The 58549-nt window shown below is 44.5% G+C and overlaps 2 protein-coding genes across 6 annotated transcripts; both read right to left on the bottom strand.

The window, feature by feature from the left end:
* Nucleotides 1–9220: 9220 nt before the first annotated feature.
* On the bottom strand, nt 9221–14198 carry LOC120812513 (NADH dehydrogenase [ubiquinone] 1 alpha subcomplex subunit 9, mitochondrial-like). Of its 4 annotated transcripts, none has more exons than XM_040168599.2 (11): nt 14072–14198; nt 12620–12796; nt 11750–11847; nt 11524–11615; nt 11278–11419; nt 11100–11202; nt 10833–10903; nt 10613–10734; nt 9919–10014; nt 9568–9634; nt 9221–9477 (listed from the first exon to the last, which is right to left on the bottom strand). In XM_040168599.2, exons 1-11 carry the CDS (start codon nt 14148–14150, stop codon nt 9307–9309), a joined length of 1218 nt encoding a protein of 405 aa, XP_040024533.1. In that variant the 5' UTR covers nt 14151–14198; the 3' UTR covers nt 9221–9306. The 4 variants fall into 4 exon arrangements, with proteins under 4 accessions (XP_040024533.1, XP_040024536.1, XP_040024537.1 ...); XM_040168602.2 differs by having other exon boundaries at nt 10658–10734; XM_040168603.2 differs by having other exon boundaries at nt 10658–10734; nt 12620–12793; nt 14072–14189.
* A 12100-nt stretch (nt 14199–26298) lies between these two features.
* LOC120812495 (dual specificity tyrosine-phosphorylation-regulated kinase 4-like) lies at nt 26299–37201 on the bottom strand. Of its 2 annotated transcripts, none has more exons than XM_040168565.2 (14): nt 36732–37201; nt 34851–34934; nt 33332–33484; nt 32949–33099; nt 32559–32722; nt 31632–31768; nt 30865–31005; nt 29778–29916; nt 29529–29610; nt 29231–29403; nt 29087–29147; nt 28766–28895; nt 27954–28090; nt 26299–27678 (listed from the first exon to the last, which is right to left on the bottom strand). In XM_040168565.2, exons 1-14 carry the CDS (start codon nt 36753–36755, stop codon nt 27401–27403), a joined length of 1854 nt encoding a protein of 617 aa, XP_040024499.2. In that variant the 5' UTR covers nt 36756–37201; the 3' UTR covers nt 26299–27400. The 2 variants fall into 2 exon arrangements, with proteins under 2 accessions (XP_040024499.2, XP_040024500.2); XM_040168566.2 differs by having other exon boundaries at nt 26299–27675; nt 36732–37198.
* Between the last annotated feature and the right edge of the window lie 21348 nt (nt 37202–58549).

Genomic DNA, 58549 nt, shown 5'->3' with positions numbered 1-58549 from the left:
GAAAATAAATATATTTGGACACGCTGTGTGCTGCATCTGCTGTCCGAATATAAAACGTCAAACTTAACTTACAACTCCATAAGCAACTATGTTGTCCCAGGGATCCAATTTGGGATATACATTTTCCAGGTACCATTTTCCAGGTTTACATTTTAACGATGTCAATTCCAATTTTGATTTGCGCAGCGCTGAATTCAGCGCACCAGGCGGGCGCGTCCCACGGGTCGGATATCAAGTCACCTGCGTAACTCCCAAATCTGTACAACGAACGCCGCAATGCCGTTTACGTTCTTAAAACACATTTATATCACATTATAATTGTTTTTTTTTGGGGGGGGGGGGGTCAAAACGTAACGTTTTTGTTACCATATATGAGTATATGCCCTCCATTGTCACAATCTGTTGTATTTACTTTGCTATACATTATATACAGTATTGTGTGTTAAGCAGTAGCCAATAGGATGCCCCTGAATGGACATGTGACCTAAGAGATGTCAAGTGAACCTGCGTTCAATAAAGACGACTCAGTTCAAGTCAAACAGCCATGATGCTCCACTTGTGTTATTTGTACTGCGATAATATTCGGCCTAGCATTGGGTATGAACGCCGGGGCCGTTGAGCGAACCATCTCTGCTAACAGGTTATGGGCCCAGAGTTACCCAGAGAGTTTCCAATGAGTTATCACCGAGAGAAAAGTCGCGACGTACCGCGTGTCCGGTGAGTTAGCATGCTAAGCTAGCGCCATGAGTAGAAGAGCCTACGAGTCAAGTGGCCGATGGTCACGGCTGGTTTTTGACGGAAATGAAAGGAACTACGAACTGTGGGAGACAAAATTTTTGGGCCATCTCCGGCTACAAGGTTTAAAGGACATTATTCTAAACGAGCCAGACGGTGGAGATGATGAAGAGGAAGATAAAAATGCTGAGGCATACGCGGAGCTGATTCAGTTTCTCGATGATAAAAGTTTGTCGCTGGTAATGAGAGATGCAGTGGACAATGGCCGAGGAGCACTGAAGATTTTGAGAGACTACTATGCTGGAAAAGGAAAACCCAGGGTAATAAGCCTGTATACCGAACTGACTTCACTTCAAAAGTTAAGTACCGAAAGCGTGACTGAATATGTTATACGTGCAGAGACCACTATCACAGCATTGAGAAACGCCGGTGAAACGTTAAGCGACGGACTGCTAGTGGCAATGATTTTGAAGGGCCTGCCAGAGTCTTATGGACCGTTCGCTGTTCATGTTACACAGAGTGATGCGAATACGTCTTTTGCGGAGTTCAAAACTAAACTGCGGAGCTACGAGGCTACTGAGAAAATGCGCGCCACAGAGTCGGGCGACAACGTGACGAAGGCGAAAATGCAACCTGCGTCAACCAGTAGACCTACAAGTGACCATGGAACCGAGAGTGCGGACATTGTATGTTACAGATGTGGCCTGAAAGGACACAAAGCTAGATCGTGTCAACACAAGCAGTGGTGTAGTTACTGTAAAAGCGCCACACATCGGGATGTCACCTGCAGACGGAGATACCAGCAGGACGACGCACACAAAGTTTCCGAGGAGGAGAGAGACAGAGGTCTGCTTGATCGACAGCAGAGGACAACATCAAAACGCGACGCTGAAGAGGGCGTTGTACATCCCCTCTTACCCGCAGGACATCTTTTCTGTTAAAGCAGCGACTGTCAGTGGAGCAACTGTAGTCTTCAAGCAAGGAGAAGATGCCCTGATATGTAGAGACGGTGCAAGATTCAACATCCATGAGTATAACAGACTGTACTACTTACATACAGTGAATGGTGAGTGTGAAGACCAATGTAAGGGAGTATACGATATGCAGACATGGCATGAAATCTTAGGGCACTGTAATTATGATGATGTTCAGAAACTACAACATGTTGTTGATGGTATGACAATCAAAGGTAAAACAGACATGTCAGCCCTACATTGTGAAGTCTGCACCCAGGGAAAGTTTACCCAAACTAGGAACAGGGAGGCTGATGTAAGGGCAAAAGCACCCTTAGAGCTGGTGCACACGGATGTAGCAGGACCTATAGACCCAGTGTCCAGAGACGGGTATAGGTACGCATTATCATTCACTGATGATTTTTCCAGTGCAGTATTTGTGTACTTTCTGAAAAATAAGAATGACACAGTGCAGGCAACAGAAAAGTTTCTTTCCGACACAGCGCCATATGGCAAGATAAAGTGTATCAGGTCTGACAACGGTACTGAGTTTACGGGGAAACATTACCAAGCACTACTCAGCAGAAATGGCATTAGGCATGAGACCTCAGCCCCATACTCGCCACATCAAAATGGCACTGCTGAACGAAACTGGCGCACACTATTTGACATGGCCAGGTGTTTGCTATTGGACAGTAAGCTACCAAAAGAGCTGTGGACGTACGCAGTCCAGACAGCTGCTGTATTGAGGAACAGATGTTTTAACAACCGCACAAAGCAGACGCCTTACTCACTGCTTAAAGGGAAACGACCTAACTTGTCCAGAATGCAGAAGTTTGGTTCAGAGTGTTATGCTTACAAACAGGACAAGAGAAAATTGGACGCAAGGTGCGAAAAGGTTTTTTTTGTTGGATACGACAAGAACAGTCCAGCCTATATGGTTTATTTTTCTGACACTGGAAAAGTGCAGAAGCATAGACTGGTGAAGTTTATCAACAAAACAAACACGGAGAAACAGATACAGACTGACATGACCCCTGTCAATGATGACTTTGAGCTGCAGCATAGAGTTACCAGTAAAAATACTGATGTGAGTCCAGCCCATACACAAGACCAGGTGCCAGTTCCTATGCTTGAAGTACACAACCACACATAGACACTTGAGCAAAAGAGATACCCTTCAAGAGAGAGGAAGAAACCAGAGTACTTGAGTGAATATGTGTCAGGAGACGAAGAAAGTGATGATCAAGTACTCACTAACATAGACTATTGTTATAGAGTAGCGTCTAACGTTCCTTTAACATTGCGAGAAGCTGTAACCTCAACCCAATCAGAGGAATGGGTTAATGCGATGGATGAGGAGTTACAATCATTAAAAGAAAATGACACATTTACCCTTACAACCTTACCAGAGGACAGGAAAGCAGTGGGGGGTAGATGGGTGTATGCTATTAAAAACAATGCAGACGGGTCAGAAACGTACAAGGCACGCTATGTTGCCAAGGGATACAGTCAGAGGAAAGGAGTGGATTATGAGGAGACTTTTTCTCCTACTGCCAACCTGACTAGTATCAGAGTCTTGATGCAAAAAGCGGTGCAAGAAGACTTGATCTTACATCAGATGGATGTCAAAACAGCCTACCTGCATGCACAATAGATTTTGATATCTATATGGAACAGCCAGAAGGTTATGAGGTAAAATCTGGCACAGATACAAAGTTGGTATGCAAGCTGAAAAGGTCGCTGTATGGACTCAAACAATCAGGCAGAAATTGGAACAAGTTACTGCACGAGTATTTGAGTGAAAACACCTTTGTGCAAAATCCTTCTGATCATTGTGTTTACACAAAGGAGACCGAAAAAGAAAAGGTGATCATCTTAATATGGGTTGATGACATAATCATTGGTGCCAGTGATGAAAACGCACTGAAGGTTGTGAAGGAGATGCTCTCATCACGATTTAAAATGAAAGACTTGGGAAAACTGAGACATTTTCTGGGTATTGTTTTTGACCAAAGTGATGGATGTGTTAAGATGTCACAAAAGAGATGTGTGGAAAACATACTAGAAAGGTTTAACATGCAAGACTGTAAACCTAGGACGACACCTTGCGAACAAAAGTTAAACTACACTAATGATGCACAAGTGATGAGTGACGTCAAGAAATACAGAGAGGCTGTTGCAAGCCTGATTTATTTGGCTACATGCACGAGACCCGACCCGAGTTTTGTTGTGAGTAAACTGTCACAGTACTTTACTGAGCCGACAGAAGAGCAGTGGACTACTGTTAAACATGTAATGAGATATCTGAAAGGTACAAGTGAAAAAGAAATGTGCTTCACAAAAACCCCCAATGAAAAACTGCAGCTACACGCCTACAGTGATGCAGATTGGGCAGCCGACACAACTGACAGGCGTAGTACCACAGGGTATTGTGTAAGCCTAAATGAAAATGGACCTTTGATCTCATGGAAAACCAAAAAGCAGCCCACTGTCGCATTGTCGACTTGTGAGGCGGAGTATATGGCGTTAGCGTCTACTACACAAGAAGTATTGTACCTAGTTCAGCTGCTAGACGGCATTGATAGACATCAATACCCAGTGCCTAAAGTGTATGAGGATAACCAAGGCGCAATAGCGTTAGCAAAAAAATCCTGTGAACAGACAGAGGTGTAAGCATGTTGACATAAAATATCATTTTGTGAGGTCAACTGTGAGTGATGGGAAGATAAGGTTGAATTTCTGCCCCACAGAAGAGATGGTAGCAGATGTGATGACAAAACCTGTAACACAGTTTAAGTTGACTAAGTTTGCAAAGTTCATGTTTGGAAAACTAACCACGTATGTACCAATGTGAGAGCAAGTGGGGGTGTTAACATATATGAGTATATGCCCTCCATTGTCACAATCTGTTGTATTGACTTTCCTATACATTATATACAGTATTGTGTGTTAAGCAGTAGCCAATAGGATGCCCCTGAATGGACATGTGACCTAAGAGAGGTCAAGTGAACCTGCGTTCAATAAAGACGACTCAGTTCAAGTCAAACAGCCATGATGCTCCACTTGTGTTATTTGTACTTCCATAATATTCGGCCTAGCATTGGGTATGAACGCCGGGACCGTTGAGCGAACCATCTCTGCTAACAGTTTTAAAAACAAATCTTTGGAAAGAGAGCATCAAAGACTTCTCTCTATTCAGCATTTAACTTATATATGATACACTGTAACAAATTGCTGTAAATTTACGGTGCATTTCTAACGGTATCTTACAGTATGTCATAATAACAGTAACATAGTTAAATGTCCATCCCTTGCTTGTAAATTAACGGCCAATGTCATGAATAAACAGTTAAAGCTGTCAATTTACAATAATAGCAGACTACCGTAACTCAACTGCATGTTAACATATATTTTATGAAGTGGTGGAAATACACATACAAGTGCAGTGAATCACAATCCATCTACATCTGTTGTAGGTTAATGTATGGAGCCCACATCAGCCACTGAATTACAGGTCCTGTAAGTCATCATAATGAGATGACTTTGACTTACAGGACATTACTATACATGTAGCTGTCACTTTTATCCATAACGCCCATGGTTTGACATCATTTTATGTGGAGTATTTGGGGGTTAGGTGTCTTGCTCAGTGACACTTCAACTTGGCATAGGGAGCAGCCAGGATTCAAACCGCCGACCTTGCGCTGCGCAGCACACCCTCCCTATACCTTGCGCCGCCTTCGCTGTCGTTTCAGTGGCTGGAATGTAAATATTATAAATATTTGTATTTTTCTCATTGACTCGTCTCTCCAAGTAAAGTTGATAAGTGTTATTTGATAAATGATAGACATTCTCCTTCCTTACATCTTGTTGTCTTCCTCAACTTTGTAATTTTAATATTTTACCAATGACAGTGTTTCTAAATATTTAATTTTGGTTTGTTTTACAGAGGCACTGGATTAAGGACGCTAGCCGTTTGCTGCGGTCAATTGAAAGTTTTCTATAGCGTATTGTTGCAGTTAGTTTACCTTGTTCCTAATGATTTTATGATTCACTTTTTTATTATTGTATACATGCGGCATATTTTATGTTTTGTTCTTGATTACAAATGCCTAACATTTTTGTCTTAAAGGCATCTAATAAACTCCAAACACTATGACCGAAATGAGTTTGGTTGTCTTTCTTTAATTTGTGGGGAATTAAATGCAAAAGTATACGGTTATAAGTAAACGGTAACATTCTGGTATTTATAACACAAAAACAGTAATCGTATGGTAACAAACTGTAATCCAATATACAACAACATACCGTAAATTACGGTAGGTTACTGTAAATAAAACAGTAAGGTAGCGTCGACTGCCAGTGAATTGCAGTTAATTCACAGTAAAATTTGTTCAAGTTTACGGTAACATACAGTAATCCATTTTACGGTAACATAGTGTAAAAACCATTTACCTTATTCACAGCTTTTTAAGGATTTTTTTGATCTGGTCCAGTTTCCTCCTCAAAACCTCTTGACTTCCTGTGAAAAAGATTGATCTGTTTGCCAACTCATCATGCAAATGACGAAGTATGTTCCAGCTCCAATTATTCCAGCTCTTTGCAGATGTCTTCATTGTGGTTCGTCACAAAAGGATCACATTGAGCATGTTCTGTACTTCTATGCCAATGAACGGATTTGATAACATATACGCTGGTAAATCAACAAAAGAGCATTGTCTTATGAACCCGTCATTAAAACACAAAGTCAACACACGGCTTTTGCGGGAAACTCCAGTACCGACATTAAGCTTGATAGATTGATATGTTGGCGTGAGGGCGGAGGTTGACTAACACTATCTAAGAAGCAATAAAGAGACGGTGCCAAGTACACTTTAGTATCTTTTGTGCAAGCTTTCTTATGACCTTCATGCTTGTACCAAACTCTATTTGTAAACTGTAATGGAGTTCAGCAACGTCATTTTTGAAGGATATTTTTTTTCTAGTTAACTGTGTCTCTTTCCCATCACGCCAGAGGTATCGAGTCTCACATGCCAGTGTCACTGAACCACTCCCACCACGCAGTCACACCTGAGCAGGCCATGTGAAATGTGGACTAACAGCTTAAAACATGTAATTACAGGAAAGGATCATAACTACGTTTTCATTAGAGTCGAATGGTCTTCACATTAGAATTGTTTTCATCGGCTTGGAAAACCAAGTCAACCAAGTGAAGTGGACAGGAAAAGCCAATACTTTATCAATACACCTGTTCAAACAGGAAAATGTAAACAAAAGTGAACACTTTTTGCAATCCGTGGTCTGCTTTTTGTAATTTGCTTGGATCTGCAATCCACCACAAAAGAAGTCTGTCTGTTCAGCTAGTTTGTTCTTGTGGATTCACAAAAAAGTGAATTAGCAGAGGGAAGACGACAGAGAACAGGACAGGGGGAATTACTTGTTCTTTTAAAGGATCTTTTTGTTACCTCTAAACTCTAATATAAAGGAGCATTTATAAATGATCTCCTTAGCAGGTCCTGCATTAACGGGCACTTTCCGGCAGGCCAGTGGGAATTCTCACTGTTAAAAAATACAATGCACTCTAAAAAGCCCAACTTCAAATTTATTTGAACACATTCTTTAAAGTTAAGTCAACAAATACCTTTGAAAAAGTTGAACTAACTAAAACTTTACTAATAAGTACTGCAATCCACTGAAACCTTTAGAAACACACACACACACACACACACACACACACACACACACACACACACATATATATGTGTATACATGTGTATACATATATATAGTATATATATATATTATATATATATATTATATACATATATATATATATATATATATATATATATATATATATATATATATATTATACATATATATATATACATACACACATGTATGATACATTGCTTTTTATACCTAAATTGAGTAAGAATGACTTGCTACAGATTAATAAAAACCTGCTCCGCTGGTAAAGCTGATGATATAATTACAACTCATTCCTAGAAGGAAACTTCCTTGATGAATGAAAGGTTTTGGGTTGGACCTCTATTATGAGGTCTGGTTGGAATTAAGGGTTTATTACAATTATGTCTAGTCCAAGTTGAACGTGTGACTTTTAAATTGTTTGCCCAGTATGCTCCGTAGACCCATCTCCAATCGAACAGATGCTGTATTTGGTATCAAAGTACGTACGGATTTTAACACTCCACTCTCCTCCGGCGAGAGTCATTAGCGCTTGATATCTTAACCCTTGTTGAGCGTATCTTTTGTAATAGGTTAATCTAAACAACGCTACTTAATTAGTGCCTACAGGTCTACTACTAACAGGTTTCAGTTAGTTTCCCTCGATGAGGCTGGCACAAAACTGTGGTTGGTCTCTGGTCTATGGTAAGTTAGGTCTTGGCAGGCCCAAAGTCGTATAAGGAAGTCTTTTAGTTATAAGGAAGTCTTTTAGTTCGCAAAAGCCGAAACGCAGCTATGACTACTTCAGGGAACTAGAACAGAGAGGAATACATTAATCAGGTCAATAACAGAGAAACACGTGGCACCTGGTGGAACCAATGACAAGATCGTACGTGGATTTGCCACTTTTGGTGCCGATTGAAAAGTGGCTGCATTTACTGCTCGCAAATCCTGCACAAATCTCCATTCTGTGAGTTAACCATTATCGCAAACCTTTTTTAATGGGTGTGCGCACAGGAATCTTCACATGGTACTATAATACCTGGTTTAAAAAAGGGATTCAAAAACTGGTTTTATACTATCGATGGCTTTTTGTTTGAGTGGGTATTGTTTGAGGCACGGCCTGTAATTAGATTCAGGACACACTACCAGCGGCGCTGCGCCCTTTGTGAGACCCACACGATACTTTCTGCTGCTAAAATTGGATACAAGCCTGCTTTTTGTTTGTGTTCCTCGAGGAGCTCTGCGGTTTTGCGCGTTCTTTACTTTTGTGATCAATGTAGCGCTGCCTACATTATCACTACCGCCCCTTTGAGGATCCTTCGCACCCGGCCTGAAATCTTTAAGGCCGAGACGCTGTTACAACCATGGACCAAGATCCTGCCATTCCCAGTGAGATGGTTTAGCCAATGAAATGTTTCTTTTGTGTATTAGTGTGTCTGCCTCGAACGAACCCCTACTGCCACGACTGGTTGTGTTTGATACGGTGAGTTTTGACAATTGCCTTGCAGAGTCAATTGCCTTGCCTGTCCTATCATGGCTTTGTGGTGTCTGTGCGAGTCCTTTAAGCCAGAGTGGCTGACGATTGGGGATGAATTGAAGTTTGGGAACCAAACCTTTCAGTTAAGGTGTGTTCACACAACCGCGGTGCGAATAAATTGCGCTGTAAGATGAGCGCGTGTGTTTAAAAATGTCCATAACCTCCCCAAAAGTTTTGGGATTCTATTTTTTTCTCCAGGACTTTTCCAGGCCTGGAAATCACTTTCCCAAGTTTTTCATGACCGTATGAACCCTGTTAACGATAAAAAGTCATAACAAATAAAAAGACTAAAACATAATGGTTAGAGGATCTTTTTTTCATTATTTATTTACAGAATATGGTTGAAGACCAAACAATCAGCGATACTGCTCGAAAGTTGTTGGTAGTTTAGTAATTGACCGTCTTGGCCGGCCTTGTCTCATCCAGGTCAGCTTCAAGGTAACGGAATCGGCGATGACGGCGCAGAATCTCAATTGCCTTTTGTTCTACGGTGGAGGGGGTGATGCCAAGATCCTTCAGACCAGGAAGTCCTGGGTACTTCATGTCTGTTGCGTGAAACTGGAAAAACAAAAGCACAGTAGAGAATCAGTGATGGCTGGAGAACGTCTGCAAGTGAAAACAGGCTCTTTTCATAGACGGTCGTCTTACCCGCTCTACTTTGTCTGCGGTTGTCCAGGGTTCAAATGGGTTCATTGAGAAAAACTTAGCAGCAAGGCTGAAAGTAGATACACAAAAGCCTTCACATGATATTACAGAGATAAAAATTACACCTGAGAAATGGTTGGATTACTAAACCGGCCTGTTTCTGTGAATCTTTCAGAAGACTGATATAGATCTGCAAGTAAAAACCTCTAGAAACTGTGTGCAAATATGGTATCAATATGGGTGTACACTTTGCTATTATTTACAATAAAAGCATCTTGTATGTGGTGTGGTTGGATGCTCGAGTCAAGAGGGCTTTTCTCTGAAAATGCTGAAAAACATTTTTAAAGCACGTACTGATAGAGCGGGCGAGGCAATGGGTAGGGCAAAAAAGGTCTGTGTGCCACCGCGTAGATGTACTCCACCAGGTCATGGAGGAGGTACCGGTTGGGACTGGACGACGAGAGAAAACAGGACAAGAAACAGTTCAGGAAGGAGAGCTGAATACTAAGCTGTATACAAATATTGCATGTTCGGCTCATCCTTGCACTCTTTTCCTCTCACTCCTAGATTTATATAATGATAATCCAACTTCATGAACAAAACAAGTGTGGTCCATGAAAACAACAGAAAACACAAAAATAACTTGATTACAATATTAAAAAGGATACAAATGTAATAGACTTAAAATCACAGTACTGGTAGTAAAACAGAATGAAATAAAAAAAAGGCATCAATAAAATATAAAATACATTGAAATAATGAAATAAAAAAAAAAAAAATCAACACTCGGAGCAGCTCCTGGACTCTCAGGCAGACTGAGACTGTTCATCAAAAGGGTTACGCCTGCACTTTGGAAGAACATTATGAACTTTACTGGCTCGCCCACTGATAGCATGTATGCCAAATCGAGACCATGAAGTGCTGTAAAAACCATCTTTCGTGTAACTTCACACGTTTTTTTTTAAATAGCCGACGTAAACTTCAAGGACTGCACATTCCAAACAATGCTGTTCCCTTCCCTCACATGGCAGAATTCTGTAAATTATACCTGGAAATACTGCTATCCTCTTTCAGTATTTGCTCCGATACTAACCCAACTAATGCATACGTCTTGCCATTAGCATCAGGGTCTCTGACAGCACTGATGATGGCCTTGGCCACATCCACCACCTGAGGAAGAAAGGTTACGGCTTAGCTGGGTTCATTTGATCATCTTTATTTACCGAAGGGATTACATCAAAATAGCGGTCCCGTCACAACAAACGTACGTGAACGGGCTGCTTGACGGTCTTCTTTCCCGTGGATATGAGCGGAGTAGCGTTGCCAAACCAGCGCATGTCTGAGAAAGGACATTACATTTTCACTGGTTAGCTGACATGTGCTCGTAGGGTTAGAGCCCGAGGTAGGAGTGTTCACGAAAGAGCACAACACACAGCCTAATCACAGAAACCGAATCTATCTGACATGTCGGCCCACCAGTCGATTATAGTCAATGACTGATTTCAGAGTCTCTTCCACTCACGCCAACTACTTACTTGCATAATAGTTGAAGAAACGGTCCTCCCGGCCAAACATCTCAGATGGCTTCATGATGATCGCGTTGGGAAACTCGTCTCTCACTGCCGTTTCGCCTACAGCCTGTGGGTAAAAGTACAACGATCTAGTACATTTATACAGATACACCAGTTTGAATGAACCAAAACAGCCCTTCACCTTGTTCCTCAGGTATTTGGACTGGCTGCGTATATCAGCGTTGAGGTGGGACATGTGGACAAACTTTGTGATGCCGGCCTCTCTGGCCGCCTTGGCAATCTGCTGAGGGAGGGTCACAAAGACATCCTCGAAGCGGTAGTTGCTGTTCACAAAGAGGAGGAATACTTGCACATGAACAACCAGTTCAAGGCGATAACATTGCACATAAACCAAACCCTTTTGGACGTCTTTGCAGCCAACACATACCTCGTTTCCCACTCTCTGCCAACGAGGTTGATGACAACATTAGAGTTGTCCAACGTCCGTTTGATGGAGTCTTTGTTCCTCGCATCCCAATCCTGTGACGAGGCAGAGACAACACATTTTCATTTCACTAGAGGCTTGAAAAGCATCATTCCTACAAGTGAGTACATGCAGATCAAAGAATTGGCAAGATTTCTTCAAGATACACGCGTGTCTGTGTGCATCTTACCATGAAAATGATCTGTCCAAGATCCCCCATGGGCCTCAGGTACATGACGTCATACTGATCACAACGGTGAGGGACGACAACCTGAGAGCTGATGCGACCTGCAAGTCAGCAGTTAGTAAATGGACAATCACGTCTTTGCGTCATTCTCCTTTTTTTTTTTCTTCCTAACTTTCAAATTCATATTCCTAGTAGTATATATAAAATGAAACAAACATTACAATTTGTTGTTATGTGACTTGTCTTCCAATGCAGCTACTTGTGACGTATATTAAATAGCATTATTGAAGAACATGTGTGAAACATGACTTTCTTTTAATTGTAAGATAGCTTGTAGTTTTGTATTTTGTAAATACTCTTTTGTTAAGATGTAAAAATGGATGTTATTTGCTTGCAGAATTTGTTTTGCAGCGTGTATTATTGTACTGTCAACTACTGTATGATATTTTATGATCTTTTTATGAACATGTTTACCTGATCCAAAATCTGAATTCTGGGACAATTTCAAATGCTAAAATCACATCAAAGGATAGACATTAGAACAGCGGTGTCAAATATACGGCCCGTCGGGGGGGTGCAGTGCGCTGGATGACTAAGTGTAAAAATGATAAAATGAAAATAAATTAAAGACTTTTGTTTTTTTTCTATCTGAAATAAATCACAATAACTCAACAACTATTTAAACGTTCGACTTGGTAAATCAATAGGTACATTTATCCGAATTGCTCTGCGATCTTATCTGGAACATTGGACATGTAATGAAATGTTCACTAGCTCAAAATACGCAAGTTTGCTGAATATAGACTGTTGGGAAATATCAGTATGCATTACATTTAACATCAGTAATTATTTAAACTATATTTTTCAACTCACCCAGCCTGTTGACGACGTATCGACCCAGAAAGCCTGTAGCACCAAACACTGTTGCCGCTATTCCACTGGAGGAGGAGCGTCCTCCTTTACCTTTGGGGACGACAGCATGGTGAAACTTCCTCTGCTGGACTTTGGTGACGGAGGCAGCGGACAGCACAGCAGGAGAGCAGCTACCTACTGAGAGGAAAGCCACAGCGTTCGATCCACATCATAGAGGTGCTCTTCATTTCTATGCCATTACGTCAATCATATCATTAGGGCGTACGAAAAAACACATCCAATACAAAACAATTTAGTTCAACATCATCGCTAGTTACGTAGTTGAATCATCAAAACGGAGATCCAGATGTGGCTGGTGGCAGGCTACTGTGACTCAGTGGAGTGGACCGGTTCCTTGCACTCAACGACATCAAAGTTTCCTAAACGCATGGTACAGCTTGAAAGTGGTATGGGTCGGGAAGCGGTACCGGTGTGCCGGTCTGATAAAGGACTCCAGCGTTCAAGATGCACCTGGCTTTAGGAAAAGGCGAATGCAGCTGCAGCAGGAGTGGCATACCACATCTGTACCTGACCGAGTCAAAGGAGCCTACCAACGGCCACTTTTCAATCTCGGCATTCAAAATTGTAATTAATTTTTTCAGTTTCAAATTCGGACTCTCCCCCCTCATTGTGTTTCACTCTCTGAATATACTAAACATTAGCTGTAAAAATGATTAGACATAAAGGTGACTGAATGGGATAATATTGCATGCACTGACAGATACACACACACACACACACACACACACACACACACACACACACACACACACACACACACACACACACACACACACACACACAGAGAGTAGCAAGAAGGTTTGTTAAAAGGCTGCATGCTTCCTAACGAACACCGAACGAACGGAGCCTCGGACTGTACATAAGCACTGGGTTGTGTACTACGGAAAAATAGCTGATGACAAAAATATAATGGGGACCAACTCTTGCTCCCTGTGAAGACAAATCACTTTAAAATATCGCCACTGTAACACAACAACATATCACTTAAAGCTCTATTGATATTTCAAAAGTTAAAGAAACATGGCGACGTAAACATGACAGACGTAACGTTAACGATAGGCCACTATGCAGGAAAAGGGCTATAACTCAGCCTGACTTAACTAACCATTATTTCATTAACACACCTGGAATTGTAGGTGTTTGTACAGTCATTTAACGTTACACAACAATATTAAAGTAATTACAAAATCTAAATGTGAGTTGCTAGCAAGCTAAAGCCCTTGCTAAGAGGTGACTAGCCGAGCCGGTTAGCAAGGTCACTGGAACCGACTGTGTGATCTAACAGTGAGACTGGCTTGGCACGGACTACGTGTTAAAATATTTAATATAACAACAATATACTCCCAGATGTCAATGCAAGCACCACAAACCTTCTATTTTGACATTACTCACTTGAAATCTTGGGAAGGACACTCGCAGGACGGCTAACCAGTGCTACGGTCGCCATCTTTCCTACTACGGCAGAGCGCATGGGCCAAAAAGCTTACGTCAATTCACACTAGCGGTGGTTAGAGGACAGTGTGGCGCGCACTGCTGAAACCTGGAAGCTGTGGTCCAAACACTACTAAACGTCCAAAAAAGTTTAGATATTAACTGTTTATAAATAAATGATCTAGTTATTTACAAATTATCTTTTTGCATATTGTTTTAAGTTGCATGTGGCGATTGGCACCAATATTTAAATTAAAACAGTCAAATACTATTCAAGTGGGCCTGGACGACGGGGTTCTGGCGGGGTTTGCGTTTTTATTAACAAAAATTAACACTTTTTAAGTCTTTCAAATCATTTTAGATACAGTGTCCACTATTCCACGTGGAAACATAGAAACAAACTGAAATCTGGGTAATTATAATTAATAAAAATATACATATATTTATATTTTTATTCTTATATTTTCTATCATTATCATTATACTGCTGCTCTTGCTCTTTTACCATGTATCTTGTGTGCACTGTCCACTTTACTGCCGCAATCCTGTGAATTTCCCCATTGTGGGACAAATAATAACTTTAATTTATATAGGACCTTTCAAAACAAAGTTGCAAAGTGCTAAATTAATATCTTATCGTATCTCTCTCTTGTCTCTTCAATATGAAAGCATATGCTCTTGAAAACAAACTTTTAACTTTTACAAGTGTTTATGAGTACATCATAACTTTTCTTGTTTCAGCTTCAATCCATTCTCTTGGGATCACTTGTTTCTGAGCTAAGAGATTGGGAGAGCACAGCCTATCAATGTCCAATTCAATCTCTGTTGGTGACTTAGGACATAAATCTATTGTATTAATTGTATTTTCTGTATTGATAATCAAAAGTTCTTTTCATGGGTTTAGTTGAGGGTTCGCTGTCTTGTCTTGATTTAAGAGTTAGGTAAGGGGGGAAGCAGGATCTGCCAAGCAGGCAGACACGAGTCTGACAGGATGGGGAGTCAGTTTATGTCCTGGCTGAGGAATGTAAGGTCTGCGGGTCAACTAGAAGATTTACCAGCCAAAGGGGGGTTAGAGACACACCAACACTATTCAACATACACACTCTGTTTACGATGTTTACGTTAAGTCAGGAGTCTGGACATTGGATGTGACCGGATCTTAGATGCGGGGGGTGGAAGGTCCTCCTCTACGCGAGTTTAGGGCCAATAGAAATATTTCCTTCTCTGTCTTTCAAGGGTTATAAAACATGATGTTCTTGCTGATGTTAGTTAGTTGTTCTTCCGGCCTGTGTGCTGCCTGAACTGCTCCTGCCTTTGCAAACGCAGCGCTGATACTTGACCTGTGATCTGACAAATAAATTTTCCAGAACGAGAGAAGTCATTCGGCTGAATTTTTGATAACCCCGACCGGGCTCCAAATCTTGAACACGTATTCTTACAATTTGGTGACCCCGATGTGATTTGCTGACCTGGACAAAGAAAGACGGGGACGTCCGTTTTCCGGACCGAGCCGAAAGGACCGGCGGCGTGGTTCAGCATTGACAACAAGGGCCCAAAACAGAATCAGGTGAGCAGACAACCTTTTGTTCTAAATGAATAAAATGTCTGTGATTGGATACTTCTAAAAATATTTGTTGTCAACTGCAGAATTCGTCTCTGTCCATTGACTTAATAAGGTCGTCATAAGACCACTAAATTTAAAACTAAATTTGAAAATTTCCTGTTGATCACATGTAAAGTATAAGCACATACTCACACTGAATTCAACGTTAGGGAAAGTGAATAAGTGTCCATAGGTTTAGGGATTTAGGTAAAAATATATATACTCTTAGTCTGTAGAAATCCAAGTTGCAATCCGTGTGGTACGTAGATACCTCTGGTAACTGCAGTCCCACGTTTGCATGCAGTGGACTGGCAGTTTAGAATAGTGTAGGGATTTAGGTTTAGGTTTAGGGACTTAGGTAAATATATGAAGAGTTTAAAAAGGAACGACGGGGCTCACTTGAGTTCCCTGAGGTCGACTCTTAGTCTATAGAAATCCAAGTTACAATCCGTGTGGTACGTAGATACCTCTGGTGACTGGGGTCCCACGTTTGCATGTCGTGGACTGGCAGTTTAGAATAGAGCAGGGATTTATGTTAATCTTAGTATGTAGAAATCCAAGTTGCAATCCGTGTGGTACGTAGATACCTCTGGTCCTGCAGTCCTACTCGTGTGATTCTTGGACTGGCAGGTTAGAATATTAGATGAAGAAATAAGGACACAGGGAAAGATTTGTTGTTTTTCATACTGGGAAATGTGTGGGTGGTTGGTGTAACTCCTGGTGTTTTACCGAACCTGGAAGCTGGGCGTATCAGGACTTGAAAAAGGACTGAGAATCCGACAGTGAAAAGTGTTTGACCGGATTACACATCTGTGGGGATATGTATTAAAGGGTAAAAGGGAAAATCATAGTTAAATGATGGTGGTATAAATACGAGAGAAACAAAACAATACGAGTGAACTGGTGTTATAAGCCTCAACAATCGAGCGCTGTATTCCTCTAATACAGTAGAAGGTTGTTGATTGGGTTCACAGTATTGGGCATTGAGTCCTTTCTCTTGTGTTCAAAAACCACGTGTGAATAAATAAATAACCTGTGATGAAAATGGAGGAAACCATAACGATATGGGAGAGGTGTAAAGAAGGCACTCTGGGTTTCGCCCTGTTTAAGACTTATAAGAGACCTATGGATAAAACCCTAGAAAAAGATAGGAAATGTGTAACAAAAAAATATGTGAAGTGGGTTGCACAGATGCAGGAAAGAGGAATGTTTGGAAGGGAGACAGATTCTCAACCAACAGGCGAGCAGCTGCAGGACCATCTTAGGATGGCGATAAGAGGAAAAGACCAAGCGCATGCGCTCCTTGCCGTTAAAGGGAGATTTTGTGGAAAAGAGAAGAAAAGTGCAGAAAAGGCAGATGAGTTCTTAGTGGACTGTAGAACATTTCTGGGAGAAATAAATGCGGTATTCGTGAGTAAGAAGACAATGCAGTTGCCGCAAACCAAAGCAGGAGAAGAGAAAGTGCATGAGACCGGTTGTAAATCTAGTGCGCCTCCTCCTTACTCGACAGGCCCATATGCGGAGGCTAATCGGTTGTTAAATGAACCACATCAGATGCCACTGAGGCAAGGGAAAGCTACTAATCCAGGAGAATCTCAGGTTTTGGTAGTTCAAAAAGGGTTGTTACAGGTAACTCCATATCCACATGAAGAGAATGATGGGGTGGAGAAGGTTTCTGCTTTTCTCTCAGAGACGGTACAATATTTGGAGGACAGGCCCCAGCCGGAGCCTGTCGATTGGAGTAATCCTAACACACCACAGGGTCACTCGACAGTCGGAAAGAAGCGGCAACCCGAGCACAGACCTATGACCTCATTTAATGTAGGGGGAAGAAGAGTTGCAGGAGAAGAGACTTTGTTAGAAGTCATAGCCCAGGCAGAGCGGCAATCAATCACCCGGCGTGGACAGGATGAGCGGGGGAGGCAGGTTGAGTCAGAGGAAGATGAGCCTGGCCCTGCAGATGATTGGGACGAGGAATTTCAGGAGCATGGAGCAGCGCTAGAGTCACAAAAACCACAGTCATCTACTCCGATGGAGCGCCATGAGACAGGGGGGTTAAGAGGTAATAGGAACAGATATTATCAGGGGAATGCAGCCAGAGCGAATGTGCATCAATGTAATGATTTGAAACCTAAGTCAAACGGGATGCTCCGGCCTCTCATCAACTACCACTGTTAACGGCTATTTGTAGAGACGGAAGGGAAAAAACAACATATGCGCCACTCGCATTGTCAGACCTGAGCATGATGAAGCTCGCATTACCTAAAATAGAGAAGGGTGGTGCAGCGTGGATTCGTGGGTTCCTTGCTCAGTGTGCGGGTAGTGTTCCCGGTTTGGGGGATCTTAGAAGAATTTTTGTGGCGTGTGCCTCACTAGCTGACCTCCAGAAGTTAGAGGGGGAAGGCGGGACCTCTGACCTCCCTGACGGGGAGCCTCTGGCAAATTGGGTGTCAGTGCTCTGGCCAAAGCTCAGACTCCAATATCCTGTGAAGGTGGCTACCACAGAACTCACTTATGTTCCCCCACACGACAGTGAGGGTGGAAATAGTTATTTAAGGAGAGTCAGAGAATTATGGGACAACAAGTTAGGGGAAGGTGTCATGGATGATCACAGAACCGAGCTTCTTCTTCGCGGCGCCATAGAGTCATCTGTCTCGGAGACAATGAAGACCCAACTAAGAGGAATAGTGGGGTTGTCTGACATGAATTTTGATGCTTGGTCCTCACAGATTAAACACTATGTGGACCGGAGCAAAGAAAAATATGATAAGGAAAAGGGTGAATTAAACAATATTCAGTTACAATTGGCGAAAGCACAGCTGAAGGAAAGCAGAGAGAAGTTGAACCAGGGCAAGAGTGAAGCCAAACAGATGACCCAAACAACAGCGCCATCTCAGGGGGAAGGGCCACCTCAATATGACCCTTATCCAGACCCCCCTCCCTTCCCATATGCGCCAGCCTGCCAGCAACCACAACAGGCCGCGTACACTCCTCCACAGGCTTACTATCGCAAACCTTATGCCCCGCAACCACAACACATGATGGGGGCCCCACTGTACGGTGGCTTCAGGCAACCGAAAAGACAGTGGGGAGGGGGAAATCGTGGCCGAGTTCCAAACAATGGAGGGCAGTTTAGACAACGACAGAATACTTGTTTCAGCTGTGGGCAGCTTGGACATTGGTCCGACGCATGCCCCCATCCACCTCAGGGTCAGAGGCCTCAGTCCAACCCAGCTCAATACCCTTACGATATCTATCCACCACAAGCACCACATACACTACAACAGGGTAATAGCCTGCGGCATCAGGCCCCAGGTCATCAGCAAATGCCATAGGGGTGCCCAGATCCGACGGCTGACGGTAACCTGTTTCCAGAACCCATGGTGACTCTGACGATCAACGGAAGAGATTACAGATGTATGCTGGACTCAGGTGCTAGGTATTCCACAATAAACACGCCACTGCCACCATCAAGGAATACTGTGCCAGTTATCGGATTTTCGGGTCAATCAGAGGAGTGGCCACTTTCTATTCGAGTCCCATGTAAATGGAAATCGCTCTGTTTTGACCAATCCTTTTTGGTTTCCACTGCCTGCCCGATTAACCTGGTGGGAAGAGACATTTTGTGTTCCCAAAATATCATTATGCAAATGACGAAGGGATGTATCACTGTAACATTCCCGGATGGGACACAGCAACGATGTGCCACACCCCACTCTTATGGCCACCAGTTGCTGCAAGCTGAAGTTCAACAGACGCTGAATGACGAAGAAGAGGTCTGGTGGGGGAGAGTGGAGGACTATGATCGAACTGTTCTGCATGAGACTGTCCGCCGTTGGGGCCCATGGTTCAAGGTATTACACCCGACTGAACCACCTGCGGATCCTCCTCATTGCACGATGAACTATTCGCTGTCTCCTGATGAGAACTATGACACCCTGTGGAGTGGACTTGAGTTTGAAAGCGAGGTCCATGGACATCCTGCTGTTAAGGTCCGAGAGATCTATGTGGGGAAACAAGGTGTGGCAGCTGCGGTGGAACTAACCTCTGAGTTACAAGTTCTATATGCGCTACAAGAGACCTCTGCTCCTCACATCACCTTGCTCATCCAAAGCGGAGGAGAAGCTAAGAACATGGGGCCGATGGTTAAAGCGGGGGTTGATGCCACGGACTGGGTGCCCACTCAAAATGTTAACTTACATTACTCTCAGGCTAATGACATGTACCGTATTGCACATACCTCAGAAGTAAAACTTATACCAGAGAAACACCTGCTAAGCCGCACACATGGTAGGGAAAATACTGACCATGAGAACACACAGCTCATGCTAGATGATTTTCCTGATACATTTTGGACAAAAGGGGGAGCTGATGTGGGATTGATTCCAATGGCCCCAGTGGTAATTGAATTAAAAACCGGAACGGTCCCAATTTACCGTCCTCAGTACCCCTTAAGGGAGGAACAAATAGCAGGGATAGAAAATACAATTGAAGGGTTGCTGCAGGCAGGTGTATTGGAGAGGACGGGGTCCCCCTGGAATACCCCGATTAACCCGGTCCCTAAACCCGGAAAGCCTGACTATAGAATGGTGCATGATTTGAGGCTCGTCAACAAAGTTGTAGTACCAACTCACTATGACACCCCAAATCCTTATACAATGTTAAATGCAATAGGCCCTGATAAAAGATGGTTCACCTGCATTGACCTGGCGAATGCTTTTTTCTCTGTCCCTCTAGCTGTGAGCTCGAGACAAATGTTTGCGTTTACATATAGGGGGCGCCAATATACATATACGCGGTTACCACAGGGTTATGTGGACTCACCATCAATTTTTAACCATGTTCTGAAGACCATTTTGGCCGAGTTGGAACTACCAGAAGGAGTTGTTTTACTACAATATGTGGACGACATTCTGCTAGCAGGGACTAGCTCAGAAACGATTATGTTCGCTACCAGAACGGTTCTGCAGTGGTTACAGAAAAACGGCTTCAAAGTGTCTAAATCGAAATTGCAGATTGGGAGACAGAAGGTGACTTTTCTGGGGAGAATTGTGTCACCATCAGGGCAAGCTATGACTGACACACAGAAGTCGTCCATTTTGCAACATCCTCGGCCCACGACGGTTAGAGAAATGATGAAATTCTTAGGACTTGTGACATGGAGCAAGAATTTTATACCTGATTTCTCGGTGCAGGTGGCCCCCTTGAGGGCGTTGATATTGGGTGCAGGCTATAAAAACTACTCAAAGCCTTTGGTGTGGACCCGGGAGGCGGAGGCTGCATTTATTGCCACCAAGCAGGCCATGGCCAGCGCAGCCACGTTGCACCCCCCTGATTACTCGAAACCCTTCCATCTAGATGTTGATGAAAAGAACGGATTTGTGAATTCCGTTCTGTTTCAAAAGGGGGAGGGTAACACAGATCGTAAGGTTTTGATGTACTATAGTGGTAAGCTGGATAACGTGGAAATAGGGCATCCCTCGTGTGTCAGAAACGTAGCTGCTATTGGAAGAGCGTTGATTAAAACGGCCCATATAACAATGGAACACCAGACTGTTGTGCACACATCGCATGGAATAGTTGCGTTCTTACAGTCAAACGCGTTCACACTTTCCACGGCAAGACAATCAGCTTTGCAAAGCCTATTGACCAAAACACACATACATTATGAGGCTACAACCAGAAACATGGCGACTCAGATGGGAAATGGGGAGGAGCAGAGTTAACAGACCAGGAAATGAAACTTCATGCGACGCTAGAAAAGGAGCCGCTAACTGACCCTGATGACACTTACTACTGCGACGGCCATAGTCACCAGACGCTAGACAGAGAACTTGTTACTTCGTATGCTGTGGTGCACAGGTCAAGGGGAAGCTGGGAAACAATCACAACAGGCATAGTTCCTCAGCCTGCCTCAGCACAAACCGCAGAGTTAATGGCTCTGACAGAAGCGTGCAAAGCAGCTGAAGGAAAAAGAGTGAATATCTATTCTTACTCTGCCTACACTCTACAAGCAGTCCACATTGATTTATGCCACTGGAGGAGAAAAGGATTTGTAACTATCAATGGGACTCCTGTCAAACACCTGCAGCCACTGCTAGATTTATACCACGCACTAAAGAAACCAAAGCAAGTAGCAGTAATGAAATGCAAGGGACATCAGACAGAAGCCTCAGAGGTAGCTAGAGGTAATAATGCTGCAGACCAGGCGGCTAAGCGCACAGCAGGATACACGCCAAGACACCAAATGATGCAAAAAGCGGAGGATCCAGAAAGTGCTAAGCTAGACTTACAACATGTCGTGAAGTTGCAAGAACAAGCTGCACCTACAGAGAAGCAAGTCTGGCTGAACAAGGGAGCCAGCAAAGGCAGTGAAGGTTTGTGGAGAAGCCACGAGGGGAAGGTAGTGGCTCCGGCGGTGTTGTTGAATATGTTGTGCCAGGAGGCCCATAGTCGTGGACATGGTGCCAGTGGACTTATGATAACGTTAATCTCCCAACAATGGTGGCATCTATTCCTGACCGACATAGCTAAATATTATGTCCAAACATGTGAGATCTGTTGTAAACACAACCCGAAGGTGGCGTTGAAGGCTGGACTTGGAAGTTTCCCTGCCCCTATGGCACCATGGAAAGAGGTGGTAATTGACTTCACAGACATGGGAATGAAGAATCGAGTTGAGGGCAAGAGGTATTTGTTGGTATGCGTTGATCCTTTTTCTAGGTGGGTGGAGGCGATCCCCACAAAATCAGAAAGAGCAGCAGACGTAGTAAAATGGCTGACCAGAGAACTAATACCCAGATTTGGAATTCCAGAAGTCATACGATCGGATAATGGTTCACACTTCTCGAACGCTGAACTACAAGAAATAGAGAAAACGTTCGGGATCAAGCATAAATTTGGGGCAGTTTATCATCCTCAGTCTCAAGGGCTAGTTGAGAGAGCTAACAGAACCATAAAGGAAGGTTTGGCTAAAGTCTGTGCTGAAACGAAGCTGACGTGGGTGGCAGCCCTGCCAATAGTGCTGTATGGGATAAGATCATGTCCTAACTCTAAGTTAGGGAAAGATGCCTTGTCCGTTAACAACCACTTTGCCTACCACTGTCAGCCCATTGCAGTACCAACATGTGGAAATATCTGACTATATGAGAATGTTGAATAATACTGTGATGAGTATCTCTCAACAGGTGACAGAGATCCTTTCTGGAGAAGAAGAAGGAGAGGGTGCACCAGTGGAGGTGGATGACTGGGTACTACGGAAAGTAGCCAGATTCAGTTGGACTGATCCCCGCTGGGAAGGTCCATTCAAAGTTGCAGAAGTAACCACGCACTGTGTGAAAGTGTGGTTAAAAGAGGACAAATTAAGTAATTGGATACACAAAACGCACTGCGCTCGCTCTCTCCCGCCAACAGAAAGAACCCTGGCTGATGTCAGGATAGGCTTGTCCCTGCTGTCCAAGGAAGTACAGTCAGATTGTGTCGAACCCATTGTTCGTCCAGAAGAAGAGCCCGAGGAGGGGGACGAGCCCAGATATCGGTTAAGATCGAGGAATATAGAGTAAACGAGACTCAGAACACCGATGTCAGTAAACTAAGGAGCCGCTACTCCGTTTTCGTTGCTAAAAGAGGGAGTCGTTTTCAGGCTCCCCATAAGGAATTAATCCCTTGAGGTGGAAGAAAGCATCTCTTAACAATCAGTGCAGTAAAAGTAGTCTACATCTCAATAAAAGTATCTTGCATTCTAAAAGTTGATCAAGCTCTGAAATCATGAGAACTCCTCTAGGATGTACTGGGGCTAACATAGGATTAGTACTCCTTTTCATTACTCTGATAGTGTTTCTGCCTTTTCTCTGGTGGGAATTACAGCTGAAGAACTTAGAACAGAATGTTAACAATCTGACCACGTCTCAGGTAGAAGCAGAAGACCAAAATAGCAGGGGACTCCAGCGGAGGGTTAGAGCAGTGGGTACACACCGCAAGGTGGACGGTGTCGTGACATTAGAATTGAATAAAACCTACAGAACCCAAGTGTTCCGAGTAGATCTGTGCTCACTGATTGGATGTGGACCAAATGAACAGAAGTGGAGGGGATATGATGTATACATGTGTCTGTTCCCCTGGGGGAGGCTCATAAAACATTGGTGTACATCCTGGGACATGGTAGGATGGAACACAGGCCCATATGGTTACACATCGCCTTCTTTCAAGAGACAGTGGGGTAGTAGAACTCCGGGGGTGGATTTACAAAAAGCCATTACACTGATTCAAGATCAATCGGGGGCTCGGGATAAGGGGCACAATCCTTTAATGATTTCTGTGACCGGATTAGCAGAGTCACCATTTGCTCCAAGAGCAGTGGGCACCTATTACGGTATGAGTCATGAGAAGAGTGATCCTACTCAGTGGTACATGGTTATAGGAGTAGATGTAGCCGATAAAGATCCATTGGCTTTGATTAAATTTAAATACGTGTCACCTGACATTGAGGGGAAACCCACTACTGCCGAGGCTGAAGAAGTCACTGAGAACCCCAAGGGCCAAAATATAGCAAAAGATCTAGCTGTGATCCACGACAAACTTTCCGCAGAGACGGGGTTCTCCCAGACAAATTACTGGGTGGATCGGATCACAACTGCGTCCCAGCAAATGGACTCCGCTGACTGTGTGGCCTGTGCAAGTGCAAGACCCAGCCTATGGACAGTGCCCTCGGTCCTTAGCCAGGCCGGTAACATTGACTGCCTGATAGAATTACATACTAAAGAGAATCCAAGTGAAGGTTGCAAGTCGTGGGTAACTATTTTTCCAGGATCACAACCACAAGCAATCCCTCCCATGTTCACTCCCATAAGTGGCGATTATACCTGTTTCACTAAGCATCTTAAAGGGGGACTGAACGTAGGTTCCTTAACCGATTCATGGTGCAATGTGACAATTGATGTAACCACCTGGACAAATATGACCAAATTGACCCAGGCCCGCTCTGATATCTACTGGTACTGCGGCGGTAGGAGATTACTTAATGTACTGTGAGCTGAGTGGCAGGGGAAATGCACCTCAGTTTCCCTCATCGTTCCGCTTAAAATAGTTCCAATAACCGCTGAAACATTGAGTAACGAGGCAAAAAGGCGTAATTCATTCAGTCGCAGTAAAAGAGAATTTAGCCTAACAGAAGGATCCCCTGTTTATTTCGATGCTATTGGGGTGCCGAGAGGGGTACCTGATCAATACAAGTTAACGGATCAGATAGCGGCCGGATGGGAATCATTGTTCCTTTTTATAACTGTAAACAAAAATGTGGATCGACTAAATTATGTACATTTCAATATCCAGCGACTCACCAATATGACGAGAGATGCTCTGGAAGGGGTGCACAGCCAACTATCGGCCACCTCATTGATGACTTACCAGAACCGGATGGCTTTGGATATGTTATTAGCTGAAAAAGTAGGAGTGTGTGCGATGTTTGGCCAAGTGTGCTGCACTTTTATCCCCAATAACACCGCCCCAGATGGATCCTTTACTAGAGCATTACACGGACACTGAACACTCTGGTATAGACGGCACCGTCGGTAATTGGTTTGGTAAATACTTTGGACAATGGAAGGGCTTCTTCCTGTCAGTTTTTCTGACCTTAGTAATCGCAATAGTGGTTCTTGCCCTTTGTGGATGCTGCTGCATCCCCTGTATCAGACAACTATGTCTCCAATGCATCACCTCTGCAATAGATGCTAAAATACCCCTGCCATACCAAAAGTTAAGTTCTTTTCATGGGTTTAGTTGAGGGTTCGCTGTCTTGTCTTGATTTAAGAGTTAGGTAAGGGGGGAAGCAGGATCTGCCAAGCAGGCAGACATGAGTCTGACAGGATGGGGAGTCAGTTTATGTCCTGGCTGAGGAATGTAAGGTCTGCGGGTCAACTAGAAGATTTACCAGCCAAAGGGGGGTTAGAGACACACCAACACTATTCAACATACACACTCTGTTTACGATGTTTACGTTAAGTCAGGAGTCTGGACATTGGATGTGACCGGATCTTTAGATGTGGGAGGTGGAAGGTCCTCCTCTACGCCAGTTTAGGGCCAATAGAAATATTTCCTTCTCTGTCTTTCAAGGGTTATAAAACATGATGTTCTTGCTGATGTTAGTTAGTTGTTCTTCCGGCCTGTGTGCTGCCTGAACTGCTCCTGCCTTTGCAAACGCAGCGCTGATACTTGACCTGTGATCTGACAAATAAATTTTCCAGAACGAGAGAAGTCATTCGGCTGAATTTTTGATAACCCCGACCGGGCTCCAAATCTTGAACACGTATTCTTACAGTATTGTTGGACGAGAATTATTATATCAAATAAAAGGGATTGTGGCAGAGTAGTCTGAACCCTTGATGACAGGTAAGAATCGCACGTTTTCTAATCCAGGTGTACACACACAATAATAAAGTGCAAGATGTCTAATACTGCAAACCACAAACTATCAATAACTGGATTGTCGTTTTGATACTAATACAAATTACATTATGAAGAACAGACAAAAATATTTGAATACAACACAAGTAAAACTTTGTCCAAACCCTCAACAAATATCGAAAATATTCTTTTAACATGTGTCCTGTATTACACCGTAAATTACAGCAGAAATATATACATTTATAGTAAATTATATTACAATTACATATTTATAAATATTTGGATTAAATTGTTAAACACATATGAAACATGCTCAAACATACTCCAACATAAATATGTGAAATCATTAATAATCAATATGTCAACAACAAAATTCTGCAATTAAAAAGGATATGACAATTAGTTCTTTGTGAACATGATTAAAAAAACTCATTTTTTGGCTCAGCCTTTATCCCACACACTTAAAATATTTTACAATTTTTAAAGTTATGCTAAATGTGTAAAAGAAAACAGAATACAATGTAAAACAAAATATTTGATTTATTTTATAACCATGCAGTGTGTAGTACTTTGCTTTTAAACTTAGTAACCCAGAACAACATACAGTATTATGGTGTAACCTGTTTATCAAATATTTCAATGCCCAGCAAAGATTGTGTTCAATAAATAATACAGGAGACAGTGAGAAAGTTGATGCTGTACTATTAATTCGTTTTTTTATCATCAATAATCAAAATTCGCAATGGTATTTGGCAGACGGCTTGGTATCTCAATGGTGACACACATAAGCGAAATGTCTGCAACTGCACCTTCATATGAAAAAGTACAACTGGGTGATTTACTTCCCGGTCATAAAAACTCAAAGTATCGCAGAATAAAAGAATGGGCTATGACTGTATTCCTAAAACAATTAAATAATGTCCCTTTTTGCTGATGATTATCGTGCCCCCCCCTCAATACATCTATATTTTATTCACGGCGTGTGGGAACTGGTTTGCTTCCTACCTTTGAGGTCGAAAACATGGGACTCGAAACTCTGAAAATGAGACTTTCCTCTGGCTCGGACGTCTATAACGACGACGTCATGCAGACACAGAAGCTTAATGGCAGTGTTCGTAGTAAATGGATTTTAGAGACCTTTACATTTTCTGTTTTTTTGAGGGCCAAACAAATGGCCCCTTTTCCCCTCAGCTGTTCATTTACTCGCACTTCACCGACTCGATCGCTCCTCGGCACACTGAGCCTGAGCAACAGTTCCCATATGTCATGAGCGCAGCACGACTTCCTTTATATGATAGGGGGCAAACACTGAGACGACTCTAGGCTGTCCTTTTTCTCCGTGTCCACTCCCTCTTGCGGCTTGATGATGATGTGAACGGGCCTCTCCCCACCTCCTTCTTGCTGCTTGGCATCCGTGGACATCTTCCCCTCATTCTCACCCGCCTCCTCCTCCGCTGAGGCCCCGATGGGCCGCAGGCGTTCGGCGGGAGCCATCTTTGCTGCTGCTGCTGTTCCGTCTCTCTTCAGCTTGTCGGTGGTGCTGCTTTCTGAGCTGCCTTTCTCTGCTGTGCCATGGAAACAAAATGCATTAAATTAACACACTCTTTCGGAATGTCCGCTGCGATGGCAAAAGCTAATGGTTTGCTGAGAGTGAGCCGCACGTCACTATTCCAACTGAGCCATAAGGATTTTATTATGCACTATCATATGTATCTCTGATCTATTTTAGCTGTTTTTTTCTTACTTAAATATGCCTATTATCCAAAGTTCATGAAATGGACTGTTCTTTGTATGTCCAACATACACGGCAAATAAATGCTTCTGACTCTGACACTCTTACCAGGCTTGCTGGTCGAACTGTCGGAGGCCTTCTTCGCTGGCGGCTTGGTTCTTGGGCGGACTCTGTTGAAATTTCCCTCCAGGATCCACTCATGCTGCAGCCCCTCGTCTGGAGTCATACGCTTGGTAGGGTCCCAACTGAAGACACGCACACAAAAACAACTCAAGTCGGGTCGATCATTTCATCTTCAATAATCACTCAAGCAACCTCAACAAACAAGAAGACAAATGTTGGGGGAAAATTGTTGAGCCTGCGTGGGGTGAGGCTCTCAGGAATGTGACCTTTGACGTGAGCCGGTGACTTAAGGCAGTCCAGGGTGAGATAAGACACAGATGAAATCATACGTGCCCTGACTGACCTTTTAGATGTTGTTGATTGTCTGGGTCCATAAAGGGAGGGTCACGGGGTCACGGGGTCACCCCTACATCATCTGGTACTTTTCCCACACTCCTCTTGAGGGGTGGGCTCTCCTGTGCTAGGGCAGCACAAACCTCCCTGAAGTGTACATAAGCTCCTGTTCTCCTCTTCAGCTTTGTCAGATCTTCCTGCTCCTTTTGGGGGAAGGAACATCTGTCCCTTTTCAGCTGAATTGTAGTCATTTGACTTCTGTCTGTGCTTACGACTTGTGCTGATGATTTCTGTATTCTTTATCTTTTTCCTATATTCTAGTTAGTAATAAATACTTATTCACAAAGCAAGCTCAAGATACGTTTGATTTCTCACATGGGCTAAATTCCACCACAACAAACAACAACAACAAACAGAAGTTCAGTTTTCTTTTTTTTTTTTCCAGATGTTTAGCATAAACCTACGTGAGGCAGCGCTTGATGAAGTCTAAGAACAAAGCGTTGTTTGTTTTCAACGTCGCCGACAGCTCCTTGGAGTTGGGTCGTCTCTTCTTCCCTTTGCTATTGGTGATGCTCCTGGGATTTCCTTTCGAGTCTGCACACAATTATCCAACACATCATTGGTTTGTAATCTCGGCACATTGATCACATTGGATGAGTAGTGTCACACCTCTTGCAAAGCATGGCCTAGTTATTCATTTTATTCTGATAATGTTTAGCAATCCTTTAGTCTACCAAAGGGTAAAATATGATATTAGAAATATCTAAAGCTGAATAAATACTCACCAAAGAAAAGCCTCCTCCTCGCAGCTGACTGAACAAAATCGTTCGGCGGCGCGCCAAGAACCTGTAAATAAAAAATCACATCACCAACTCAACAGCTGTTTGAAGTTGGTGAAGTTTTCATGCATTATTATTTCCAAGTCATACCTCCATTATGCAGGCGATCTGCTCCATTTCGCTCTCTCCTGGGAAGATCGGATAGCCTGTGTAGAGTTCAGCAAGGATGCAACCCAGACTCCACATGTCGATGGCCATGCTGTACGGGTGACCCATGATGACCTCTGGGGAGCGGTAGAAGCGACTCTGGATGTAGGTGTACACTGATGGTTGAGACAGATGAGACTGAGGGTTGCAAGATGCACTGTGGACCATTTCTTAATTACTGAATATCTCTACATGGTTAAGTATTGTTACATATTGTCTAAATTTAGTTCAATGCTCTTACCTTTTTGTTGTTCATAACAGCTGGATCCAAAGTCAACCACCTTGATGTTCCCCGGCCCCCTCTGAGATAGAAGGATGTTCTCCTGTTGAAAAGGGGAAGCAAAAACCTTCATACCAGTTGCTTTTATAAACTGCAGCTGCATTATCGTTACCTTCAACAAGATGGAGAAATATTTGCACTTATTGTTGTGAGGGAGTTCATCTGATTATCATCAGCAGTGCAAAAGAGTGGTCCACATCAGGGCAGTACCGGTTTGAGGTCGCAGTGTATAATTTTCTCCCTGTGCAGCATCTGCAGGCACCTGAGAAGAGCGTAGGTGAACCGACGGATGAGAGCGAGACTGAAGCCCTGGAAGTTGTTTTTTTTGATGAGCTCGTACAGGTTCACTCTGACGAAAGAAACGACACAAGATACCGTTAGTTCACAATGTTGTTAAACTTCATGAGATGATTTATTTTCTTTAGGATAATCTGCATTTAAGTACTTTGTTCCATATATACAGAACAAGCTCAGTACTAATTCACTTAAAAAATGATGCACCACAGGAATCATTTCTAACATCCGCTGAGTGAGAAGTACATTGTTAAATAATCCTTGATTTCGCTCTCATTCAGAGGGAACAGACGCACAGAATGGATCCCGCTACTATTTTCATGCAACTTGTGATAAGCATCGACTTCTTTGGACTGTGTAACTCGAGCCTTCACACCGCAAAGCAAGAAAGGGTAAGAGGTATGGCCAGGGCCGTTTGAAGGAATTTGGGGGCCCCAAGCAAAATGGACATGGAGGCCCCCCCAAGCCCCCGCTGCGTGCACGCAAAACCTACAGGAACCACAGCACAGCCATAAAGTTTAAGTTCACATAATGTGCATGAAATTTAACAATTTAACATTTGCACACTACCATAAAATCAAATATACATTAAAAAAGTGCACAATAACTAAAGCAGTCAGCCCTGCAGTGAGGGGCCCCTTGAGGGGGCATCCCAATAACGGTGTCATTGCACTTTACTGCATTGACTATCAAAGGGGCGCTCACACAGTTTGTCGTTGCATTTGACTCTTAACAAGTCGTTGTCATGGGGCCCCTTGCCAGCTCGGGGCCCTAAGCAATTGCTTGGTTTGCCTGTCCTGTCGCGACGGGCCTGGGTATGGCTCTACTCAAGGCCTTAACTAAAGGATTGCGTTACAGTACTGTAAGACAGGGGGACACTCCCAGGCGTCCTCTAAAGGTCATTCAGCCTGAGCGATACACAAAACTGTCTCCCTTTAAATAGTTAAATCTTAGATAGATGCAAACAGGTGAGGCCGTCCACTGTCACCAGACGCGCACTAACCCCAGAAGCTCAAAGGAGATGCACAGGTGATTTCGGAAGTAAAAGTACTCCTTCACGTGGATGACGTTGTGGAGGTTGTCTTTGTCTTTCCTTTTTATCACATCCAGGATCTTCAACTCCACCAGGGCTTGGTGATGAAACCTACACATGCATTTATGGAGGGCGTTAGATAGGTTGAATACTAAAATATTACATGATTCATTTTATTATTTATTTCTGAATTCCCAGGTAGGGAAAGGGCCACAATAAAATGATATACGTCTTTAAATTCTGACATACCAAATAAGGATCAATAGCAGCACTTTTTGGAAATGTTTGTTATACTTTACGAACGTTTCTGCTGTTGATGATGTCTGAGGGGTTTGTCCCAGCACATCAATCCCTGAATATTTACTTACTAGTATTACTAGTATTGATATATATGTCAACAACACACTGTCCCCTGCGTGGAGAAATGAGCCAAGTTCTCCTGAGACAAGCAGTTTGGACATTTGGTTATCTGCATTTTCAAAGCCGCAGTAAGACCCATGCATCTGACCTCTAACTGTGTTTCCAACTTCTATAATGCTAAATCCAAATCTCAACCATTCACTCAAATTTGACTAAAATGTAAAATGCTTTTGTCTTTTGGGCCTTTGGAAAACCTCACAACAAATTGAGTCCTTTCTTGTGATGTTTAAGTTATTTAACTTCAACTTCATGTCAAAAGTGACATGGTTGGAATGAAATGAAATAAATCTAAATTAAATATTTGAGTCTACTGGTACCTTTTCTTATTGCGTATCATCTTAATGGCCACGAGTTCATTGTTCTTATGGTCCAGGCATTTCAGGACCTGCCCAAAGGAACCTTTCCCAATCACTTCGAGCACTTCAAACCTGTATCCAATATGGTCATGCAGCACCTGAAGAAGACAAAGGAAGAGCACTGTGAACACTGGAGCATTATGCACTGCATGCTTTTTTTACTGAAACAAAAATATCCATCATTTCATAATAACGACGCAGTTGATGGGCTCTGCATCATGCTCACTCGCACTGATCCGCTGCGTGCTACAGTTTCCGCTGTGCTTTTCTAATGCTGTCACTTCAGGCTTGCAGCAGTGAGGTGAAAGTGGCTCAGCCTTAAACAGCTCATTCATCACACATTGTCTAACAAATAACGGCCTGTCGGTCGCCTGATTTCTACAAGACGGTTCGCCCCGTTGTCACCAGGCAGGACAACCGCAGTTCAGTTCATTGTGTTCAGTATAAAACAATGAAGTCCGCCAATCAGACTGTCTGCAGCTGCTGGATTGAGGTCACATAAAGGCGGTGCATTTTTAATGTTTCCACAGGGCCAATTATAGAACTATACTGGGGATTTAACACCATGAGTTTTAGTTAGAAAAATGTATTTCTCCAAATTTGCATGAGATACAGTCCAAGATTCTATACGGTCAATATTTAGTCACCTTTGTTAAGCAACTTAGGATTTGCAAAAGCGTAAATCCTCTTTATCCAGGATGCTTGTGTGCATTGTTTAGATGAAATTGAAAGTTTGAGAGTTTCAAGAACAACATTTCTAAATATACTAATGTTTGACATTCAAAAAAATAGTAAAAAAAACAAACAAACGAAAAAATTAAATTGTAACATTGTAACATAGCTTTGACTAAACAAAAGACTTGTTTTGCGACAAACCAACCATCTTACCCTGACGTAGCTTCCATGCCCGTCATCATATCCAGAGTTCTGCGGTGAACCTTGGGAACCCTCGATCTTCTGAGAGCCCAGACCAAGGAACCAGATCTCTGCGTAGTCCATGATTTCCTCCTGCTCAAACTCTGTCATCCGGTCCTTGAAGTTCTTCAGTGCCTCTGCAAGTAAGGAGGAGGCTGAGATGAGTCACTATTACATGCATGACATCTCTGCCAGCAGAGGAGGATCGTGAACAATCGACTTCAATAACGGCATGCTATTTTTACTGCATCCAAACTGCATGTTACTTAAAACCGCCTCTCTTAGAAACCCCCCGAAAGATTCAATGTGAGATAAAATCTATGCAAATATCTCAGTATTACATTCTCATCCACAGTGTCATACCTGTGGGGGACATGGGTAACTTTTGTCCTTCGTATGCCTTCTCTTTCTCCAGCTTGTTGCTGAAAATCTTGCTGTTGCGGGAGACGGACCCTTTATCCACTGCTGTACCGATGCGCATGCCGAACTGCTGGGTGGGCTTCGACCTCTCGTCCTGTACAATACCACACACGCACACAGACAGCAAAGTACCTTTGTAATTATGGGCAAAGAAAAGATAAAAGTAGTGACATTTCCCGTTCGCTGCAACTAGTTTGCTGTTTTTTAGTTTTGAGTTCTATTAGCTACTGCGGAGAAATATTGATGCTTCATTTGTCTTTCCATCAGAAACATCATTAGGCGCCTTAATGTAAAATAGCTGCCACTACAGAATACTACAGTCTCACTGGGTGTGCCTGGTAGTTGTTTTGGCCCCCTTTGTTGGCAATTTGGGGCAAGATGTTGTCCGACTGCTGTTGTTGGTTTTTGGCATTGCTGACCACAACCTGGACCACCGGCGGCTCAAGCGCGGGCAGGGTCCCTGCACCAGGGCCGAATTTCTGTGAACCAGAGGGATTGTTTTTTATTTTCACCACATTGACTAAAGAAATGCACATTAGAAACCATGAAGTCAAGAACCATCAAGTCACCCTAAAATGTCTGGCAAAGAATGCAGACCTCATTCTAACGCCAAAAAAATACATAGTGAGAAAAACGACCAAAGAAAATGGCCAAATTCCACAGCTAGAAAGCTTTCAAGTTAATTCCCTGTATGGAACAGCCCACAGTGTTCCAATATCAACCACTGAACTGCCCATCTCCAAACAACAAATGCATCTGGAAATACTGGGTGTTCTTTTTGACACCATACCCATGACCCTGTTACAAGCCCTCTCACTTTATCGGTCGGGCTTGAGCTGGTGGTTTGTGTTCTCAACTCGCGATCTGCATCCTTTTTCACGTGCATCCCGTCCGAGGCCGCTCAGGTGACCAGGACCCCCAGCAGGCGGCGACGGCTGGAATTACTGATCAGGTTCAGAGTGAGACGAGGACAAAACGCGCGAGGCTGGAGTCCTGACAGAGTCTGTCTGTAGTGGCTCTGCGGGGGAGGTGGAGAGCAGCGGCCTGCTTTTCACTGGCTGCCATGCAGCTTGCTCCGGGAGCATGGTTACATGTGTCACGGTTCTAGCGAGGTTTAGCCCTGGCAATGACGGGCAAAATTAGACCTCTGCCCTGTGCCAAGTACTGCGGGAAAAGTGAGAAACTCCAAAGAATAGTATCAGTGTCAACAGAGGCATCATACCAGGGGTGTCAAACTCATTTTAGGTAGGAGGTCACTTGAGGCTGGACCAGTCAAATTATTGATGAACGCTGTCGTCGGTCCCCCTGGTCTAACACACTCACAGAGTGCGACCCCTGTGGACGTTTTAGGAATAGCAGCTACTTTTACAGAAAAGCAATTTATGTCTTTCTGTCATTTTTACACTTAGCTAAGTCAGTGTATAACCAGGGACATGCTGCCTTTAAAAAGCTGCACTTAGACCCCATAACAACATAAATGCGGACAAAAGTCTACAGCAACATTTATGATTTTCCTTAGGAGTTTGTCAATTTTAAATTGGGCTCTTGTTTTCCAATGAGCTGCTTGGCTAATGATCAAAACAACATAACAAGCATCTGAGCACGAAGCATATCTAAGTCTTTTATTTCTAATAGGAGACAACATTGTGGAGTAGCTCAATGCACGTCAATGAACAACAACAACAACAACAAAAAAGAGACTAACTCTCTCTTCAGCAACACTGATGAAACAACTCCTTAAACCTCATGTAGGTCTAACACCAAATGTAAATGATGCCCCTGTTGGTTCTCGTGCTGGACCAGTGCCCAGCTGCTACAGCCTCTTGCTGGGGGGGCAGCGCTGACCTGTGAGCATGGTCGGTTCGTTCCAAGACGGTTGCTTTCTGCCGGCAGCCTGTGAGGGTGAGGGAAGGCCTCCGGGCGCGACGTCTGCGGGAGGAATGACAACAAGTCATTAAAAAAACAGCTATATTTTTCTTCAAATAGCGGCACTGCATATAACATAATCAACTCCCTAGGTGAGATTTAGAAATTATTTTAAGCCAAGAGGCCAACCAAAGCGGTCGTGAATAATAATGAATAATAATAAGTGCTGCTGCGTGGATTCCCTCGTCTCTCCAGAAACACGCAGCCTGTGGGCAGCGAGACGTCAAGATGATCCCGAAATAGATTACTTACTGTGTACCTGCTGGTCTGCGCAGGTGTGTGAACATGTGCGCGTCCATGTGTCTGGCTGCGGGTGTCCACGCGTCACCAAGCCTGCGCACTACAGATCACTACAATAAGAAGTAATAAAGAGACAGAGCTCTGAATCTACTGAAGTAGCACACGCATTTGGAAGGATTGTGTGCGATTCACTCGGACACCAAACCAGCTTATACGTGTCTCGTTAATCAGACATTGGCCGACACCATATGGGCGAAATAGAGCTTAGGGATGCGTGCTAAACTAATTCTGGATGCCTGCATTTGGATAGTAAGGGAGTGACGGGCTGGATGTGGTCTACAGGTGCTGGAAAAGAAACGGGCTTTGCAATCGAACAGTAAACCTCTGATTAAAAAAAAACCCCTAACAGCTGTCATGGATAAGAGGACGAGAGGCTGAACTGAGTTCTTACCTACTGGATGTAAACACATCCTGTATACACTCTTTGGCTTCCCCCGTCACGTTGATGCAATCCTTTAGAAAGCCAGCATCAGAACACATATTCCAGGGCTGCCCTACTTTAGTCGATTACTGTTGATTAAATCAACTAATTGATTAGTCAACAAAGTCGTAGGTGTTTGCCAACTAGGAATCTCTGTAATGGACGGCCCCAATGCTACAAGGATGTAGTCACGTTGCAATGTGAGGAGCACAGTGAGTCACCTGTGAATGCCATAAGCCTGGCTAATGATCACAGACGTAAACATGTGTGCATTTCTCACGCCTGTATTTTTCTTACAGAAACATCTATCATTGATTGCTAAAATTAATGTTTGCCCAAGAAAGCATATGGGAAAGTAAATCATTATTCCTGCGTGGCCATAAATACAGTCCATTTGCACAGGGGCGCTAATAGAAAACATCAAAGCGGTCATTATGGATGTGAAATAGATGAATGGAGGCGGGAACAGATGCCGGGAGGAATGACTCTGCTCGATGTGAATGCGGGGTCTTGACTGCAGGTAGGGTCATCCTACGGGGCGTGAGAGCCACTTTACACCGGAACACATATAGAATCCTGTCAGCGCAACAGACACGGAAATAAAAATGCCCAAATTTTTCATCACAACTTGGCAAGCGCTCAGGAGAAAGGAGGCAGACCACAGATAATGTGAATAATTGCAAAATGAGAATCACTTTACATTCTCGGTGTGTTTCAATAGAAGCGATTCGATAATGTACAGTGAGTGTTTGTCTGTTATTTTAGTTCATCAACGTAAAAGGATACCTGTGGAGGGTTTTTCCCAAAATGGAATTAGCCTGGAACGAAGCCCTGTATCTGGGCAAAATACATTCTTATTCCATGGAAAAGCCAAAATAGTAAATGTGCTACAGAAGAATGCTAAAGTTACATAATGACAGATAAAGTTTGGTTGTAACAATATAAAGACACTTTGATTGGTCACGCACTGCTTTCAAATCGACCACATTACAAACCAGAGCACCACTTTCAAGCTCTTCTAAACCTCAAGAAACTACTATTTACCAACCATCCAAGTTGCCGGCAAAAAAATGCCTCACCTTGTTATTTATTTCTGGCAGCATGTTGTTCGTTATCAGCGTCAGTCTCTACAGCGGCTTCACCAATCCACACACGGAAGAGAGTTACTTAAAATCCAACACAAGACACATTGTGTCCGACCCTGCCGGTCCAGCCTCACAACCCAGGCGCACTTTCCACAACTCCGGCAGCAGTACTGAATCAACCCCGACGAGTAGGCTACAATCCCCGAGGACCGATCGGATCCGCGGACCCGGAGCTACGCGCTTTTACGCGCGAGGTGCAAGTGCCGCCGTCGTCAAGAGATCCGATTAGCGAGCGCGCCGAGCTGCGGAGGGTCTCTGCGCCTTTGGCACGTTCCGCCGAGGCACCGGCGCAGACCACCTGTTCAGGTTTCCGCCGCTGACAGCTGGAGGTGTATTGATATCGATTGTTTTTTTATCCATCCGACCACTCACCGTGCCGTGTGACTGATGCGCTGTGCGACACCGACGCTTTTTTCTTTTTTACAGGCGAGGGTTCACACCGACGCGCGCACGTCGTGGTCGACGCTTATTTTACCGTTAAATGTAGTGCTCACTCCTGCAAAACCTCACCACGTGGTCTCGTTGGCATTCTGTAAATCGAGTCGTTCTTGAATTGAATGAATTGACAAGAACTGATGGTTTCACTCGTTTCCATTTGTTTTTTGCCTTTTTTTCCAGGGGGTTCCATGTATGTGGCACCGTTTGTAAAATGTTGCACGTTCCAAAATCCTGCGCAGTTTTTCCACATTTAGCATTATCATATGAACAAAAAAGCACGACAATGTCGACATATCACTTTTTCAAACATTTAGAGAGTAATTTATGTACATTCATGCAATAACTTTTCCAAGGATAATGTTTTGGCAGTAACAAAGTTGTTAAATAGAAAACTTTGTGTTACTGCGCCAGAGCCGACACACAACGTAGTGAGATACGTCTCACAAAAAGCAAATAAATGTTGCGGCAGTAAAAAGGGGCTTGAAGAATCCCTACAATAGGTTGAATCAACCTGCTGACGTAAGTTACATTCGCGAACAAACTGTTTCTTATCACTCTTTCGTGCTACCGCCCGGTCATCTCGGACGTTGACCTTGAGGGTAGCTCCCTCTCCACTGACGCAGCGGGACCCCGGCAACGGTACAACCAAACCACGGCTTTTAAATGCTTTTTCTTATCGCTTTAAAAACGTTTTAAAGCCCATCAAAAATGAGCCGCGACAGAGACTCAGATGATTCTGGCGAGACTGTGGCCTCGGGATTCCGAAGGTCATGATCCCCAAATAGGCGGCTCACACAGCAGCAACCTAGACAAGCTGTGTTACAAAACCTATATGTAGCCTCGGGAGATATGTGCACATACGAACCCGAAGCTCCCTCTGTTGTATTAAACCCATGTAACAAGTGGCTCTCACACGGAGGGGGAGTCGCAAAAGCGATGGCCGACCGTTTTCCCGACCCGGTAAAACGCCATTACACATGGCATCATGGGGGAGCCAACCTCCCGTTCACGGACGACGGTGTAGATTTAATAAAATTAAATGATGAAGGGTCAAACGTGGTCGGTCTAGCAATGGTCTGCTACGACCCAGAGGATAGACCTCCCGATCGGGACCAATCCAACAGACAGACAGCATACTTAACCTCGGTCTTGGGAAATGGCAGTCCGCACCATAGACGGGGAGAATAGAAGCGGCCCGGACTTAGAGATAAAAGAAATAGTCACAAGGAACAAGACGAAGAGCTAATAGCGTGGGGCCTAGCTCCGAGAGGAGAGTGCAATTTGAACCACTCACACCACCTAGGGAACTGTTTAGCGCAGCTACAGCCTCCACCCCATACAATCCAAATAATCCATCAAGCGAAACCCCTAATGGCCATTACGAGACCCTAATACAAACAGCGCGCAACGCCCAAGCTGATGCGGAGGAAGAGGATTGTTACATCAATGTCGGCCTCAAAACCCCCATACAAAATCTGATCATAGAAAGTATCAAAAAACTGGGCTTAATCATAAACCATGAAGAGGCTGAGGATGCGGGGGAAGAAAGCTCCTCCTCCACAGAAAGGGAGACAACCGGGGACGAGGGAGTAAAATCAGATAGGTCTACTAGGGTTACACCGCCTGCACTGACCCAAATGCTGTGGAACACAGCAACTCAAAATCCCGCGAGAAAAAACGATCAGGCGGCCTTCAGGGAGCCCACACACTTGGATCCACCTAGAACATCGAAGGGTCTCCACCCGGCTAAATCAAAAAGCTACCCCCATCCCGCCTGAAGAGGCCCCAATCACATCAGGCCCGTAAGGCAATAAGGACGCCACGGGTCAGCCACAAAACCCTGAAAGGAACCTATGGGTAGACAAAAGTACTGGAGCCATAATAGGCATCCTAGGAGAATCCCCACAGGTCCTACTCCCTTCAGAGAAACCATTATACTTCATAGGCCATAGGACGCAACCGATAATGGAGGACCCCGTCTCAGAAGGAGACGTTAGAAGGGCTATCGGGGCTAAAATATACGAGAAATCAACGGCTAGGTGGGTTCAAACGCACGGGGGAGGAAACCCAGAGGGCCACAAGGAAGGATGCATAGCCACCTTAGACGATACAGGGAAACTCGAAAATAGAATAAGGAGGGTACGCCTCTGTAAGACTAGCGGCACAAACATCAGGGCATAGCTAATTTACTCTCTGAGCGAGGCCATACAGGACTCCCGGGATGCGGGAGATGAGGGCATCATGATAAGGGCCCATAATAACAACAAAGCCTACGGTAACCTATTTCCATCGCAAGTAACTGACGCTTACATAGACTCTATACCGTTCGAAGGCATTCCAAGTAACTTCGTGGTTCTGCTGCTTGTAAAAAGGGACACCGAGGGATGCATGACAAAAATAAGAGAGAGAAGGGAAAGAGAAGTCTTAAAAGGATATAGCTTACCTGGGGACAAAACACATGACCTGGGCCCATGCGTCACCAGAGAGGTAACCCCAATCAGGCGACCTCGCTTAAGGGCCCAGACTCCCCCACCATTCCCATCACGGAGCTTACCACCAATGGACCCCTGAGTCCCCTTACCCAGTACTCTCACATAGAACCAGGCCCCATTACGGAGCAAATAAAACCAGGGAAAACCCGCTTCATACAATCTAAAAACACAAGAAGTGGCCCCCTCCAAAGAGGAATCCTTAACCCGCAAGGGGGAGTACAGAACCCTTGTTATACCGCAACGACCCAAGAAGGGGACGTATTTTGCCCACTTCTAAGCGACCAGGAATGGGAAAACACACTAGAAATGGGAGATGTTCCCGCCTGGTACGCCGCAGATCAGCTAGAAAGAGGTATAGTTCGCACCATGCCTAGCTCCAGAGACATAGACTCCCTTCTGAGTGTAACCAAAACCCATTAAGACTTGCAGCACCGAGTCGGCTACGACTGGCTCCTCGAAAGGGCCAGAGCGAGGGATCGCTCAGTAGAGAGATATTTCTCAGAACTGTCAGACGTTGAGCAGGAAAGAGTGAGGAAACGTGCGAGAACACATAAGGGCTCAAATGTCAAAATTACAAAAAAGCCGAAGCAAAAGAAAAAAAGGGAAACAGGAGAAGAAGGGGCCCATCGCCCCCATCCTCCTCTTCCTCGTCATCCTCGTCACCCTCGTCATCCTCCTCAGACGACTCAGGAAGCTCATCTGAATCCGAAGAGGGCAACGTGACACATAGCCGACAAAAGTGGGCTCAAAATAACTGGGAAAGGTCTTCTACGGGCAGAAAAGTGAAAAAGGTCAAAGACAAAGCCCCCAAGCTAAGCAAAGAATGGCTCGAACACTTCCCAGATAAAAAGCCTTAACAAACAGAACAAGAGTGTATAATTGAACTCGTAGAAGAAAGGGGATTAGCCCCATAACAGCTGGATAGCACAACAGTCACCATGTGGCTGAGAGTAAAACAGGGGATAATCCTACCAACAGGAATAACTCCCTCCACAATATATTATTTCAAAACCAGGCGAGCAGCTACCGAGCCTCTAGAGGCAAAAATAATCAAATACGCCAAAAGCGTCAAGAACTCAGAAAAAACTTTAGGGCTAGCCATGAGACTCCTTAGAGGGGACCCAAACTGTAATATAATCCACGAGGAGAAACTCTTAAACTTGCTGCCCGGTACCCAGAATATGGTGGTCGACTGGGAGGCCATAAGCACCAAAGAAAAGCTTAAACAGGTAACCACGTACGATAAAAAATCACAACACAGAAAGAGTGCCCCAAAAAACGAAAGGGGTCCCCAAGACCGCACGACCCCTACCCCGGCAGCACCGAGGAACAGGTCAGAACAAGCCAATCAAAGAAGGGTTGTCACGCACTTTCATGCACATCCCGAGAAGACACCCAATTGCCCAAGTACCGAGTGGCACAAAATAGGGACACCATGACCCGTAATGAGGACTCCACCAGAAACCTTGAGGGGCCCCAGGCCAAGCCCTAATGGGGCACCACCGAGAATGAACGTGGAGACTTGGAGCACATATGTGAAGGGAAAGGATGGCTCCGGCCCTATGCCTTGGGTCAGCAGACCAGAGTTTGCAACAATGACCAAAGAAGAAAGGGACAAATTAATGGAGAAAAAGAGAAAGTGGGAAGAGAAAAACCCGAGGCCATCTTAGTTGCTCAGGCACCCATCAAAGAACTAATAAAGATAGGATTCATGGAGGGACAGTGGATAAAGGCTAATGTACCGCTAAAAACTGGTCATACAAATAAAATATTTACCTGCGACACCGGAGCAAATATCTCGGTAATAAAGAAAGGCGAAGGGACCCCACTAGAAGGAGCAACAATAGAAGTACAGCTAGCAGACGGTCAAATAAAAGACACACCTTTATTCCTGTACAACGGTAAAGTAGCAATAGAAGGCAAAAACAGACTGTTGGGCATAAAAGACTTCTCGTGAGCCGAAACGAATAAAATGAACAACGAGCAGGATTTTCAATTGACGGGACATCCGTTAATTGGATGAAAGAATTGCAAAACGAAAAATTGATCGACGATCAAGTACAAAACCCTACTATAACAAACAAAATTAGGTTGAAATAAATCCTACAAAGGCCGATACTCGCAATTCAAAAATTATGTAGGATACGTGGAGGGTTTCGAATACAATATACAAGGGCTACCACCACAAAAAGAAAAACAATATCCCATTGCCCCGGAGGCTGAAGCAGAGATAGAAAAAAAACGTCAAATAACTATGCAACCTCGGGGTGTTAGAACAAATAGACAAAGTACCACACAGCCTCCCCATACAGACCGTATCTAAACCCCACGGTACGTACCGATTAGTACACAACCGTAGAGCATTAAACCGGGTGTCCCGAACCGATGATAGAGTAATGCTTAACCCTGCAGAAAGCATTAGACATGCCCAGAACCACAAGTTTAAAACCTGTCTCGACCTAGCAAACGGATTCTGGTCAGTGCCAATCACAGAACAAAGTAGCGACAAAGCATGCTTCATGTTCAAGAGACAAGGGTACTGATGGAAAAGACTACCACAAGGTTATAAAAACTCACCAAATGTGTTTCAAACGCTAGTAGAAAAATGCCTGCAAGGGTTAGACCTAATAGTATACGGCGATGACGTGTACTTCACTCACGAATCTGAGGACGACCACTTAAACTGTCTAGAGGAAGTCCTGAAGAGACTAAAAGACTCAGGCTTTAAAATAGGCTTAAAAAAGTGTGAAATAGGGAAAGAGTCTGTCAAATACCTAGGCTTCCAACTATCGCTAGAAGGAAGGACAATCACCCCCAACTATATGGATAACATAAAAATACCCAAAACGGCAGTAGAAGCCGAAAGACTAATGGGAAAACTAGAATACATTAGCTCGCACATACCAGGCTACGCCGGCATGGCAGCTAATTGTCACAAAATAAAGGGTAAACTAAGGGAAAGAAACGAGACGGGCAGAACAGTTACCACCGACTACGACCTTAGTCCAGAACAAATCCAAGACCTGCAAAGGTTAATAGATCATACAAAAACTCATCTGACTCCCCTGAATAATCAAAAGATAGGTACCCCGCTATGGGTTAAGACAACCCTCACAGAGGAAGGGGGGACACTGTACATACATAACGAGTTGGAAAAAGATCCTTGCCTCATTTACTCGGTCCGTTTTAAAGACACCGAGAAAAAGTACCCCCTGGCAGAGAAAGAGTTACACCTTCTATTTAAGGGTTATCCAATTTACAGGCACCTGGGACAGCCCTCAGAGATATTCATCCAAACAGACACCAGACCTTTTGCTACAAGGACTGTCTAAACAAACCGTAGAGGGGACCGGAGCCGCAGGCTCTCGATGGGCCAAATGGAGCATCCTCCTCACAGACCCCATTGTAAAGTGTAAATCGAAATTAGTCAAAAAAAAACCGACCCCTGTTCCACAGCAGGTGGTGCCTGAGGTAATAATCTACACAGATGGGTCAAAAACATCAAAAGATGAGATGGGACATTGGGCCTTTGTAGCAAAAATCCACCGAACTAACCAAACTTTCAGAGAAAGGGGCCAATGCGAGGGGACAGCACAAACGGCGGAAGTAACAGCCTACGTAAGAACGGCCCAATTAAGCAAGAAAATGCAAATAGGGATAATCCACTGTAAAGCTCATAGAAACACAGCCTTAGAAGCCGGGGTAACAGAAGAAGACTTTAAAGGTCATCCAACGGTAACAAATACTTCCTTATAGCTTGCGACAATGTGGGCGGGAACACCGAAGCGTTTCCGATCAAACGACAAACGGCGGCTATAATAACGGAGCGATTAAGCCTCTACTTCATGAAACAGGGTGGGGCTATAACCCATAGACTCGACAATGCTCCACACTTTAAAAATGCCAAGGTTTTAGGTCTGCTAGAATCGCTAGGCATTCAACTCCTCTGGTCAATGGCGTACAAAAGCAACACAAACGGTGTCGCCGAAAGGGCTGTGAGATCAGTTAAGGAATGCACCAACTTAGGCAAAGATTGGGATACACCTGAGAAGCTTATCATGCTAAACAGACATATTTCCCTACCTAAATTAAAGAGAAGTATTCCGGAGGGGAAGGGACTAATCCTGGCTGTTCTGTCATCCTTTAATATAGGTGACACAGTCTCGGTTAGGAGAGGAAAGCAAAACCGCGGAAAGGGACCGAACTACCACAACCACCAGGGGACAGACGTGATAGTATCAATCCAACCGAATTGTATTACTCTCAAAAACGGAGGTATAGTGCACCCGTCACAAATACACCTACATCATGTCAAAAGTGCCAGCTACTAAAACAGATTAGTTGGTTGAGACGAGCCAAATTGAATGTTGGAGGTGTAGGCCAAACCAAAGACGGGTCCTCATGCTTGACTGGTACCGTATCAAGGGGACAGATTGTCATTTCGGCCACGGAGGAGGGCATTAAGGTGGGGATAAACCATCCAGCCACATCAGTAGGTAAATACCTGGCCTGGAAAGTTTACAACCTGGGGAATGCATATTATGTGACGCCCCCGTATTCGACTTACTGTGGGAAGGGTTAAGAAAGAACCGGCCACAAGACTTCAAAGCACCGGAGGCCCCACCACCTAAAGACGATAATGGGGTGGAGCTTGAAGGTTGCTACAAAGTGACTTTTTGCCAAAAGTGCTGGGTGAACCATAATCTTAAGTACAACATAGCAAGATACGATCACCCAACTGTGGGTTACTGTTGTAAGAGTACCCACTATGGGGTGACCCCCTGCCAAGCAGGAATCGTACTGTCTAACCAGCAAGTGTCCCGTATGTCGACACGAAAGTCCTTCACCATGCAACCCATAGAGTACAGCTACATGGTGCGAGAGCAATATCCCCAAATAGCATATAAAATAGGGAGGTCCCCCTTCGGGTCCGAAGAGGGGGAAACGGTACAGCTCGGTGTTGCCATCATGGAACACCAAAGGTCCAACAAAGAATGGAAAAGAATGGACCTAATGACAATTAAAACCAACCCAAAACAGGTAGGCTGGGTTACATCCGGTACCTGGCCAAAAGAACCTCTAGCTGGGTATAGGTCATCAGGCAAGTTTCGAATAGAAGGGGAACCCACAGAAGACAGAAAAAGGGCTAAACCCATTACCGTCAGCTACACCATTACGAAATTCGTAGCCAGTAGAGCAGACGAAAATGGCGTCCTAAGCAGGTCCCACAAGGCACTGGAAAAAGCAGACATGAACTACCATGGGTTCACATGTTATGTTCACCACGATAGCAACACGCCCTATAAAACTCTACCAATGCTAAGGGTCGTCGAAGAAAAGCCCGTGGCAGGGCCTTCGGCGCCCCCTCAGTAAAAATAAAGCGTCTGAAAGACTGTCCCCACAATAGGTTACGCCCAAAGATGCCAAACATACCGGACATGGACAGCGAAGAGACCCGAAAAAGGTTAATAAACCCGACCTTCAAGGAGAGGCCTCACCACGCACCCGCAAGAAAAGACTTACTGAACTCATCAAGCGGGTATCGTATAAACTCACCAAATTAATGTTGGTCATCACCCTACTCAACATCATCACCCTGATAGCCAATCTAAGAGTGGTGGCGTGGAAGGTAAGGTAACTCACACCACACACCAGGACAACGTCATGCATTACTATTATAAAACAGGACGCATTCTGGTACCCGACCACACATTTCTTACCACTAGCAAGATAAGCGCCACGGTCAAAAACAGACCAATCCCCATGTCTAAATTACCAAATCAAAATCTAGTACTGGATCCCAAGTACAACGGAGCCTTAACATCTATTATTTGGAAAACAGACGGCGACTGGGTTGTAGAATGGTTTAAAGACGACCTCCAGCGCGTCTGAGTACTATCGGGGCTTTAAAAAACAAAATACTATGCTCAATGTCACCTCTGGCCTGCTAACGTTAATCAACCTACCAGAGGTTGAGCAAGGGATATTTACGGTAGAACTAAACAACATAGTCCACAGCGTTAATTTCTCTGTGCACCTAGCTACCAAAGAATACGAGAAGACCCTATGCATGATGCTACCCAGCTTATGCACTAAACACACGACCGGCAACGTCAGTGGAACCAAATATAAGAAACCACTACCTAAGTCCTGGAAGCTAAACACACCAAGCGAAGGTTATGACTGGATAACGATGTTACAAGAGTGGGAAAGGGTTAAAACAAATACCATTGAAAGCCACTGTAGGACCCGTGATGTCTGGTACCTTGAAGACAATTACGTATATGCCGTCTTACAATGCTCCAAGTTATCTGAAGACGCAACTAGTAAAACTTGCACTAAAGTAGAGGGTTGGGGAACAGGATATACAATAATGTCACCATGCCCGACTTTACAACCCGACACCAAAACTGCTCTTGTCAAAACAGCACTATGATGCATAACGGCACCCTAGGCAACATAACGAACACTTGGTGTATGAATACCAATTATAACGAAAGTTTCGGGTCCAACACAGGCTCTCCTGACGAAAACGACCCAGAACTAACAACATACTCATTCTGGGCCAACGAAGACGAACACAAAACTGAGCTCTTAGACAAGCCCAAACTCTCCAAAACAACCTAGGAGGGTTAAAAGAGACATTGCAACTCAATCACAGAAGCAGACACAGACCAACACTAATCTAAATAACAGGTGCCGATACTGCGCGTTAGAAGCAACGGACATAACGCAAAACGCATTCTTTAATTGGACCCCCCTTAACATAAGAATAGGGAGAACGATAGGGAAAAAAAACGGAAAGCCCGTAATGATGAAGAACGATATTAAGTTCACCAAACAACATACGCTGAAGGTGAGGTTATCCCAGGATAAGACAATAGCGGAAATCTACTGGCACATACCAAACTATATGCATCCCAAGGTACAGGCATGGAATAAAAATAATTTTACTAAATGGGACAACAACTTACAGGAATGCATCCTAAAGGCCCTAGCGAAAAGAAGTGCGGAAACCCAAAAGGAGGCCAACCTCACATACAGCGATATAAACACCCCAGAAAAGCTAGGTAAAGCGCTTAAATCAGGGATTAATGAAAAGTAGATGGGCTGGAGGAAAAGGAATAAACGAAACCTAGGCCAATAATACTAGAGCCAGCGTACAAGAGCCAGTAGGCGTATTTTTAGACCCACTAGACCTCTCCTGGGCGCCACAAGAATGGCGTGACATAGTGTACAAGTGCGCCGATGACAGCCTGACGAAGGCCAAAGAAACCAAAGACGCCGTGCACTATCGCATGACAAAGTTCTGGAACCAACACTACTGTTAAGGTTTCGGAAAGCTCTCGAGGGAGGCCTCACTCCTTTGTTCTCGTCCCGGCCGGAAACGAGGACACGAATGAGTCAATTCGTTTAAATTCAAAAATCAAAAGTTATTTAATAACTGAACAACGTTATAAGGAATGCAATTACAAAGTGAAATACTAAGCAAACAGTGGAATATTTCGCGAAATAGAGAATCCTCTAAAAAGTCTAAAGTGACTTTTCAAGGCGGCTGCAGGTCAGATTCTCCAGTCCTTTTCCCCGCTTTGGTCCTTTGAAAACTCTTGAGGTGTGTCTTCTTTGGTGCATTTGAATGTCATTGGCTTCTTCTCCAAAGGGTCACCTCCTGGACTGTCCCCTTCACGTCGAGGTGTGAAGCTGCAGCTGTAACCTGAAACCTCTCTGTCCTATCTGTCCCTCACATTCCAATGCACTCAATGTAGATTCAGTTGGCTTTATGCCCCAATGAGTGAATTTAACAAAGCATACATAGTTTAAGTCTTCATCTTATAAGTAGTACACTTTCATTACAACAACCCATCATTAATGATCACCGTTCATCACACTTCATCATAAGATCTAAAACAGTTCATGTGGTCCAATTCTCAAGACATTTGCCTCAGTCGGCTGCCTCGCATTAAGTTGTTCATTTATTACCTGACAGGAGAAAAAACTCCCAAAAAACCCTCTTTGGGGATAAAATTGGAAGAAATCCATAAAGAACGGCAATTGGCATCCGTCCCCAGGTTTTAACATCACATTGTGACAGAATGTTAATGTGTACAGTGTTTATATGATTAACATGACTACGTATTGTGTTTGATTGAAATTGCATTCACTTCATCTAACATGTTAATGTAATAACTAATATCTAATAACACACAAACTATAATTCTAACACTAAACATTATTACACGTACTATAATTTCTTGACTAGGGGTGCACTTCTGGCTTAAATCCCTAACAGTACACAGCGCTAACATGTAACCAAAACTCTCTTTACGGTAAAAAACTGGGCTCAAAATGGGAAACCACATGGTATAGCGAGTCAGGCGGCCTATTGGCACTAAAAGAAATAACAAAGGGAGGGACGAAATATGTTCACCACCACACCAAAGGGGAGTTGGAACGAGGTTGCCCCCAAGGGGATGAATACGGTTGCTTCCCGACAGTATACGAACCCCAGAAGGCAGAATACAACTTCCCATATGTATCCATATGGTCAGACCACAAGCAGGGCGTCCAATACCAATTAGAAATGACACCAGGGTCAGACTCTGCGTCCAACTATGTGGCACCCGGTCTACTAAAAAGCCCCGGCCTCCGATTCGGATATTACAGCGAAAGCACTAACACGGACCAGAACCATTACAAATACAAAACATTATATAGCCCCCAAAATGTAAGAAGGGCCACTGAAAAGTGGGAGCTAAACCAAATAAGAAGGAGATATATAAGTAGTGATAATGGGAAATTAACCCTCTCCACCGGCACTAGGAAAGAAGCCGCAAGCCTCAAGACTATAACACTCCCGCCAGACCCAGAATGAGTGACAACACACGCTGTGCAAACGCCTTAAACATACTTGATCCTAACCCGATATCACTACAAAGAAGGCATAACCATATCCCAAATGTGGAACATGTTCGACAATCCCAAATCAGGCCACCTGCGACTAGCAGGTGTAACTAAGTACCACACACAAATTGTCTGCGACTCGGACAAATGGCAATCCCTGGGACTCACCAACTCACAAAATTATATAACTGACAGTGCAAACGAAGGGTGAAGAAACGGTCACAAAAACAAAACAAACAAAAAAACACATCCGATCCGAGCAGCGCAGGATGTGCGCCTCGCGCTTACCTGTATAAAAGAAGCCGTCTCAACAGATAAATTCACTCTCAAGCTCTAAATCAAGACAACGAGTTGGAATGATGGCAAACTCCTCCGATCACAACACCACTTCACAAGAAGAAATCTTCAGTCGGGTAAAATACGACTTCCTCAGATTAATGATAACCTCTGTCATTTGCATATTCTGGATAAAAAAGCTTCCAGCTACACAGAGAATCGGGTTTCTTAGCTCCTACCTGTTGTTGAACTTCACCCGAGGTTACTTTCTGCGCACCAGGATACCCTCCATGTGTGTGATATTTTACGGTTTATGACCTCCAAATGGAATGGAGGAACCCTGCAATGGGGACCCTCGGGTTAATTCTAACTATACCCATTATCGTGGCAGAAGCCACATGCCCAGACAAAACAATCGTCCGATTCATCAAGTTAGGTTTTGCATCACTTTGTTTATCCATTCTGATGGGCCTGGCAACTACATAATCCTGTACAAATGGCTGATCGGCGGCCTTGGTTGCCTTTTATTCTACTTCATAGCAGAAGAACCGCTTTATATTCTGGTGCCCTTTTTGTATTTTACCACAGGGTGGGCAAGGAGAGGAGACCAGACATCTAACCGGTCTGTGGTTAGAACCTTGCCCCCACAACGGCCTCCCAGTGAGGCCGCCAGTAATACACATTCCATACCCTCAGGGTACCGGCAAACCCATGTGTGTTGCCTGCCTCGGGGACGCACGGGTCCAATACCCCCACAAACCACTGCGGCAGCCTACCAGACCTGGCTACCGCCAGTATTTACCTTTTGATTGCAACTCCTACAAATTTAGGACAACGTTCGAGGACAACGAGAGGAGGATCGCTTGTGCGCAGACGATGAGGCCAGACGACACTGCGAGGGAGACACCAGTGACCCCTTGGCAGTCGCCAGCTCACCCACGACGTCCTGGGGAGGGGTGGACGTCCCAACGCCACCCCTAACACCGTTCCTGCAACCACTAAGGCGATGGCCAGACTCCAACTCGGGGACCCCGGATCCAACCCAGACCCCCTCGACAGCACGACGCGACATAGGGGTCCTGAGTCCCCTGTGCCACTGCAACAACTGCATCGGAAGGAGAGAGCGGACCTGGAACAGAGAGATCCACGAGCTGATCGCCGAGCAGCTCGTCCGCCTCCAAGACGAGATGACCGTCGTCCAGGTCCTCGACCGGCGACGGACCGTGGCTGTCGGGCCGATCCGCACCCACTCTCCCCCGGTAACAGAAGATGTCACAGTGCCAAATGGGCCCAGGCCCACGAGGGACGATCCCTCACCAAGCCAGAGAAGGCTGACCTTTCTCCACGATATTGCTGCTTGCGCTACCACCCTCCTTGCCTGCGCTCCCAAACTGAAGTTTTTTATGAGGTCACGCAAAGCTGATGTACGCCTCTCCTTCAACTCAATGACGACCGTCACTGGCTGGAGCAGAATCACCCACATGCAGACGGGTGAAAGCGATTACGAGCGCTTCCCAGCCTTCGAACCCACTCCGGGCAGCCCCGTTGCGGGAAAAGTGAAGAAAGGGGTTCTTGCAAAGCTCTGACCATGGGATCATTCCCGACACAACCCAAAGGTTCAAACCTGGTAAAATCATGTTCAACGATGATGATGGCATCTGGGGAATTTTGCTCCTCCCCGGTCTGACAACGTGCTTTTCTGGCAACTGCAAGACGATGTAGGTTATAAACCATTTTTATCTTACAAGGAGGGTGTTGTATAGCCGGATACTGTGTAAAACAAAAATGCTTACAAAAACATAATGCTTTGCTTTGTGCACCAAGAGTCCTGCACCAAAAAAAAGATAAAAAGAATGTTTCCGTTTGATATGTAAAGCTGTTTTCCTGTATAGACACTTAGTAGCGCAAATAGTGTCTTGAAGTTTGAAGCCGTTTCATGAACCTGCCTTGAAGTGTGAAGCCGTTTCAAGTACCTGCTTTAAGGTGTGAAAATGTCTTCTTGAAAAGCGCTTAGTAGTGCAAATAACGCACGAACCTGCTTTGATCGAGTTTCCGAACGAAACTGCGATCGACGCAAAATAAACCCCGGTGACGCACATTGCTTCTGCTAAAAAAGTATATAAGCCAACATGTTTTAACACACAGAGCGCGCTTACTTCTTGTTTCTTGCTCACACACGAAGATGGGGAATCAAGCTCATTAACCATTGATGCACTGCCTTTTTAACCTTTAGGGTTTGGAAGATATAACTGCTTTTATTGTTTTCTATTCAATTTTTGTAAACCTTTTTGCTTTTTTATATAAATAAAAATTCTCCTTTTTGGGGAACAAAAGACTATTTGTTTCTGGAGGATTCCTTTCCACTGAGGGGCCTCCTCCAAGGGGCTGAATGACAAGAACACCGCTTCGAAACCTGCAGACACCGGTGAGTGCCCTTATCTTGATACATAGAGGTACCAGTCATCCCCCAAGGGCATTAGGGACCTAATCGGTATGTAAGGACGAGCTCACTCGACGGAGGGGTTACAGGTCAAACATATACGTAGGTCCCGGGTGAGAACTTAATCAAAAGGTTCCTTAACTCAATAAAGTGTTAGAATGAGTATGACAAATGTATCGTCTTAACAACCTACTTCACCATCATCCGTGTTAGATATTGGGGGGAAGATAAGCAATACTGTGTGTACCGAACAAATTCGAGTCATCTCCAAAACCTTAAGGAATATGATCGATATTAGAACTCACTCGCTAATAATGATGAGATACACAGTGACTATGAAGCAGTTCCGCTGCTGCCGAAAAAATAAAACGCACGACTTAAGAAATAGGCATAATACGACTCGCCGTTGTAGCTGTAAGCCCTACTCTTAAGGAAGTGGTCTTCCTCACTCAAACTACTATAGCTCTAAAGGGCTGCACGTTAGTGAACACCTAAGTGTGCCGTCCGCAACTCTCCTCTGCCGTTTCACTTGCCACTGTATCTTGGAGACAACGCCCGGAGAGGCTGTCAACCCCCCCCGGCCCCTCCCTTCCTTGCTCTTTCTCCACCGCTCTCCGCTTGCTTTTCTCCTTCCATAAAACCCGCCCGAGGGACGCCACAGTCTGGCTGACAACTGGTACGTAGGTGAAAGCTTATCCCACCACACCCATGGCCTCCTGCCTGCTGCACAGCGGAATCCACAGCGGGACAGGATACAGTGGCCGAGTGGGAAATGTTGTAATTGCCCCCCTTAATGGTTTCATTAACTCTTTGTGATTATGTGATTTACTAGAGGAGGGTACAAGGTGGGTAAGTGCCAGCTCTCAAACCTGAAGCTACGGTGCAATGCTTCATTTTTAAGTGTCGTCACACCAAGAGACACATCCTATTAGTGACTACACGTATGTTATATAAATTATCCTGACAAAAATAAACTCCATTCATCACCTGGTTTTGGTGACGAGAAAATTGCGGCTATATCTGTACCCTGACTCATCAGGCTACTGTATTTCCTTACTGCCCTGTCAGCCTTTCTGGAAACTTATTTGGCACATTGTCGTATCTGGGCGTCGTATCTCTTTTCCTTCTCAACATCTTTGGGTTTTTGTTTTTAATTCTAATTAAAATTTGCTTTAATCCCAGTGATAACAGTCATTTGACTGGCCAAAGGTCGTTTGAACCATCAGGCCTGATCAGGATGACATATGGTGACACATATATGTCATCTGACACAGCATATGGTTGGAGAAGCAACACAAGGCCAGATGAGACTATGTCAAAGAAGGGCCAAATTACCTCCTTTTTGAGGACCTGAACCCCGGGCCTTAGATTCAAGGTGCCTACTTTTAGACCCCGGCTAATCGCAGGCCAGGTGCCAGACGAGGCAAACTGAAACGAGTTGAGCCGCCTGCCAAAACAGACAGTCTCCTTCCATTTGGCCGAGAGGAGTGTGGGTAGCTTGACCTGGCTGGCAGGTGGACTATGGCATCTGCAGCCTGGAATGGGCAGCAGGCTTCTCAGCAACATATGGGTCAAGTTCCCAGATTGACACCAGTGCATGCACATAGACACACTCACATACAGACAATTATAGGCTCAACTGGGCCTCAAATGGGTGTAACTACGACCTGTCAATGGACTCGAGCAATAGACATTGCTGTAAATTGACAACGATTTTTCAGATCCCCTTAGTCTTTTCCCAGCTATGAATGGAAATTCAGCAGAAAAAGACTCAAAGGACACTGCTCTTTAACCCTCATTTTGCACCTGGAAATCAGGGCTAAGATGCTGTAGAGGGCTTAGACTTAAAGATGTCATATGAAACAAGACAACCTAATTTATTCATTGGAACCATCCTTGCTTTGCTAGCTTGAAGAGACATAATATGGCTTCTAAATTAGGCCCATTATTCAAGAGGTCCCTTGACCTCTCACTGGAAGATATCTGACTGAAAAGGGGATCTGTGAATACCCAGAGACTAGCCCTTCACGTTCATGCCAGCTTTATGGTAAAACCCATGCATTTCAGGTTCCTAAACAGTCTTGAAATTGCACGGTGTGTATGACTAGAAACATGAGATTCTGGATTCAATGAATGAATAAGGTTCATGTATAATGGTGTTATTCCCTATTTGCCATTTCATTGTAGTGAAATAAAAAAAAGAAAAATTGACTATAAAATGACCTGCTGTCATCTACAGGATAATCGCAGCTTAATGGAACGTTGCAACCACAAACTAGAAACGAAGGGTAGAGGTTGCATGTCTTTTGTAGGTGTATTTAAAATGAGAAGTTTCTATAAAAAAAGAGCTATCCAATTCAAAAATGTGATTCTTGTAGAAATCTCCAAATTTCAATATTGATAATCAAAAGTTCTTTTTATGGGCTTAGTTGGGGGTTTGCTGTCTTGTCTTGAGTTAGGTAAGGGGGTAAGCAGGATGTGCCAAGCAGGCAGACACGAGTCTGACAGGATGGGGAGTCAGTTTATGTCCTGGCTGAGGAATGCAAGGTCTGCGGGTCAACTAGCAGATTTACCAGCCAAAGGGGGGTTAGAGACAAACCAACACTATCCAACATACACACTCTGTTCGCTGATGTTTACGTTAAGTCAGGAGTCTGGACATTGGATGTGACCGGATCTTTAGATGCGGGAGGTGGAAGGTCCTCCTCTACGCCAGTTTAGGGCCAATAGAAATCTTTCCTTCTCTGTCTTTCAAGGGTTATAAAACATGATGTTCTTGCTGATGTTAGTTAGTTGTTCTTCCGGCCTGTGTGCTCTCTGAACTGCTCCTGCCTTTGCAAACGCAGCGCTGATACTTGACCTGTGATCTGACAAATAAATTTCCCAGAACGAGAGAAGTCGTTCGGCTGAAACGGCGGTCCTTGCCGTTAAAGGGAAATTTTGTGGAAAAGAGAAGAAAAGTGCAGAAAAGGCAGATGAGTTCTTAGTGGACTGTAGAACATTTCTGGGAGAAATAAATGCGGTATTCGTGAGTAAGACGGGAATGCAGTTGCCGCAAACCAAAGCAGGAGAAGAAAAAGTGCAAGAGACCGGTTGTAAATCTAGTGCGCCTCCTCCCTACTCGTCAGGCCCATATGCGGAGGCTAATCGGTTGTTAAATGAACCACATCAGATGCCACAGAGGCAAGGGAAAGCTACTAATCCAGGAGAATCTCAGGTTTTGGTAGTTCAAAAAGGGTTGTTACAGGTAACTCCATACCCACATGAAGAGAATGATGGGGTGGATAAGGTTTCTGCTTTTCTCTCAGAGACGGTACAATATTTGGAGGACAGGCCCCAGCCGGAGCCTGTCGATTGGAGTAATCCTAACACACCACAGGGTCACTCGACAGTCGGAAAGAAGCGGCAACCCGAGCACAGACCCATGACCTCATTTAATGTAGGGGGAGGAAGAGTTGCAGGAGAAGAAACTTTGTTAGAAGTCATAGCCCAGGCAGAGCGGCAATCAATCACCCGGCGTGGACAGGATGAGCGGGGAAGGCAGGTTGAGTCAGAGGAAGATGAGCCTGTCCCTGCAGATGATTGGGACGAGGAATTTCAGGAGCATGGAGCAGAGCTAGAGTCACAAAAACCACAGTCATCTACTCCGATGGAGCGCCATGAGACAGGGGGATTAAGAGGTAATAGGAACCGATATTATCAGGGGAATGCAGCCAGAGCAAATGTGCATCAATGTAATGATTTGAAACCTAAGTCAAAAATCAGACGGGATGCTCCGGCCTCTCATCAACTACCACTGTTAACGGCTATTTGTAGAGACGGAAGTGAAAAAACAACATATGCGCCACTCGCATTGTCAGACCTGAAGACATGAAGCTCGCATTACCTAAAATAGAGAAGGGTGGTGCAGCGTGGATTCGTGGGTTCCTTGCTCAGTGTGCGGGTAGTGTTCCCGGTTTGGGGGATCTTAGAAGAATTTTTGTGGCGTGTGCCTCACTAGCTGACCTCCAGAAGTTAGAGGGGGAAGCCGGGACCTCTGACCTCCCTGACGGGGAGCCTCTGGCAAATTGGGTGTCAGTGCTCTGGCCAAAGCTCAGACTCCAATATCCTGTTAAGGTGGCTACCACAGAACTCACTTATGTTCCCCCACACGACAGTGAGGGTGGAAATAGTTATTTAAGGAGAGTCAGAGAATTATGGGACAACAAGTTAGGGGAAGATGTCATGGATGATCACAGAACCGAGCTTCTTTTTCGCGGCGCCATAGAGTCATCTGTCTCGGAGACAATGAAGACCCAACTAAGAGGAATAGTGGGGTTGTCTGACATGAATTTTGATGCTTGGTCCTCACAGATTATACAATATGTGGACCGGAGCAAAGAAAAATATGATAAGGAAAAGGGTGAATTAAACAACATTCAGTTACAATTGGCAAAAACATAGCTGCAGGAAAGCAGAGAGAAGATGAACCAGGGCAAGAGTGAAGCCAAACAGATGACCCAAACAACAGCGCCATCTCAGGGGGAAGGGCCACCTCAATATGGCCCTTATCCAGACCCCCCTCCCTTCCCATGTGCGCTAGCCTGCCAGCAGCCACAACAGGCCGCGTACACTCCTCCACAGGCTTACTATCCCCAACCTTATGCCCCGCAACCACAACACATGATGGGGGCCCCACTGTACGGTGGCTTCAGGCAACCGAACAGACAGTGGGGAGGGGGAAATCGTGGCCGAGTTCCAAACAATGGAGGGCAGTTTAGACAACGACAGAATACTTGTTTCAGCTGTGGACAGCTTGGACATTGGTCCGACGCATGCCCCCATCCACCTCAGGGTCAGAGGCCTCAGTCCAACCCAGCTCAATACCCTTATGATATCTATCCACCACAAGCACCACATACACTACAACAGGGTAATAGCCTGCGGCATCAGGCCCCAGGTCATCAGCAAATGCCATAGGGGTGCCCAGATCCGACGGCTGACGGTAACCTGTTTCCAGAACCCATGGTGACTCTGACAATCAACGGAAGAGATTACAGATGTATGCTGGACTCAGGTGCTAGGTATTCCAAAATAAACACGCCACTGCCACCATGAAGGAATACTGTGCCAGTTATCGGATTTTCGGGTCAATCAGAGGAGTGGCCACTTTCTATTCGAGTCCCATGTAAATGGAAATCGCTCTGTTTTGACCAATCCTTTTTGGTTTCCACTGCCTGCCCGATTAACCTGGTGGGAAGAGACATTTTGTGTTCCCAAAATATCATTATGCACATGACGAAGGGATGTATCACTGTAACATTTCCGGATGGGACACAGCAACGATGTGCCACACCCCACTCTTATGGCCACCAGTTGCTGCAAGCTGAAGTTCAACAGACGCTGAATGACGAAGCAGAGGTCTGGTGGGGGAGAGTGAAGGACTATGATCGAACTGTTCTGCGTGAGACTGTCCGCCGTTGGGGCCCATGGTTCAAGGTATTACACCCGACTGAACCACCTGCGGATCCTCCTCATTGCACGATGAACTATTCGCTGTCTCCTGATGAGAACTATGACACCCTGTGGAGTGGACTTGAGTTTGAAAGCGAGGTCCATGGACATCCTGCTGTTAAGGTCCGAGAGATCTATGTGGGGAAACAAGGTGTGGCAGCTGTGGTGGAGCTAACCTCTGAATTACAAGTTCTATATGCGCTACAAGAGACCTCTGCTCCTCACATCACCTTGCTCATCCAAAGCGGAGGAGAAATTAAGAACATGGGGCCGATGGTTAAAGCAGGAGTTGATGCCACGGACTGGGTGCTCACTCAACATGTTAACTTACATTACTCTGAGGCTAATGACATGTACCGTATTGCACATACCTCAGAAGTAAAACTTATACCAGAAAAACACCTGCTAAGCCGCACACATGGTAGGGAAAATACTGACCATGAGAACACACAGCTCATGCTAGATGATTTTCCTGATACATTTTGGACAAAAGGGGGAGCTGATGTGGGATTGATTCCAATGGCCCCAGGGGTAATTGACTTAAAAACCGGAACTGTCCCAATTTACCGTCCTCAGTACCCCTTAAGGGAGGAACAAACAGCAGGGATAGAAAAAACAATTGAAGGGTTGCTGCAGGCAGGTGTATTGGAGAGGACGGGGTCCCCCTGGAATACCCCGATTAACCCGGTCCCTAAACCCGGAAAGCCTGACTATAGAATGGTGCATGATTTTAGGCTTTTCAACAAAGTTGTAGTACCAACTCACTATGACACCCCAAATCCTTATACAATGTTAAATGCAATAGGCCCTGATAAAAGATGGTTCACCTGCATTGACCTGGCGAATGCTTTTTTCTGTGTCCCTCTAGCTGTGAACTCGAGACAAATGTTTGAGTTTACGTATAAGGGGCGCCAATATACATATACGCGGTTACCACAGGGTTATGTGGACTCACCATCAATTTTTAACCATGTTCTGAAGACCATTTTGGCCGAGTTGGAACTACCAGAAGGAGTTGTTTTACTACAATATGTGGACGACATCTGCTAGCAGGGACCAGCTCAGAAACGATTATGTCCGCTACCAGAACGGTTCTGCAGTAGTTACAGAAAAACGGCTTTAAAGTGTCTAAATCAAAATTGCAGATTGGGAGACAGAAGGTGACTTTTCTATGACTGAAACACAAAAGTCGTCCATTTTGCAACATCCTCGGCCCACGACGGTTAGAGAAATGATGAAATTCTTAGGACTTGTAACATGGAGCAAGAATTTTATATCTGATTTCTCGGTGCAGGTAGCCCCCTTGAGGGCGTTGATATTGGGTGCAGGCTATAAAAACCACTCAAAGCCTTTGGTGTGGACCCGGGAGGCGGAGGCTGCATTTATTGCCACCAAGCAGGCCATGGCCAGCGCAGCCACGTTGCACCCCCCTGACTACTCAAAACCCTTCCATCTGGATGTTGATGAAAAGAACGGATTTGTGAATTCCGTTCAAAAGGGGGAGGGTAACACAGATCGTAAGGTTTTGATATACTATAGTGGTAAGCTGGATAACGTGGAAATAGGGCATCCCTCGTGTGTCAGAAACATAGCTGCTATTGGAAGAGCGTTGCTAAAAGTTACACACCGCAAGGTGGACGGTGTCGTGACATTAGAATTGAATAAAACCTACAGAACCCAAGTGTTCCGAGTAGATCTGTGCTCACTGATTG

Source organism: Gasterosteus aculeatus, chromosome Y, assembly GCF_964276395.1.
Source record: "Gasterosteus aculeatus chromosome Y, fGasAcu3.hap1.1, whole genome shotgun sequence".
Lineage (NCBI taxonomy): Eukaryota > Metazoa > Chordata > Actinopteri > Perciformes > Gasterosteidae > Gasterosteus > Gasterosteus aculeatus.
The sequence above is the reverse complement of the archived record's forward strand: the minus strand, read 5'-3'. Positions and strand labels throughout refer to the sequence as shown.

Coding starts and splice junctions, on each gene's coding strand:
- LOC120812495 (XM_040168565.2), bottom strand. CDS start 36,755: ATGCTGCCAGAAATAAATAACAAG. Junction 33,485..34,850: donor CGAACCGACCATGCTCACAG/GTCAGCGCTGCC, acceptor TCTGGTTCACAG/AAATTCGGCCCTGGTGCAGG. Junction 31,769..32,558: donor GGCATGGAAGCTACGTCAGG/GTAAGATGGTTG, acceptor TGTCTTCTTCAG/GTGCTGCATGACCATATTGG.
- LOC120812513 (XM_040168599.2), bottom strand. CDS start 14,150: ATGCGCTCTGCCGTAGTAGGAAAGATGGCGACCGTAGCACTGGTTAGC. Junction 12,797..14,071: donor TGTCCTTCCCAAGATTTCAA/GTGAGTAATGTC, acceptor CTTTCCTCTCAG/TAGGTAGCTGCTCTCCTGCT. Junction 10,904..11,099: donor TTTCTTCAACTATTATGCAA/GTAAGTAGTTGG, acceptor GTCCTTTCTCAG/ACATGCGCTGGTTTGGCAAC.